The sequence below is a fragment of the Carassius gibelio genome, chromosome A25 (genome assembly GCF_023724105.1).
Source record: "Carassius gibelio isolate Cgi1373 ecotype wild population from Czech Republic chromosome A25, carGib1.2-hapl.c, whole genome shotgun sequence".
Lineage (NCBI taxonomy): Eukaryota > Metazoa > Chordata > Actinopteri > Cypriniformes > Cyprinidae > Carassius > Carassius gibelio.
Genome location: NC_068395.1, coordinates 1,446,631 through 1,518,719, shown reverse-complemented (window position 1 = coordinate 1,518,719; position 72,089 = coordinate 1,446,631). Strand labels below are relative to the sequence as shown.

Genomic DNA, 72,089 nt, shown 5'->3' with positions numbered 1-72,089 from the left:
GATCAGCACAAACTAATAAACCCAGAAATCCTTCAGCTTGATTCACTTGCATTTACATTGTTTTTCTTAGTCAAAAAACGACACCGAAGACGAGGAGGTGGAGATCGCCACATGCTCAAGAGGCCAGTACTTTGGAGAGCTTGCACTCGTCACTAACAAGCCACGGGCGGCATCTGCATACGCCATGGACAACGTCAAATGCTTAGGTAATGCATTATAAACGATAAAACATAACGCATCGCAGCTGCACGGCGGGTCACGTGATCCTTCACCTTGTGGTTCACAGTAATGGACGTGCAGGCGTTCGAGAGGTTATTAGGCCCCTGCATGGACATCATGAAACGAAACATAGCCAATTACGAGGAGCAGCTGATCACGCTCTTCGGGAGTCACGTCGCAATACAGGAGCCGGATGCATGAAATCAGTTCATCAATAAACACCGCAAACTACAAATGCAACATTAAACGATGAGAAATGGTAAGTAGAGGTCCGTCACCATGATTGAGAAACATGAACTTTAGATCATAAACTTGAAGTTATTGTTTTGCGTTCACAGATGATCAAAGATCATGATTTTTTTTAGATGTGAAAAGCCAGATGTGAGCATTTTCCTCCGGGGTAATCAAGGTTTTCTCAAAGCTATTTGGTCCGGGGATTTGATAACATTATTTTCTGTGTTTCTTTCACATGCTGCATCTTTTACAGTGACGTCCTCACAGAGACTGCATTATCATGTCATATACAGTACAGTAACATGCTAATTTATTCTTTTGAAGCGATGTTTATGGATTTTAAAATCTGCTGTTGAGCATTTGTTCATGTTTTCAGTGTTATGCGAGTCATTTTTACTGTAAGACTAAATATTAGAGTTGCATCTGGATGACACCGGTTACAAAAAACGTGAACGGTTACATATAACGAATTATGAAAAACAGTTTAAAGTCAACATGAAAACTAATCTGAACGTGTTTAATTAGAGCGCATTCATTTAAAAAATAAAGTTTGTAGTAAAAATGCCAATGCCTCTAATCCAACATTTGTTTTCATTAATTTATTCTGGTATGAAACACCCATTTTATTTGACTGTCAAATCAATTCTGATAAATATAATCAGATTTTTTTATATATCCTATTTAACTCATTAATATTTCAGATTTCAGAAGTCAAATTAATTGCAAACTGTGTTTCACGTTGACTTTAATAATCAAGATTCATTACACTTCCAAGAGTTAATAAAAGTTCAAACTGCTCATGATAATATGATATGAATATGATATGAGAAAAGGGGATGGAGATGCAAAGGCTTGATAAAATTTAAAAATGAAAATGCAGTTTGAATATTATCGCACTTTGATGCCAGTGTAATGAAAATACATAATTTGATGAACAGTTCACCCAAAAATTAAAATGTACTCACCCTCAGGCTATTTAAGATGTAGATGAGTTTGTTTCTTCATCAGATTTGGAGAAATGTAGCATTGCATCACTTGCCCTCCAATGGATATGAATGGGTGCCGTCAGAATGAGAGTCCAAAATGGTTATTATTTCTGATAATAACAGCTGATGTGTATTACTTGTGGATTATTGTGATGTTTTTATCAGCTGTTTGGACTCTCATTCTGACGGCACCCATTCACATCCATTGGTGAAAAAGTGATGCAATGCGTAATTTCTCCAAATCTGATGTAGATCTACATTTTGGATGGCACATTTTCAGCCAATTTGCATTTCTGGGTGAACTTGAGGATCCACAGCTCTTCGTGTATTTTTTCTTTAATTCCTTGTTTTTATACAGTCTTTTAGAGAAAATCCTCAATGCCATATATGAATAGTAAATATAGGCATTGTGTTTTTTTTAAATGGTGTAGCACATTTCTATGATTTTTTTCCCACTAGTATTTCTCAATGAATTGAGATGTTTTCGACATGCACAAGTTGTACGTTCATTTTCTAAATGCTCAAAAGTAACCAAGGACATTTGTTTCTCTGAAGAAGTCTGAATGATTCCTCTCTTTTCCTGCGTATATTTTTGTGTTCGGTTTATTTTGTTTGTGGTAGCTTTTGGCTTCTTCAAAACACTTGCTTTATTCTTCATTCCTGCAGTATTTGGACACTATTTTACTTTATCTCTTGATGTATGAGAAGTTTGATCTTGTTAACTGGATCCTTTGCTTCACAGCATGTCATATGCATTCAAGTGCATTTCTTTCTAGAAGATTCATTACTGTCTACCTCTAATATGAACAGCTTAGCCATCATCATCTCTTTCCATGCAGATTCCCACAGGTTTTACAATAGGTTTACTCTTGGTAAACTTACCTGTAGCGAATCCCTAAACCATATATGTGTGTCTGTGTAACTTTACAACATTTCTACCTTGTTCACCAGGGGCAAAATGACTTTTAATTTCCAATCAGTGCTCATTTCTGTTCTATATCCGTCACCTAAAAGTCGCTAATGCTTTTTATGTCCTGAAGAAATGGATCAAAGGTCTACAGTCTCTTGGTGCAAGAGAGCCTAGTATTATACTGTCAGTTATATTTGACTTTCCATTCAAATAAAGAACAATTTTGTATTTAAATCATGTTGTGATTATTACAGATGAGTCCTATGCTACACTTTTGCATAATATGCATGTATGTGACGTCACTAAGTAACATTTAGAAAAAAAAAATGCCATCAAAAATTAAACTTCCTCAGATGTGATAGTATTTTTTTTTACATTAACGTGTCCAAAACGTGCATTTATGCGGCCAATAATCATCTATTTCACATTTAATGAGCTGTAATATTATTCAAAATGCAAGGAGCAATGTTTGTTTACCTCGTCTTAAGACACACCTCAAATCGACTATTTAACAAAGAGGGAGGGACTTTAAAGAAAAATTCCATCTTAACCAATGAGATTTACGACTCATGTAACGGGCATGCGGAACTGGCCAATCACAAACACAATAACAAACCATCCATGTCTAACCCAGTGTGCGAGTGACTAGCCAATCACGCCCCGAGCTCCCTAAACTGACGTGCGTTTCCACCAATAGGAGGCCAGATCTAAAAGTAATCGGTCCTGCCTTCACTGAGAACGCCAGAGATTCTCGGTAATGGCGACAGGTTTGGTAAGTACAAAAAAAGTTGTTGAAATATTACCACAAAACGAAACGGTAATGTCAATGAAATTTAATTTGCGTGGCTATTTAAGACGGCGACGGTTGAAGCCGAGGGAAGCAAAACGACTGTCATTCATTGTTTCGATAGCAAATGACAACTTTTCACTCGAAGGTTTTTTTTTTCTTTCCTCTGTGACGTTTGTTGTTTTGCTTGTGGTTTAGTAATTCTCTACTTCGCCATAACGACAATAATTAAAAACAACGAGTCGTGATTTTTCCATTTAAACCTAGAAGAAAACAGGGTCTCCATTCATTACAGTGAGGGGAAAAAAAGACTTGATGTACCATGTCTCAACTTGTTGACATTCTTTTGTTTACACCTCCAATTGTTGACATTTTAGTACATTTTTAAACACTTATCTTCATTATCTATATCGATCAAACGTCTGATATCGAGCTGGATATTCTGTGGTTTGAGTAAATACTGCAGTTGTTAATTATTTTTATTTTTTTTTTCAAAACAAAGACCTTCGTATTGTTACGACAGCCGTATTGAAGTGTTCAGCTATAACAACGACAATAGTCGTGTTAAAATATCAGTTATAAGTCAAAACATCTATGCGCTTCCGTCTGATTTGTTTTCGTTAATTCGCGAGGGCAGAAAAAAAAACGTATTTTCTTCCTGTGTGGAAAAACTGAAACCGTCGAGCAAACGAAATGGCCACAAATAAACGCTTTCCACTTATAAACACGGACTTATCTTCGATCGGATCGAGCGGGGGGACTTCCATCCGAGATTTTTAAAAGTTACGGTGGTTTTTATAGCGCAATCTATCGCTGTTATTGATCCCCTGTTGTTACGCAGTTATGAATGAATGAGCTGCGCTGCGCATGCGCGAAGTCCCAGAAAGTTTATAAACAAGCCTTGCATGCAATGCGGGTCACGTGACCGCGCTTCACAGAACGCGTTATCTTACACGACGAAATACGTTTTAAGGATTCCAAGGTTTTTAATTTATCTCATTTCGTTGAGAAGCGACTGTAAGCAGTGCTGAACGTGATCGAGCAGTGGCCAAGAACATATTGCGCAATACCCAACAGAACAGTTGTTGTTCCGGTGTTTACTACTTCAGTCCTTCATTCATTCATGCATTCATTCATGCATTCAAAACAAATGCCTACAAAGTGAAAATGTGCATTTAAGTTGGCTTTTAAATTATATATCCATTTTGCTTTTGCTTTAACGCTTGCATTCACAGCCTGCCCAGCTGAGATGTCATAATATGGTGTGGGAAGTGAAAACTCAGTCGGTCCCTCAGAGAGTCCAGGAAAGCCAGACACAGAGCTCAGGTATGGACGAGGCCTTCGACTTGCTAAAATGCAACGAGCGCCTTCCCTCCTCACCTGGCTGTCCTTCTAATGAGAGTCACATGGATTACGGTAATTATGTTTAGCACCCTTCTGAAAACTTCAGTGTTTCCAAACGCTGTTTTGCATTGAGAGTTTCTGTGTTTGCAGATGACCTGCCTGAGCTGCAGGAGGTGCAGGATGACCGGTTGACCCTGGGCGTGTTCCAGGTGGCCCCGGGTGTGTCACATCATGAGGAGGGGCCCGTCGAGGGCCGGAGCTCCAGGCCAGAGGGCAGTGTTTCACACACAAACTGGCTGACCGAGCTGGCCAACATTGCCACCAGCCCTCAAAGCCCCCTGCTCCAGAACGCTCCACAAAACCGGTCAGGAAACCCTGGCATTCATACAACTGCCCACGAATGTAAATTGCACAGCACAGCTGTACTGATGATGCATGATCATTGCAGGTCTTCTCCTGTCCACATCTTCTCCAACAGTAGAAGTTTACATTCCTACGCTCGACCCCCTCTGTCTTCCAGCAGCGCTCCCGGTCCCGCCCGCAGCCACATGAGGGAACGCCGCCGCACCAGGGTACTTCCCCGGGCCTTTACACATGCAAACTCTTAGAATGGGATTTCATGAATGGCTTAAGAGTGTTTGAGAAGGTTATGTGCTTTTATCAAGGTCCTGAATTAACTTTTTTTCAAACTTGCCGATGGTGAGTAAACCGGAAAAAATAAATAAATAAATAAATAATAATATAATTCATTCATTAATTCATTCATTCACAGCATGACGGTGTAATTTTATTTATTTGTTTTAAATAAGTTTTTTAAACTTTCAGTTTTCTCCAGTGTTGTTTTAGTAATATTTATGTACTGTTATTTATATTTTTAATTAGCTTTATTTTTTTGATTTTTTAAGTGTTCTATTGAATTAAATTCGTAGTGATTTTGTTGTGCTTTTGTCATTTCTAGTAGTTTTATAATTTAAAAATTTAATTTAACTTTTATTTTAGTTCATTTTGATTTTATTTCCAGTTTTTAGTGCTTTAACATAAACCTACTTCAGTTGACAAAAGCAACATTTCTGTTTTTTTTTTTTAGTTAAACATTTTCAATCTTATATTTATATTTAATTTATTTTAGCTTAATTTCAATAAACAAAAATGTTCTGAATAGTTTTAGTTATCCTTAATTGTAATAACCCTGGTTTTTAGTTTAATTTGAGAAATTTGCTTTTATAGTTTTATAAATAAAGAAAATCAGTTTAGCCTTATTTTTATTTCAGTTTTAGTAATTTTACTTATTTTTTAAATTTTTTTAAATAAAATATATATTTAGTTTAATTCTGAAAACTAATTTTAGTAGTTTTAGTTAGGTTTACAAGTTAATCTCTCTGTAAAACTATCTGTGTGTCTCCATCATTCTGACTGAAAGCATGCATTATGTTCATAATAACATTAGCAGCCACATGGCTCAGTAATTTTATTTACTGTTAATTTTGAACCTGGCTGAAAGTTAAAGAGTAAATAGCATACAGTACAGACATTTGAAGCTGTTTTATGTGTGTTTTGCAGGCAAGCAGTGAGTCCGAGTCGGGCATCTTCTGCATGTCGTCTCTGTCCGATGATGATGACATGGGATGGTCCCATTCCTGGCCCTCCACTGCCTGGCATTGTTTCCTGAAAGGTAAAAACACACGGAGAAAGTGTTCCCAAAAGCTTGAGATTCTGGTCCTCACACGCTTGTCTTTATAGAACTGCATTGAAGTTTTATTTGAACAAAAGTGTGTTTAGTTTAACTTTTCTGTCTTTTGATATATAGAGATCTTTTTCCGAACACTTGCCTCTTTTACCTCCAGGAACACGTCTACGCTTCCACAAAGGTCCGAACGTGGAGTGGCAGGATGCAGAGGACGTGATTGAGTCGGATGAAGATTCAGATGACGAGGGAGGAACACAGTCCAACCCAATGAAGGCAAAGATGACCACAGCAGTCATTCTCATGCCCTTTAAAGGAACACTTCACTCAAAAATGAATTTAATTGGAACAGATTTGGAGAAATGTAGCATTGCATCACTTGCTCAGCAATGGATGTGAATGGGTGCCGTCAGATTGAGAGTCCAAACAGCTGATAAAAACAACACGGTTTGATGTTAGAGTCATTTGGAGTCATATTGTGATGTTTTTATCAGCTCTCATTCTGTCGGCACCCATTCACATCCATTGGTGAGCAAGTGATGCAATGCTACATTTCTCCAAATCTGCTGAAGAAACAAACTCATCTACATCTTGGATGGCATTTTAATTTTCGGCTGAACTATTCCTTTAATTAATTCTTCCAAAAAATGCATTGAAAAATCTTATCGCCAAAGTAATATAAATAATCTGTGTCTCGCAGAATTATGGCTCTGATGGGCTGAAGCTGGTGGTCTTTGAGGAGAGTGTGTCTTTCGGCCAGTCTGTCCTGAAATTAACCTTTGACCCTGGTTCCTCTGAGGCAGGGCTCCTGACCGCTGAGTGCTGTTTGGACCATCCGTTTTTTGTGAAAAATAAAGGTAAATGCATAAGTCTGTTTCTATGCAGTATCATTAAAAATAAATGTGATTTCAGATGATTAATCCAATCTCTGTGTGTGTGTGTGTGTGTGTGTGTGTGTGTGTGTGTGTTAGGATGGTCTTCTTTCTATCCGAGCCTCACTGTTGTACAGCATGGCATTCCCTGCTATGACATGCAGGTGGGAGACTTGTGTCTGCCTCCAGGACACTGCGACGCCATCAACTGTGACGACTCGGTCGTTTTTGACACTTTTAAGAGGTACCAGTGTTGTTAGTGTTAATCACAACTACCACTATTAAAAAAACAGCTTTTGTTGATTGAAATAAATCTGAAATAGAATACAATAAAAAAGAATGTAGTAACTTGGTAACTAACTAAAATTGCTAAAACTAAAATCGTAAGATGAATAAATGAAAGCTAAAAAGAAATATATATAAAGACAAGCTAATAAATAATCACAAAACTACTAAAAGTAGATAAAATGACTCAAATTTAAACTAAAGTTAAAATGAAAACTGAAAGAATAATAAAAATGAATTCTGAATGTCAATAATAATAAAATAACACTGAGAGGTAAAAACAAATAAGTATTTGGTCGATCTCACAAAAAAAAAAAAACAACAATAAAAAAAACAAAATAAATAAAATAAAATAAATATAAGACTACATTTTTCAGATGGTTACGGTATTTTAATTTCATTTAATGTATTTTTTTTCAATTATGACAATATATTTAAATTCTAAGTAATGGAATGTGGTAAAAATTCTAAAATAAAGTCATTAAAAAAATCTGAATGAATGAAAGACAACAGAACAAATACTACCATGATGTGTAAATACTTTATATAAATATATATATAATTTTTTTTTTTACATTATTGTTGAGAAATTGCGTGGTTAATTGTCAATATTATTTGAACCATATGACGTTTGCACCTACAGTCTCTTATTTAATTTTAGTTTTAGTTTAGTTTTCATAGATGAATCCTGTTAGTAATTCAGCCAACATGTTTGGTGGTCCTCCTCGCAGTTATGACTTCACCCCTCTGGACTCGTCTGCGGTGTATGTTCTGAGCAGTATGGCTCGCCAGCGCCGGGCATCCCAGTCCAGCGGGGGCGCTGTGAGTCCAGACTGTGACAAAATGGACATCCTCGGCTCCTCCCACCACTCCCCCAGCAGCAAATCACAGCGCAGCCTCGCCTCAGGAAACTCTGGAGCCACACCCACAAAGTGCAAGCGGCCAATGAACGCCTTCATGCTTTTTGCCAAGAAGTACAGGGTGGAATACACACAGATGTACCCCGGCAGAGACAACAGGTGTGTGCTGCAAGCAAGCAGGCAAATGTTGGCATTAGCTGTGTTACAAAACCTGGAAAATAAAATAAAAAACCGACTAAAACTACAACTGAAATCGAAATATTTAAAAATGATTAGTGACATAAAATGACACATGTGTGCATGCTTCAGAAGTGAAATCTGCATGGGTCGTCCTCTTAAAATGTGGTGTCCTCGTCTGATTTCCTCAGAGCCATCAGCGTGATTCTGGGCGATAAATGGAAGAAGATGAAGAACGAGGAGAGGAGGATGTACACCATGGAGGCCAAAGCTCTAGCCGAGGAGCAGAAACGTCTCAACCCTGACTGCTGGAAACGCAAGAGAACTAACTCGGTCAGCAGTCTGGAACCAGCATGATTAGTTTTTTTTAAAACAATATTATTATGGAAGCTAGTTCCTGCCATGGAATAATGAAATAAACAAGGTTACTGTGACTTTTTAATCTCACAACTCTGATGTCTTTTTTTTTTTTTTTTAGAACAAGTATTTCTCTCACCATTTTTTTTTTTTTTTTTAGTTTGCATTCGCCAATATTTACCTTTATTCTCAGAATTCTTTCAAGTTTGAATTTTGTTTCTCAGAATTCCGATTTTTTTTATCTTGGAATTCTGAAGTTTCGTCTTGCAATTCCTTTTTTTTTTTTACGAAACAAAAAGTAATTTGACTATGTAAATCTCTTAAGCAGGACTTAATTCTCATAATTATAATTTTATACATTAATGTTTTTCTCAAAACTGCTAGAAATAAATCTATATTTTGAGAGATATAAATTTGTGAGAGGAAAAAGTAGCATTTCTATTTATTTATTTTTTTATTCCATGGAGGAAACAAGTTTGCTTAAATCAGAACGGTGTCAAAAGAGCTGTTTTTATTTTCATTGACTTTATTTCATTGGCTCATTTTCCTCTCCATTTCGCTAGGGCTCTCATCAAAACTAGAAGAAAATGAACTGGACAGCAGGAGACATGAACGATCAACTGCAACTGTGATGCTACACGCACTTGCTTTAGGAAACATCATAATAAATATCATTACAACGAAACGTCTTCACGAGAAGAATTGTGAAAGAAAAAAATATACGAACGGAAGGCAAATCATAATATAATTATATGCAATATAAAATGTAATCTAGTTGACTAACTGTGCTTGTGTATTTTTCTTATCCTTGCGAAAACGATGAAAAAGCCTTACTCTGCCAAAGCAAGACATCGCTCAGTTCCTATATCAGGTAATTTTGTATTTCTAGGCTTGAAAGGTGCAACCCTGTGGTGCTATTTTACTGAGGCCGGAGGAGTGATAAATACAAAAAATGTCTATTTTTAAATGTAAAAAGGTGAACTTTAGATGTTAGCTAATTTTTTCAGCTGTTCATATTAATTGTATTTGTATAACTCAAGTTATTGCACAGACTCGAGTGTGTTGCAAATAGACGGATGATGTTAAACTGCATGTTCGTGGATGTGCTGGAAAGGGTTAAATTTAATTTGACGTTAGTCCAGTTTAGGCCATGTTCAGTGTGTGTGTGAAAGTCTATTCATACGGCCATATTGTACATGGATAGAGTCCCACACACAAGCATACGAGTACAACGACACACATGTTGTCACATACAGCAGCACTTCAGGGTCATGCCTTCACTGTAAGTGTTCTTGTTTTTGCACTTTATATTCATATATATATATATAAATACAACCAATAAATGTATACAAGCTGAAATGTGTAAAAATATATATATATATATAAATCATGATAAGATGTATCTTTTGACACAATCAAGCCAAACTGAGCACGTTTGCCATTGGATTGCATTACAAAAACATTTTGTTAATATTGTACAGGTCCACGTTCCCATCCAGTTCTTGCACAAACTATTCTTGTATCATATTATGAATAAAGTTTTAAACACGCTTCCCTAAACATTTGCACCCCTTTCTTTAACATTAAGTCTTCATGCATGGCTTTTTACCTTGTTGCAATACAGGTTGGATATTGGCAGATAGATTTATACACATAACCACCAGGTGGCGCTCAAACACTACATGCCAAATATATTAAATTATAGTTATCCTTCAGATTTGTGATTCTAAAATATGATAATTGTTGAGGTTAAACTTTAATAAATGTGGAAGTGGAACTGAAATGTGGATTTTGAATGCATGGAGATTAAAGGGTCAAATATTAGTTAGCATGCAATGACATTTTAATCAACACCCATTTATAATAAAGCAGATTAGCACAGATTTCACGTGTGTTTTTCAAAGACAGCTCTGCTCCTGAACAATTCAAACCTTTCAAAAAGTCTGGAAACACTAAAAAGCCCTCGTGAAATATAAACGATGCACGCTTTTAGTGCACCCTTCTACTTTCTAAAAAGATATATTTAGACGAACACTGAACACGGAATATTGTTGTGCATTGCCAGCTAAGCCTTGAATTGTTAGAAAGATTTAAAGGTGCAGTAGGGAACTTTTGTAAAAATATATTTTTTACATATTTGTTAAACCTGTCATTATGTCCTGACAGTAGAATATGAGACAGATAATCTGTGAATAAATCAAGCTCCTCTGGCTCCTCCCAGTGTCCTATTGCCATTTGCAGAAAGTCATGCGCTCCTGGTAATAAACAACCAATCAGAGCTGCGGTCCGTAACTTTGTTTGTGTTCAAAATGTAGAAAAATTTATATAATAAGCGAGTACACCATGAATCCATTTTCCAAACCGTGTTTTTAGCTTGTCCTGAATCACTAGGGTGCACCTGTAATAAGTGTTTATATTCGGACTATTTTAGATTACTTCGGGGGTACCGCGGCGGAGTAACCCAGTACCTTTGTGATTCTTCATAGACATAAACAGAGAGAAGTAGTTCCGGCTACGATGTTCTTCCGCAAGACGCAAGCAGTTCTGTTTATTAGTCCAGCTTCAATATCTGAGCACTGTTTATGATAAAGCTTGGTTGCAGTGACTGTAATGTCTTAGTTTATGTCAGAAATCAATCTTTAGTTTTAGATATTTCGGATAGAATTCAAAATTTTTTGATAATTGACTAATTATTAAAATTAGTTTGATAATTAGTAATGGCTTTTAGTATTGATTTATTAACATGTTTACTTCATATTTCTTTATTTTCAGTGCTGCTTGTCTATTTTGTGGATGATTGCATCTATACGTCGAAAGACCTTCAAATTATCTTGTTTTTTATCTTACTTTTATCAAATTTTTGACGTCACTTTTGTAATATTTTGTACTTTTATCTCAATTATTTATTAGTATGTGAATTTTGACTCATTGATCTCATTATTATGGTTTCGTGTTGCACTTACATTTTTTTTTTATATAAAAATTTGGACAGTATCTCAATTTGGAATAAAGAATCTCATAATTTTGACTTTTTGTCATAATTTAAACTTTTGTCATAATGTCATGTTCTGGACTATTAATCTAAGTTATGACTTAGTATGTCAATTTTTACTTCTCGTATCATGAATTCATCTTTTTATCTCAAAATTATGAATCAGTATCACAATTTTGATTTATCTCATAATGGACTTAGTATTCCATAATCTTGTCTTGTTATATCACAATCATCACCTAGCATGTCATAAATTCAACCTTTTATACGGTTGACTTGTTTTTATCCCAGTTATGACTATGTAAGCTTTTACTCATAATTATGGCTTTATATCTCATAATTCTGTTATTTATTTATATATATTATAATCATCACTAAGTACATCATAAATTCAACTTTTCTAATCAGTCTCATAATTTAAACTTTTAATGTCATATTTATGATTTCTTTCAGTTATATTAGTTTTGATTTATAATTATGGCTTTGTATTTCATGATTTCATCGTTTTATCTCATAATAATGATTCGGTATCGCAATTTTGACTTATCTCATAATGGACTTAGTATTCTATAATCTTGTCTTTTTATATCATAATCATCACTTAGCATGTCATAAATTACATTTTGTGTAAATTTATTTTCTTTATCTCTCAATTATGATTTAGTATCTCATGATTTGGGCTTTTATCTCATAATTATGATTTAGTATCCCATAATTATTAAGTATATATATATATATATATATATATATATATATATATATATATATATATATATATATATATATAATCACCACCAGTGAGTCATAAATGTAACATTTAATCTCATATTTTCCATATTACTCATATTTTTTTCAGTCATGACAGTATAGAAGTTTTGACTTGTGATTATGACTTTGTATCATGATTTAATCTTTTTATGCCATGATTATGACTTAATATTCCATAATTCAGTTTTTAAAAATATATATAATAATCACCACCAGTAAATCATAAATTCAATGTTTATCTCATATTGTCTTTTTTTCACTTATGACAGTATCTAAGTTTTGACTTGTAATTATGGTGGCTTTGTATCATGTTTTAATCGTTTTATTTTTAATTCCGTCTTTTATCTCATAATTGTGATTTAGTATCTCATAATAATCATAATAATCCTCTAGCATTGTAAGTAAGATCACATGTTAAGGTGTGGGAGATGCATGGGAGTATCTCCATCTGTTTGCAGGGTGCTTTCTGAGCTCGGTGTGTTGACCCACTACCACTGTGAGCTCAAACACACATCAGTGAACATCCACGGCCAGGTGCTGCACGTTCCTGAAACTCCTCCAAATCACACACACACACACACACACACACACACACACACACACACACACTTTTGGCTGGCAGCTCTGGGGCTCTCTGTGATAGTGACAGCTCATGTTTATGCATGATGTGGAGCTCCCCAGCGCTGAAGCGGAGCGCTGATGAAGTCATGCAAGCCTGGAGACATGCTGCGACCGAGTGTGTCCTCTCATCACGGGAATAAAGCCCAGAATGAGGAGCCACATTAAAGAAGACAGTTCAAATCAGCAGCTGTCAGAGCAACGTCACCGTACGGCCAATAACACACTCGTTTGAAACCGAAACAGACACTACTGATCATAATATCAATAGTACAGAACACTGATCGCATGCAATATGGCTTGCACATATTGTTATAAGGGTTATTTAATTTCTGAGAGGGAAATAATGTTCTCTTTTAGAAAAAGTTCAGCTTTGGTTCACCTGTTTTATCGTCTTTCATATCAAAATCTTCTTAAAAAAAAAAAGGAATCATTTATGTCTGTAGGACAATCAATATTTTAGTCTATTTCCTCCACATAAGCAAAAAAAAAAAAAAGTAAATCTTTTTTTTTTTTTAAATAAGACCTTCATATATTTAATATTAACTGAGTAAGGCCATGTCAAAGACTGAAATTAATGGTTGAAATCAAACTTAGCTTGTTATCTCATAATTAAATTTTGAGACTTTAGCCTGGATTTCACAGACAGGGTCACAAATGATTCATCAAATTATGAGATATATCTTGTATAGTCATACAATTATGAGATATAAGTCACATTATGACAAAAAAAATCATAAATGACAAAAATGTGCAATTATGAGCTTTATGGCTATATAACATATTGTATGACTTTAAATCATAATTTAGACTTTTGGCCATTTATAAAAAATTATGACTTGTGACTCAATTTTGACTTTTTAATCTAGTAATTATGACAAATTTTGTTATAATGTTCTCATTTTTTATGTTTTGTTTTGGCCTATGCCAGGCTTGTAACCTCTGACTGTTTGTCATAATTATGAATTTATTTCATTACACGTAATTACGGCTTTTATGTCCTAAATGTGATTTATCAAAACATTTTTTATGTGGCAGAAACGGCTTCCAAAAGATGACCCACATGTTGAACTCTAGTCTTAGGAGTTAGTTCACATCACTAAGCTAAAGCATTCATTAAACTAGCGATAATTAGCACATCTGAAGCCTTCACTGGCAGCCCTCGTTATAAATCTGCTCTTCTGAGAGGAGCAATCTGCAGAACAAATGACTAACAAAATGAACGTTTACAGATGAACTGTGTGTGTATGTGTGTGTGAGAGCATCTGCACCATAGACTTCTTCATTAGACGTGATTACACTGTTATAATGGGAAGCGAGTGAGAAAAAGATCAGACGAAGCATATGTGCTCTGCTTAACAATGACTAAACTACTGGAGTCAGTGTTTGTGTTTACTGTGTGAATCATCTAATGCTTGGGATGTTTTAGAGAAACGTTGCCAAGTGTCTGAATCCACAAATAAATCTACATCCGGTGCAATCTGGTGTAAATGAATGTCTACTAGTCTAAACCCACATTCATTTAAATACAAATTAAATCATCACTCATTTAAATGTCATTTAGGCCACATACATGATTGCGGTGTTTTTCACCTGCTGAAAATTCATAAACTAGCTCGCTAATTAAGACCGTGACCTACATTAGCAAACAAGATGAGCCACAAACACTCGTTTCCTGCTGGAAATGACCAATACGATGATGCTCACAGATATTGATTGCATTATCACTGACACTAATGCCAGGAGAGAGAGGATATCCAGGAGTGACCTGTGACCTGCTTGCATGCCATATTTAGCACCGTAGCACATTTATTGAGAGGATTATAAACAGATGCACGAGGATGTTGAGATATCGGGGGTCTTTCGGTCACGTATTGCTAATCTTCTTTTGTGTGATCACTCGCATCGATTCCACACGAACAACAGGCTGAGATATGATCGTACACAAGGACCGCCGGACAGCTGATGGATGGGAAAATAATCAGTAGAGATTCCACAGGGATTCAACACGATGTTAGTCTACACATGCTCTCAGAGAGACAGAGAGAGAGAGAGAATGAGCCAAAGGTAATAAAACATAGTTATTTTGCAGTCATATATTCCAGTTATATGTAAACGCTGATGCTGGACAGGATGCGTCAACAGTGTGTTTAATACCCGGATGATGAAGCACAGACGCGTTTTCATTCACTTAAATCATCTGGAGTCACACTGTTTCTGCTAACAGTCACGTAGCGAGTGTTTCTGAGTGTGTGCAAACAGGCAGCAAGAATACACTTTAAAGGAATACACTCTTACAAATAAAGGTTCTTGTTGATGGATCCTTGAAGAACTTTTAACATCCGTGGAACCTTTCCATTCCAAAAAAAGGTTTTTCACACACACACACACACACACACACACAGACTGGAGCCTGCAGTTCATCCAAAAATAAAAATGGTCACCATTTACAAAACTACTTTCTTTTGTGAAACACTGAAAGGAGATGTTTCACAGAAAGCTCCTGCTGCACTTTTCCATGCAACACAATGTTTATACTTTTAAGCTCCTAAAGGGCTATAGGCACTATGAAGTACTAAAAAAAAGACTTATGACTGTGCACTCTTAGGCAACATGAAGTTAAAAAATACTGTGAACAGCTGTGCACAATCCAAAGAAAAATGTCCAAACAATTCTTAATAGGTCAAATTAAAACAGTTCAGCCGAAAATGAAAAGTTGCTTAAAATGTATGCATTTCTTCATTGGAACAGATTTAGAGAAATGTAGCATTGCATCACTTGCTCACCAATTTATGTGAATGGGTGCCGTCAGAATGAGAGTCCAAACAGCTGATAAAAACATCATGATAACCCACACCACAGCACTCCAGTCCATCAGTTAATATCTAGTGACGCAAAAAGCTATGTGTTTGTAAGAAACAAATCCATCACCAAGATCTTTTCACTTTAAACCATTGCTTCTGGCCACAATATGAGAGTCCATAATCCATAATAACGCTTCCTCCAGTAAAAAAAAGTCCATCAACTGTTTTCCTCACACATAAAAACACTTGATCTGTGCATATTTCTGGTTGACAGCCATTCCTTTCACTTCTGTAAAACTATTACCATGCTTCAGTCAGGCCTTCAGTAAAGGGCTCTTGTATTTTCCAGCCACAGAGTCTCATGAAATGGTGTGAAGCCAGGCGAGGGTCATTAGAAGTGGGCCAGCGATGATCAAATGGTTTTGTGTGTGAAGGTTATTAATGTGAACACATTGGCAGCTGTGACAGACATCTGTGAGTTAATGAAAACTTCACAACGCCACTAAAACCACCGCTGAAGGGGGAAAAGAGATGAAGAAAAGGCAAGATATAAAAGAATGTGCTTTATAGAATATGGTGGAAGCGAATAGGACGGAAACATATAATGATGCAGCAGGAATGGAATGAAATTGATCTGGATGGAATGAATCAGAAATGGAAATGGGCTTGAAATGAAGAAACACTTTACAATCTGGTTCAGGTCATTAATATTAGTTAATGCAGTAGGTATCATGAACTAACCATCAATCACAATTACAGAAATTAATGCTCATTTATAATTATAACACGTTTGTTTATTATAAATGGACTAATGTTAATCAACTATGTAAAACTCAACTATGCAAAAAATATTATCATGTTGTTAATTGGTGTTTGTTCATTATGCATGAAATGATTTTATTCTATATACAAGTCAATAACATCTTTATAGTTATAAGCATCTAATGATTAATCATTTATTTTATTTCAAACAGCATTAATAGAAATACTTACACAGTTGTGTATATAAATATATCAGTGGCCTAAATACAGATCTGCATATACAATTATATTTTGGTTCAAAAAGCAGGATTTTTTTTTTAAATATATAAAATCATTTAAATATATAAACAATAAAAAAAAAAAGGATTTATAATTAATTTATACAACTTGAAATATTAAAAATGTAATAGCATTTGCTATTTTTCATCTTGGCTATTGCATTACCAACGTAATTGCATCAAGAACCATTAACATAATTGTTTTAGTTAATGTTAATGTAATTGCATTTACTAACTAACACATCAAGAGACCTTTATTTTTAAAATGTTTTTTAAACATTAAACTAAACCCACAAAGTATTTTTTTCTCATGCAGACGCGCCACACTCAGCGAAGCTTTTTGGAAACACACCCCATGAAGTCTTCCTTCAACAAGACAGACAGCCAGATCAACATTAGAGAACAATCTATAAATACTTCATTTTTATTATTTATTTTAATTTTTTTTTATCAGTTTGCTGTGGGAAAGGGACATTGCAGTGACCTTGAACTTTAGGAAATTATAGGTTGCTCTAATTCTGATCTTCACACAAACACACACAGACACACACACACACACACACTTTTTGTCCAGTTGAAATATCTAGAAATCCTTAGAACAAGATAAATGTATTTATGCAGCACTACATTAGATGTCAAGACTTGTTTTTTAGACAATGCATCTTTATTATGGGTGTATTTTATCTTAAAAATGTCAGTGAAATAAACCTACCACTGCAGTAGGACACTCACACACTCATAAAGTAAATAAATAAATAAATAAATAATTTTTTTTTGATGATGATGCAAAGTGTGATGACTAACTGATAAACTGGACTCTTTCATTTATGAGGTGTATTGGTTCATGAGGAAAATGCTTCCATGGATGAAGAGATGCCACTGGACATGGTCAAGACAGTAACTTGCAAAGATGCCACAGACGCTGTTTTGATTAAGTACATAAAGGATTGCTTTCAGTATTGACTCCCAGGAGACGAACATGTTAGTTATTCCCCGTTATAGAAACAGCTAATTATATTAAACCACAATCCGTTTATCAGTGTAAAGTTCCTGAGGACAGCTAGCATCTCCTGTTTAAGTGTCTGTAAAACAATTGATAGACTATGCTCTCAGAGAGGGAAAAAATGGATGCAAACAGAGCATGCATGCAAACCAGGACTGCAGAACTGCAATGCGCACATGTGTGTGTGTGAACAGATTGAGCAAACGTGTGTTTTCCTGCCACACCAGACCCTGCTCTTCATGTTAAGAATGCTAATGCCGTCCTGCCGCTCTGAAACAGTGAAGGGCACCACGGCATTGATCACGGCTTCTCTCCACCATCCGCTTTAACACCTGCCTTCACCTGCTGAGAGCCAAGACCCCTCACACCTGCCCTGCCAGAATGAAGAAAAACCAGACAGATATCCAATATGAGGTTATAGTTGCATTGCTAGAGCTAACTAAAGGCACTGACAACACTGCATTAATGGAATAGAAAACATGCAATAAAATACAATTTGTGAATTTAGTGAATTGTCATGCATGAAACATGAATCTGCAAATGAAACGCAACAAAATATCTTGATGTAGTTTGGTTGTTCAGGTAAATTAAGCATGTTTTTAATGAAGTACAGATGTTTTATTGGCAAACAAGACAAATACACTTAGTTTTCATGATGCATTTTTTGTATTTATTTTGTTTCAAAATGCAGTGGCAGAAACTTTGATTTTATAAAGGATTTATAATTAAATATAAATTAAATATTACACTTAATAAGTTATAATATTGTCCTTGTCATTTATTTGCTACCAGCTGTAAAAAATCAGAACTAGTGATGCCACATTTGCAAATGAATCACTCTTTTGACTGAACAGTTCAAATTCAGGGATTCAGAAGTTCATGATTCAGTTTGATTCATTTGGACAGTTCACTCATGCACACTATTGGAAACTTTAAACAGAAATCAAAAACAGTAGCCGATGAGGTGGATATTTTGTCTACATTTTCAGGCTGTGTTTACCTGCAGTCCATTGGAGAAAATAAAACTTATTTGACTTCCTTGACTTATTATACTATTGTTTGTCAGCAATGCATTAGCTCTTTTGTGTACAGATTGAAAACGACTCATGCAAAGATGAATTATGTATATATATATATATCCGGGATAAAGATAAAAAAAAATCTTCAAACTACTCAGAACAATAATAAATAATAATTATTTCGACATTTATTCGTACACTGACTGAACCGAGAACCGTTTCTGTCAGACGCGTCCGATTCGAGAACCGAGGAGCTGATGATACTGCGCATGTGTGATTCAGTGTGACGCAGACTGACTCACAGCTCGTCTGAACCGAACTGATTCTTTTGGTGTTTGATTCTGAACTGATTCTGTGCTTATGTTATAAGCGCGGGTAAACTGAAGGCTTGAATTAAGGGCAGTCATCGCTAATGACATTACATCGAGCGCAAAAGAACCGGTGAACCGTTTTTTTTTCAACTGGTTTATTTGATCGAATTGTCCGAAAGAACCGGTTCACTTGAGCACCTGCTCCTTTGCCCCTTAACTGCCCTTTTGTCAAAGCAAAATTTCCTCGAATTTTTTTTTTGTAATAACATACCCTTTTGTGAATGCCTGCCAACGCCCAATCATAATATTATTACAATTTATTAATAATTAATTAGCCGTAAATAAAATTACCAACATGATGACCTTTCACCTGACTGGGAAAATTCCTCACGCCACACGCACATTTTTTAATTGCTAAAGGATATTTCAACATCGTGGCAGCTGGTAAGTGGTGTTTCATTCTCAGCGAAGTGATTTTGATGTTTATATACTTATTATTATTTTACAAGAACGATGTGATGTGAGAACATGCAGATATGTTGTTTATAGTGCTGTGTGTAGCCCTGTAGTGTAGAAGTAACACAGTAAGGCATCGAGGGGTCTGTTTTTTTTAAGTTATTTGACTAAACTTTTATTATAGTACAGTACTTAATTATTTTTTAACACGTTGAGTGCCTTAAAAATAATTATCACAACACTGGTAAGGCTTATTCAGATTTTCTCATTCTCTGAATTATCATTATAAAAATAAAAACTATTCAGAAATTAATTATATAATTATATTTTAAATGTGACGCAAATATTTTTTTTTCTACAATAGCAACAGTGTTTACAACAGCAAGACCACTTTAGCCTGTAAACTCAATAATATCTCTCTGGAAATAAATGTAAAAATATCAATGTCAATAAAAAATGCATAATATACCTGACATCAAAGTGCAGTGTGAAGAATATGAATAACAAATGTAGCCTGTCATTTGTTTACATTGCAAAGGTGTTCAATTTTAGACAATAACTACAACAGTAGTAATAATATTAATCATTGTATTCCAGTGTATCAGTTTTTTATGTTTTGTATCAATATTTAAGGTGGACTTATTGATTAGGTGCAAGAGTAGTAGTGATGGTTAAAATAATAGATTAATGCTGAAACAGAGAAGAAAAAGCCATCAGGTTGGGACAATTTAAGACATTTCAGTTTCTAATCCCAGAGCTATTATTATTTTAAACTTAAAATTGTCTTCTCTATTGTTTCTTTTTCAAAACTGCATCAAAGCATTTGCTGCTGTATCAATACATAACCATCCATATCTATACGTGAATCAGCAAGGAATGCATCACAATATATTGCTGTATTGATATTTTGAACAGCTCCATTTAAAGCCTTGTTCCATGTGCCCCTTTTATACTTTGAGCACCTGCCCCTCCAAAGGTCTCTCCACGGCCCTGTTCAGAGGGAGTGTCAGCCACGCTAAAAAAGTTAACCGCTTAAGTCATTTGGCAATTAATGCTTATTGGAGATGCGAACCGTTTCAAACTATTCAGTTTTATTTGGTGAACTGGTTCAAGAAGATCCGGTTACAACGAATGATTCCTTCGTGAACAGGATATCACAAACTGCTTTGTTTTGAACTCTCTTGGAAGAGAAGACAATGCTGAATAAAGTCATAGTTTTTGCTAATTATGGAGCAAAATGTATTTTCGATGCAGTAATATGCAGTTATTAGCCGTGCCCAGTGCCACTGTATTTTTTGTTTGGTTTTCATGAGACCCCCCTTGAAATGACCAGGACCCCCCATTGCCCCCCCCCCCCAATCAAAATTGTCTGGAGCTGCCACTGATCAGGAGAGCACTATAAAGTCAAAACAGCAGACTCGTTTCTCGTTTCTCGTTTGGCGTTTCTTAGCTGACCTTCCATTAGCGTTGTGCTTTTGTAAAATGAACGCAACCCGTGGAGATTCCATTATAAAGCAATTTACTTTAGCTACCTGCCAAGTGCTGCTGGCAAATTACTACCCAGAAACTCTGTCATGCGAGAGGACGTGTCTTAATTAATCTGCCAAAACACAAAACACTCTTATGATGTCTAATTCTTACACATGGACTCAGGGAACCACTATAGACACTGAGAAATGGGCAATAATTAAAAAGTTTAGGATGGTCTGCCTCAGCTTTAACAGCTCGTCAATGTCGATTGAGATGGCCAATCAAATCAAAGGAGGCGGGGCTTCACAGGTCACAGGTAATGATTATTGTGATCAGTGTCCACGGTTTTCCCATGGAATTGGGCTACTTTAACTCTGTTGCCGTGTGTTGTTTTTTTTATAGCTATATATTGTGATATTTCGCTTCTGGCATGCAAATTTTACCTGGAGGACCCTGCTCAAAAACTTGTATTTTACCCCGAGGAACACGATTTTTAATGGGGACCCCCCTCGAAACACCATCGGGCTATTTTTGGGTTATTGGACGATTCAGTTTTTAACGGTGAAAGAGCGTGAGGTAAGGTGTGAGCATCCAAATGTTAAACATCCAAACAAAATGATACACTGTGATGCAAACTACTCAGCTATTTTATCAAAATTTAGCCATTTGGGGATTTTAAATAGGATGAATCATTTACGTGATTCATGTGTTTCATCGAGTTCAAACTGACGGGACAAGAAACATTTCACCGTTTTGCGTTTTCAATGCATTCACAGAACTTTCCCCCTTATTTTACCTTTCTGGTCACTTTTTTGAGAACATTCTCCAAATGTACAGGAAACAGGAAGTTTATGTAAAAAAAAAAAAACGTTCCTGACTAACCAACATTAAACGTTCTGGGAATCATTAACTAACATTCAAAGAACGTTCTGGGAACGCTGAAGCATTTTTATTTGCATTTAAAAAAAAAACTTTATTTCCTTTAGTTCTAGTGCAGTAACTGTGATATTTTAACAGAAGAAAGCATCAGCAGATCAAATGTCGTCGACCGTGAAGTCGGTTGTGGCTCTGCTCTGACGTCAGCGCTGACGCTTAAAAATCAATTTAAATATTTAAATCTTTGAAATCTACGTCCTTTCAAATTACGTTTCCCATCTCTCTCCACTGGATTCAGCCTCTTCCTCAGCTCCCCTATGTGTGCCATGCCTTAAAATATCCCCTGCACTTCAAAGAGATGTTAAGTGTGTTCCAGCAGCATCCAGACACAGAGGAAACTGATAGTGCTTCGACTGAAGCACATAATAACAACACTGTGAATAAATAACAGTGATCAGCAGTTAGGCTCAGAGTTTTATGCAAAGTGAATGGAGCATCTAATCTCCTCTTAACTGTGCATGCACTGATCAACCACTAAGATTTATAACTGGGAAGAGGGTCAATGATAAAGCATGGTCCAGTTGCTGCAAAGAGCATCTTTCCATACTGATGGCCATTCAGACGTAGCATAATCTGAAGAAATAAACATTTTGCAAGCACCAATGAAATTGCAAGCATCTCCTTATCTTATAGTAAACTATAAAACTATAACTAAAGATGAATTATATGTAGGTAATGCCCGATTCTTTCCTAAAAGGCTAATTGCACGGTTTTTCCAGCTTGCTTGTGACTGGGTTACTGTATAAAAATAATGTTAAGTTCATACGTTTTGCATCTTTACAAACTTTAATTTATTTTTTAACATGACTTTATTAACATTCATAAACTATAATAACACTCACTGTACATTTTCTAGACACACACACACACACACACACACACACACAAAGTGGCAGAATGTGCAATATAATTAAACAATTATTAGTTTGATATTACTACTAATAGTTAGTTTTATTTTATTAATATTCTTAACAACAAAAATTATGTATGTGTTTATTAATGCATGTATTATAAATAATGTTTAATTGAACAATTTAAACAACAATAATAATATTGAATCGTTATTCAGTTAATTATTATTCACTTTTAAAAATAATGTTAATAATAATTATAATAAATCAAGGATAATCACTAATAATAATTAATATTGTTTATTAGCCTAAATGTAGGATGTTGACACATAAATACAGAATTTAACTTCAGTTCAGAACTGAGACTGAAACTAAATGAATCCCACACAAGGAAATGTCCAGGTCAAAAAAAAAAAAAAAAAACTATTTTTACAAGGACATTCTCTGCAGTTTTCCTAAGATTTACCCAGCTCCCCGCTGTATTGATTTGTGAGTGTGTTCCTGTCTATTTAAAGCTGTTCTCTTCACTCTGTTCTCTTGTCATCCTCTTGTTTATGTAAAAAGGTGATTGAATGTTTTTGCACAGGGAGAGTGCTTGCATATAATTCATACCATGGTTTGAAAAAAACTGGCAGAAGTGACTGATAAGTGCTAATGAGTGGAAAAACCTTTTAGGATGTGCCACGGTGATGACATCCGAGCATCAAACATACATTTCCAGTTTAGTAATGTTTAGTTCCTGCATTCATGACCCGTCTGAGCTGCTGAATGTATTTACTTGTGTGTCTGACACAGAGACGACGCTTGGATTCAGAAGAACCAGAAACTAAACTGGAAACAGACTTTTGACAATTTGCAGCACAATCTGCTTTTTTTAAATAATCATACAATTGCCCATATAGGTGTCACACATAATGACATTTACAAGGCAAACAAAAGATAAAAACACAATAACATTAAGCCACAACCAGAATTAAGACTTTACTCAAGGGATTTACTGTACTCACACTCACATGCCAGTAAAAGTTAGAAAAACTAAAAACTGTGCTTTTTGAGGAGAAAAGTTTGTAACTTTTTTTTTTGCTTTGTACATTTTGTGTTTGCACCATACATTTAAACTCTTAACTTTACCACAGTTATAGACCAGCATAAAAAAATAAAAACACATAAACAAAATAGTGTGCATGAATGATTGAACAAAACTTAGCATCAAAATTGTAATAGAAAAGTCTCTTTGTTCCAAAAGTACATTTTCAAAAATCAAAATAAAACATAATTTTGGAATCCAATGATAAATTCTCCCCAGGGTTATTATAAGAATATTTTATAAGTAAAATTAAAACCATTAAAAAACATTTTCATACTTGAAATTAAATAAAAATAACTAATATAATAATAATAATAGTAATAGAATATATATATATATATATTTTATTTAATTTCAGCTAGTTGCCAATGCAACATTTATCATTTTGATTTAGTTTAATTTGATGTACTGAAAAAGCTAAATTTGTCATGATCCTGGTTCCCTTTCCCCTTTTCCCCTCCCCTCTCTGATGCTTTTTCTTCTCTTCTCTTTGCACTAATCTTTCTTCTCTCGTTAATCTCCTTCAGCTGCTCCTCATTGCGCTACTCTTCGCGCTTGGCTTCCCGCACCTGTTTCCTCTTCTCCTCTGATTAACACTCCTACTTCTTTCCCTTTCCTCCCTACCTGCCTTGCCAGATTATTCCCCTAAATACGCTTAACTGGTATGTCTTGTTCCCTGTCGTTTTGTCCCAGTCTTAGTCCTGTTTGTTCGGGGTGCTGTGTGTGTGAGCCTGGAAGTTTAGCCGCTGCTCGTCTCCTGACCTGCTGATCTCTCCCTCTCTACTGCGAGGTTGCGGAGCTGTCCACCGTACTCAATCCGCCGGGGCGGCCGGTGGCTTTTGCTTTCTCCTTTTGAACAAAGACGAGTTTTGGTTCCAGTTTTGCCCTTTGGGCTTTTTTCTGTTTGCATTCCCTAATAATCTGAAGCTCCTGAGTTTGAACATTAAAGACAATATTTGCTCCGCGAATTGCTCTCTCTGGTCCTCTTTCCACACGACAGAATAATCTGGCCACTATGGACCCAGCAGGAGAGCATCCGATACAGACGGCCGTCGAGATCCAGGGAGTTATGCTGGGTAAACACGAGGAGGAATTATCGGCCGCCAGACAGGCCGTGGAGACGCTGGCGGCTCAGGTGACGGATCTGGCTAGACAACTCCACCAGTGTAGTCTCAATCCGCCAGCCCTGTCCGGATCCGTTCACTCCACGGAGCCTCGCATTAACAACCCGCCGTGCTATTCCGGTGAGCCCACCCAGTGCCGTTCATTTTTAATCCAATGCGAGGTTGTGTTTTCCCTCCAGCCGTCAACCTATTCTGGGGACAGGGCCAGGATCGCCTACGTTATCTCTCTCCTCTCCGGACGGGCTCGCCAGTGGGGAACGGCAGTCTGGGAGTCAAGGGCTGTGTGTGTCGAGCGTTTTTCCCTCTTCAAGGAGGAGATGATCCGTGTCTTCGACCGGTCTGTCTACGGGGAGGAGGCCTCCCGCCTCTTGTCTTCTCTGCGCCAGGGTAAGCGCTCAGTTACAGACTTTTCTATCGAGTTCCGCACTCTGGCAACCTCCTGTGGCTGGAATGAACCGGCGCTGCTCGCTCGTTTTCTGGAGGGGCTCCACGGGGGTATAAGGGATGAGATATTGTCCAGGGAGGTCCCTACTCGCCTGGATGCACTGATCGACTTGGCCTTACGCATCGAGAAGCGTTTTGACCAGCGCCGCCGCGCTCGGGGTCTGGAGTCCGCCCTACTGGCTCCTCCGCCCGCCGATCCCCTGGCACTTCCCTCCTCTGAACCTGAGGCCATGCAACTGGGCGGCATCCGCATTTCCGCTGCAGAGCGAGAACGAAGAGTGGTCAATCGACTCTGCATGTATTGCGCTTCACCTGCGCATTTTGTCGCCGTGTGCCCGTTAAAAAACAGAGCTCGTCAGTGAGGGGAGGGCTTCTGGCGAGCGCAACCACTCTAGTCTCTCCTCCTAACTCCTGCACCACCTTCTCGATCCATCTTCGCTGGCCTGGCTCCTCTGCCTCCTGCAGGGCTCTGATTGACTCCGGGGCCGAGGGCAATTTCGTGGATGAGTCATGGGCTCGTGCGCAAGGTATTCCCCTGATGGAGTTAGATGCACCCTCTCCCCTATTTGCTCTAGATGGAAGCTCTCTCCCGAGGGTTAACCATGAGACTCCACCCTTAACACTCACTATCTCCGGTAACCACCGTGAGACCATATCCTTTTTAACTTTTCATTCTCCTTATTTCCCAGTAGTTTTAGGGCATCCCTGGCTAGTACTTCATAATCCCCAGATTAACTGGATAAGGGGTACCATCCTCTCTTGGAATGTGTCTTGTCATGTCAACTGTTTAACCTCTGCTATTCCTCCTGTATCCTCTGTCTCTGTGTTTCAGGAAGATCCAGGGGATTTGTCTGGGGTGCCGGAGGAGTATCACGATCTGCGGATGGTTTTCAGTCGTTCGCGGGCCGCTTCTCTCCCCCCTCACCGCCCTTATGACTGTAGCATCGACCTTCTCCCGGGCACTACGCCACCTCGTGGTAGACTGTATTCCCTGTCGAGGCTAGAACGCGAAGCTCTTGAAAAATATCTATCGGAGTCCCTGGACGCAGGTACCATAGTTCCCTCATCCTCTCCCGCGGGCGCCGGGTTCTTCTTTGTTAAGAAGAAGGATGGTTCCTTGCGCCCCTGTATAGACTATCGGGGCCTTAACGAGATAACCTTTAAGAACCGTTATCCATTACCCCTCATGTCATCGGCCTTTGAGGTCTTGCAGGGCGCCAAATTCTTCACGAAGTTGGACCTTCGCAACGCCTATCACTTAATTCGCATAAAGGAGGGGGATGAATGGAAGACCGCGTTTAACACACCCCTTGGGCACTTTGAGTATCGCGTTCTCCCGTTCGGCCTCGTAAACGCCCCCGCGGTTTTTCAGGCGTTGGTAAATGATGTTCTTAGAGACATGCTAAATATATTTGTTTTCGTCTATCTAGATGACATTCTTATCTTCTCGCCCTCCCTCCAGGTGCACGTCCAGCAGGTTCGCCGCGTTCTTCAAAGGCTTCTCGAGAATAGGCTGTTCGTCAAGGCGGAGAAATGCTGCTTTCACGCGCGCTCGGTCACCTTTTTGGGATCGGTTATTTCAGGGGAGGGCATTAGCATGGACCCCGCTAAGGTTAAGGCGGTTATTGACTGGCCAGTTCCTGATTCTCGCGTCGCCTTGCAGCGTTTCTTGGGGTTCGCCAATTTTTACCGCCGCTTCATTTGCAACTACAGTCAGGTCGCAGCGCCCCTAACCGCCCTTACCTCTGTCAAGTCCAGTTTTGAATGGACCGAGTCCGCCCAGCGCGCTTTTGACCGCCTGAAGACCCTTTTCACGTCCGCTCCCATCCTAATGACCCCTGACCCCTCCAAACAGTTCATAGTCGAGGTTGACGCGTCCGAAGCAGGCGTTGGAGCTATACTCTCCCAGCGGTCTGCCTCCGATGGTCAGATCCACCCCTGCGCTTTTTTCTCGCACCGACTAACTCCCTCCGAGCGTAATTACGACGTGGGTAATCGTGAACTACTCGCTATCCGCCTCGCGCTAAGTGAATGGCGTCAGTGGCTAGAAGGTTCCTGCGTTCCTTTCTTGGTATGGACGGATCACAGGAATCTCGAATATATTCGTTCAGCGAGGAGGATGAGTGCCCGTCAGGCTCGTTGGGCATTATTTTTCACCCGTTTCGACTTTTCTATTTCCTACCGACCCGGCTCGAAGAACGTCAAGCCTGATGCTCTGTCCCGCCTCTTCGATTCCTCAGAGTGCTCCGAGTCACGCGTTCCCGTTATCCCCGAGGGGCGTGTGATTGGTGCGGCCATCTGGGGAATCGAGAGACTAGTCAAACGAGCTCTTTCTCACTCCGCCACTCCCCGTCGATGCCCCTCTAATCTTCTTTTCGTCCCTGCATCCGTCCGTCCGGCTGTCCTCCAGTGGGCTCATACGTCCAAATTAGCTGCCCATCCCGGCGTTAGGGGCACCCTGGCTTCCATAGGCCAACGGTTCTGGTGGCCCTCCCGCGAACGGGACACTCGTAGTTTTGTAGCCGCCTGCGCGGTGTGCGCACAGACGAAATCTGGTAACTCCCCTCCGGCCGGCCTTCTTAGACCCCTCCCCATTCCCTCACGCCCGTGGTCCCATATCGCCCTTGATTTCATTTCGGGTCTTCCCCCGTCGGCTGGAAATACCGTTATCCTCACTGTCATCGACCGCTTCTCTAAAGCAGCGCATTTTATTCCTCTACCCAAACTCCCCTCCGCCAAGGAGACCGCCCAGACTGTCGTTGAGAATGTTTTTAAGCTACATGGTCTACCTTCTGATGTCGTCTCTGATAGAGGTCCACAATTCGCTTCGCAGTTCTGGAAGGAGTTCTGCCGTTTAATCGGTGCATCCGCTAGCCTCTCGTCCGGTTTCCATCCTCAGACTAATGGTCAGGCCGAACGAGCCAATCAGACCATCGGCCGCATATTACGTAGTCTTGCGTTTCGCAACCCAGCATCATGGTCTGAACAGCTCCCTTGGGCTGAATATGCTCATAATTCGCTCCCGTCCTCGGCCACTGGGCTATCCCCTTTTCAAGCTAGTCTCGGTTATCAGCCACCCCTGTTCTCGTGCAAGGACTCGGAGTCCAACGTCCCGTCGGCTCAGGCGTTCGTTCAGCGCTGTAAGCGTACCTGGAGGAGGGTCAGATCCGCTCTTTGCCGTTTTAGAGACCGGACCCTACGTATCGCTAATCGCCGCCGAGTCAAGAGCCCTAGATATATTTGCGGTCAAAGGGTTTGGCTGTCTACTCTTAACCTGCCCCTCCAGTCGATCTCACGCAAATTGACCCCTCGTTTCGTTGGGCCGTTTCGAGTTTCTAAGATTATTAGTCCTGTCGCGGTCCGCCTCCAACTCCCTCCCAATCTCCGTCGTGTCCATCCTGTTTTTCATGTGTCTTGCATTAAACCGGTTATCCGCGCCCCACCCCGGTCTTCCACCCCCCCCGTTCAGGTTGAGGGATCCCCTGTCTACAGGGTTCGTAGATTATTGGACGTCCGCCGCCGGGGGCGGGGTCGACAGTACCTAGTGGACTGGGAGGGTTATGGTCCCGAGGAGAGAAGTTGGATCCCCTCCCGGGACGTTCTGGACCGTTCGCTTATTGATGATTTCCTCCGCTCCCGCCAGGCTTCCCCCTTGGGAGCGCCAGGAGGCGCTCGTTGAGGCGGGGGCACTGTCATGATCCTGGTTCCCTTTCCCCTTTTCCCCTCCCCTCTCTGATGCTTTTTCTTCTCTTCTCTTTGCACTAATCTTTCTTCTCTCGTTAATCTCCTTCAGCTGCTCCTCATTGCGCTACTCTTCGCGCTTGGCTTCCCGCACCTGTTTCCTCTTCTCCTCTGATTAACACTCCTACTTCTTTCCCTTTCCTCCCTACCTGCCTTGCCAGATTATTCCCCTAAATACGCTTAACTGGTATGTCTTGTTCCCTGTCGTTTTGTCCCAGTCTTAGTCCTGTTTGTTCGGGGTGCTGTGTGTGTGAGCCTGGAAGTTTAGCCGCTGCTCGTCTCCTGACCTGCTGATCTCTCCCTCTCTACTGCGAGGTTGCGGAGCTGTCCACCGTACTCAATCCGCCGGGGCGGCCGGTGGCTTTTGCTTTCTCCTTTTGAACAAAGACGAGTTTTGGTTCCAGTTTTGCCCTTTGGGCTTTTTTCTGTTTGCATTCCCTAATAATCTGAAGCTCCTGAGTTTGAACATTAAAGACAATATTTGCTCCGCGAATTGCTCTCTCTGGTCCTCTTTCCACACGACAAAATTACAAAATTAAAATAAAAAAAAGTTATTTTTATTCAAAACTAAAATGATTAAAAATCATTTTCACTAACTGTAATAAAGTGGAAACAAAATATTTATTTATTTATTTACTTTTGCATTATTAATAATTATAATTATAATTTAATTTAATAAAAATAATAAAATGATAATGAATAAAATAAACAAATCTAACCAATAATAATAATTTAAATAAATAATACATAAAAAACTGAATTCAACCGACATAGATTAATTACTACAAATACTAAAAAAATACTAAAAATATTTGTATTAAATAAAACAAATGACGAAAGTACATAGTAAAATTACTAAAATGTAAACTAAAATGAAACCTGATATTATAAAATAAAATAAAAACTCCAAATATTAATAAATACTATAATATATATGAAATTATACTATAATAACACTGATTGTCTCTAATGAGTGCTCATTTCAACTCACTACGCTTCCTGATTCATGTTTGAAAACCTGTTTGGAAACAGTCATTATATTAGCAATATGCCATTTGATCTGCTTGTGGTGCAGAAATCCCTTTCAATAGATAAAATGATGTTGAATTAGATGTTGCAGCCCTTTTGAGTGTCCCGGGATTGAAGCAGAGAATCTAGAACATGCTGGCAGTCTCTCTCGAGCACTAAACTAATCAAAGCAATAGATTTACTGAGTCATCCCAGTAATATCCGGCTTTACAATGCATGTTTGGAGCGTGCTGTAAGACGATGATTATAGACTAGTGAACTCACCGTGTCCCTCTCAAACACGTGAGTGGCGTGCCGTGCCGATGAGGTCATGTTGTAAAGGGCAGATGGGTGCCGCAGAGTTTGGCAGCCAAGCGCTGGCACTGTGAGGACATCTGATCTAAGCCCATGCTTCATCTGTGAAGCCCAGGGCCCGAGATCTGCCAGAAAACCACACATAAAAGACTGCATTTATACTGTCGATGTTTGGCATATTGTGGATTGGATCTGTAAAGAAATAGAAACACACATCATGTCTGATTTAATCTGATCTGGGCCATCGTCACATCACAGGTTGAGATGCATGGTAGATTACGGTAACCCATATGGTATGTTTTATGTAGTTATGGTCCGTACGGGAAACCCTAAAAAGGACAAAAGACAGCGAAATACATATGCATGTGCAAAATTAGTAATACAGATCATTTCTGTCATATTCAAAATATCACATAAGAATGCATTTGGTTGCACTGCAGAGTATTGAAAAATAAAATTAAATAAAAATGGACAATTTCAAATTAACCTGTCTCTATGTAACTTAAAAATGAATTTGGTTATATTCAGTGCATACACTGCAACTGTTTTCAGTTGCATTGCAACTCACATAAATAAAATAAAATGTAGTATTACAATCAAATAAAATAAGTTTGAGCAGATTTTTAGGGGGTTGTTATATCCGTTTTCAGATTAACCTGTTTGTCTCTTAATGAATTAATTTGGTTGGTTGCATTGAATTGCACAGCACTGATTATAAATTAAATACTAAGATAAAAACTAAAATAGATTTTGGGGTTAATTATCTTTTAGATTACGCTGTCCCAGAATGTCACATAAAATTAATTTAGTTGGTTGCATTGCAGTAAAACAGTTCAATAAAATAGTTTGGGCAGATTAATTTTGAGGGTTTTGTCTATGTAAACAGATGGGAAATATCTCTCTCAGACTCTTATTCTGACGGCACCCATTCACTGCAGAGCATCCAAATCTGTTCCTTTGGGTATCACTCTTCTGAGTTTAGTCGGACCTAAAAAGCAGATTGAAGCAGCTATTTGTCACGCTACTGAAAAATAAGTTTCGTTACCTACTCCCTTGAAACAGTCACAGTTCATAAAGCCTTCAATGAGTTCACAATATGCTGTGTTTCGTCTCCGTGACCCTTTGAGAAGGAGCAGAGAGTGTTACTCTATTGACGTAAAGGTTATTCAATTACAGTCGCTCCGAAAGTACAGATACAAAGAGAGGTACAAAAGTGAGAGAAAGGAAAAGGACAAGAGAAGGACAAAATAAGGCAATTTCTGGGAATGATGATGCACAGGTTTTCATCAGTCTGTCAGGAAATTTAAGGCATGTTTACAGGTCCCCAGGTGTTACTGTGAGTGTTTCTGAAGAGGAACTGGTTGCTGGATTTGCCAAAGTTGCATCAAATATTTTATAGATTTTTTTTACAAGTCTTGTTCACTTGTTCTGGCTTATATGTAACATATTTTATAGATGAAACCAGAACAGGCGGAAAAGACTTTATGGCTGCTTTATATCTCCTGGTCATATTTTGATTATGCACATTTTCACCCCAAATTATATTGCATTGCATTTAATTTGAAACTTCTCATTTTAGATTTACATGTCCCTAAATGTCACATAAAAAATGCATTTAGTTGGTTGCATTGAAATGCAGCACTTTGAAAAAAAAAAAAAAAAAAAAAAAAAATTTTATATATATATATATATATATATATATATATATATATATAATAATAATTTGGTTGTTTGAATTGCATTATATTACATATAAATGTAAAATATAAATACATATTAAATAAATTAAAAAATTAATGTAACTTTTTTTAATGTAAGATATTAATGTAAATATGTTAAAATGCATTACATTGCATTAATAAAATAAAATAACATTTAATTGCATCGATTAACAAAACGAAAAAAAAAAAAAAAAAACTAAACAGTTTGGCCATATATATTTTGGAGGTTTTTTAAATCAGATTTCAGATCAACCTATCCCTAAATGTCACATAAAAAATTATTTGGTTGGTTGGACTGCATTACATTAAATATAAATGTAAAGTAAAATACAAATTTTAATTACTGTATTGTATTGCATTGCTGAAAATTTAATTATCATTACTTCATTGCATAGCATTGCATTGTTTAAGAAAATAATTATTACTAGATTACATTGCATTGATAAAATAACAAAAAAATAATCAAATAAAAAGGTCTGGACATAGCACTTTTACCCAGCATTCACAGTCCAGCTGGAGAACAGCACATTCTCTTCACTTGTTTCATCTTCAGTCCCGCATCTCTTCTCCTTCATCTGTTTACAGGGCAAGCTTTCAGCCCTGGTTTTGGACAGATAGGATCCATCTGAACTGAATACTAAAAGCCTGAAGCCGTGTGTCTGTCATCAGATATTCAGGCCGTGTAAGTATGCACCTTTGATGTCCAGGAGGAATCTCTTTTTTATCCCCACCCCCTTTTGGACAAAGGTGAACAGAAGTATTTCTACCTGATGTCCAGAATGAAGTAGCTGCAGCATACAATACACTGAATTCTGACTACTACTATTAAAAAATATTGTATGAGAAGTAGCCATTATTTGACAGCTTACATTTAAAATAAATAGTGTGCTACACTGCTCACTGTTACAAGTCAGTGATGAGCAGTTATCCCATACTTAAAAAAAGCATATTTAGAATTTTTTAATATATTGTGTAAAAAAAAACAATAATGAAAGTTAAATTATCTAATATTATATTATAATATATGTGTGTTTTTACTTTTATTTAATAAAGTGAAATTATCTGTATTTTCTTTACATGATGCAATCAATTTACGTTAAAATTACAGATTTTAGATATTTTACATTTTTTTTTAATCAATTTTGTTCAAACCACTAAAACTGGTTACTGTATACAGAAAAATTATATTTTAAAATTCTATAAATATAAAAAATACAGTAATATTAGTGCTATAGATAGATAGACAGAAAGACAGATGGACGGATGGACAGATAGACAGATGGATAGATATACAGATGGACGGATGGACGGATGGATAGATGGACGGATGGATAGATGGACAGATAGACGGACAAATGGATAGATGGACGGACAGATGGACAAATGGACGGATGGATGGATGGACGGACAGATGGATAGATGGACAGTTGAACGGATGGACAGATGGACAGATAGACGGATGGACAGATAGACAGTTGAACGGATGGACAGATGGACAGATAGACGAATGGATAGATGGACAGATAGATAGATGGACAGATGGACAAATGGATAGATGGATAGATGGACGGACAGATGGACAAATGGATGGATAGACGGATGGATGGATGGATGGACAGATGGATAGATGGACGGATGAATGGATGGACAGATGGACGGATGGATAGATAGACGGATGGACAAATAGACAGTTGAACGGATGGACAGATAGACGGATGGACGGATGGATAGATAGACATTGGATGGATAGATAGACAGATGGATGGATGGATAGATGGACAGATAGACAGATGGACAGATAGACAGATGGACAGATAGACAGACAGATAGATAGATGGACAGATGGACAGATAGACGGATGGACAGATAGACAGACAGATAGATAGACGGACGGATGGACAGATGGATAGATGGACGGATAGACGGATGAATGGATGGACGGACAGATGGACAGATGGACAGATAGACAGACAGATAGATAGATAGACAGATGGACGGATAGACGGATGGACAGATACACAGACAGATAGATGGATGGACAGATGGATAGATGACGGATAGACGGATGGATGGATGGACGGACAGATGGACAGGTGGATAGATGGATGGACAGATGGATGGATGGACAGATGGACGGATGGATGGATGGACGGAAGAACAGATGAACGGATAGATAGATAGATAGATAGATAGATAGATAGATAGATAGATAGATAGATAATCTTTTCCCATCCATCATTCAGTTGCTCTTCCTCACATTTCCATTCTTCTTTTTCGCTTCCTGATCACAAACTTTAATTTCCTGGTTTGGGAGAAGGATTTTGACCTCCGTGATGACTGACAGATCAAGTGGCTGATAGATTGATCTCTGGGAAATAGACTGAAGGCATTAGTCTGCAGGTACTTCTGAAATCTAATCCCACCTTTGCTCTTCTGTGCATCTGGAGAGCTGACATGTTCCCCGCTGGGAAGATGGTTCGACCTCACTGTAATAAATCTTATTTCATCAGAATACAAGACTAAACCTTTCAATGCCCATCAATGGAGAAATACTCTTGTTGCATGCAAAATAAATGCTTTTGGCTGTTGCATTGCATCTGATTTTTTTCAGCATCCTATGCTATGCGTGACATGATTTTTAAAACACCAAGTAAAATTTAAAGTTTGTTTGAGCTACTTAGGACTGTTTCCGAATGCAAGAACTCGTCCTGTGTGAACCAGTGTTAGTTTAGTATCATTTAGATGCTAGTACAGGTTTACTGAATTTCTTTTTTTTTTTTTATTAAATATTTTACATGAATAAATTTTAATGAAAGTCATTTTGTTTTGTGTCTGTCATTTAATACGTTTTTACATCTTTAGTTTTGATTACTATTAATTTATTTTAAATCGTTTCGTGTTTTATATATTTAATTTAATAAGTGAAACAATATGCATGTTTCAAACAGTAAATTAAAACAAGTATCAAACCAAAAAAGTGAACTTTTTTATTTTTATAAAACTACAGTAGTTTTATTTTACTATAATAACGTTGTTGTGAACTCCTTAACGTTGCAATTTGACAAACATTTTGTTTGTGTGCTGGACTGGATTGCTTATCTAAATCTCGAGGGCCAAATAAAAGATTAACAAAATATTTCAATTATTATTATTCCTCATAAAAATAAAGCACACTACTGCAGGCCGAACACAACATCTGAGCTCATCAGCGTCGCTTACATCAGTCCTCACTACTGAAACAGGAGAGAGATCAGTCAGTACTGAATGCTAACGCCTGTCACTTCAAGAGCACGCTTTCTAAAGCCCTGATGAATACTGATGCGTTTCAGCGTGAGAAAGCGGAAGACCTTCTTCTCTGCATTCGATGGTCACAAGTCGAATGTTTTCAGGGAAGCTCCCTCCGACTGAAGAGCTCTCTGGATGTGGAAAAACACACAGAACCTCACAGCAGGAGGCGGCGGGTTTGGGACTGCATGTGAACCCGTGAATGATGAGTCCACGACCCAAACGTTCAAGCTTGGCGACACGTGATAATCATCTGACGATCCCGCAGTGCGTAGTGTGTTGTTAAGGGTCCATGGGAGAAAAAACAAATATGCAACATATTTTATAAGGCCAGGACAAACAGCTGTGATTCACATACAAACATGTTCTCTGCGTGCAACGCTCTGGTGATTATGAGTCTGTTCAATCAAAAAATAATCTTAATATCCATGCATTTATGAACTTCTCGGCTGTGTTTTCCGAAGGTTTGTGAGCTGTTGGTAACATTTTAATTGAATGTTTCACCCAAAACTGTTGAAAATGTACTCACCCTCAGGCCATCGATGATTCATTTGAGCTGTTTCTTCACTTCTTCAGGTAATCTAGTAGACTGCACATTTTAGACAATTGCATTAACTGAGAGTAAAGTAATCAAGAGCAATCTCATCTCCATGAGTGTTTCGAATCATTTCATTAGCATGCTGTCTGTCAGTGTAGGTAGAAGTAGACAGCAACACGGCTCACTGAGTTTCACAACAGAGCTCTTGTAAAACTGTTCCAGTGATTGTGGAGAGCCCCAGGTTTGTTTGTTTTTTTATGCATGACAGCAGTTTTTCTTGTGCATCTTTGACCGAGGAGGATGAACATTGTGTCCTCTGGAGATTCTGTCCTTTCTCACGCTGACCAGCTAATGTAAACATGCAACTCCAACAGGAAGTCAAGGAGTAACGCTGCACGGGCTCCTTTTGTCCACTGTGTGCTGGAATATAAAGGACGTGCCATTTAATTTATAAATGCATTTAAATGTCAGTGCATTAACCAAAATCTAGTACCTAGCTATCGGCATAACTAAGAAAATCTGCATCTCTGTTGACATCAGATGAAGCACATTTACTTTGTCTACTGAACTGAAATTGCATCGATTTAATTAAATTGCAACATAATGACAGTATGATTTCTGGTATGATCGGTTCTCCATTTTCACCAGAATAGTGCTGCATTCAAGTCCTCTTTGGGAAGTTTGCATTTATGAACTCAGAAGTCCTAATGCAAGGCATTTTTGTTGGGCAATTTAATATTTCCTTCTCTCTTTTTGACAATTACTGACAAATGCATCAAGCTTTTTAAGCATCAATCCAAAAAAAGGAAGAGAAAAGGATGCAAATTAAGTGTGGAAATTAAGAGAAAAGTCATTTCAAATCCACCACCGTAGCTGAATCACTATTATATTCATTCTTCATCAACAGCACATAAAATGCAAACTGAATGTGAGGTCAACATTCACTATTACAACCGATAATAACTAACTTCCATCATGATTGTTTGACTGACACAGTTTTATGACATGTAAATCTCTGATCATTATGACCTCACCACCAGCACTAATTAATGTAACCAATTAGTCAGACATCACAGAGGACTAGAGATGACACTGAACACTAAAGTATGCTAATCTCATAACATGCTAATAAGAGACATCGAGGGGGAAAAGAGCAAGAGAGTGTCACTATTACACACAGACGAAACGGTCTTGCCTCACTGGCCATATTATCAAATTTACAAGCGTCTACAATAAAGATGAATCACTTCAGGCTACAGAGTACTGCACACAAATCAGATTTAGAGCGTCATAAATGCTAACAAAGATGAGTGATTTGTTTGGTTAAACACGAAAGGGCTTATAAATGCACATTAGCGGAGCCCCACCACCAATTATTATTTCTTGATTGCACAGAGATGAACATTTAGCACTGAAGCAACAAGACTGACTTTTTTTTTTTGCAAAGCGTCTAACTGATTTTACAGTTTAATGTAGTTTTGCATTGTTTTATATGTGCATAAGAAGTCTATTATGATCAAAAATGCTGCATTTATTTGATAAAAATACAATAAAAATGATACATTACCACAATTTCATATAACTGTTTTCTATTTGAATACATTTTACATTTATTCCAGTGATGCAACGCTGTATTTTCAGCATCGTTACTCCAGTCTTCAGAAATCATTTATGAATAATAAGATTGATAATTTACATGCAATAAAGTATATTGGACAATGAATGTACTGTAATGTCACAGAATTAACACATTTATTAATGGCAATGGAAACTATTAACAGGTAGAAAGGCTGAAAGAAAATGAGGCTAAATGCAACAATAAACATTCAAATAATGCAGAATGACTTTTACCTTTGATTAAATGAAGCTACACCGAAGCCAAAATGTTCATTTATATTAATAATAATATGACTTACAGAAATGTTGCATAAGAGAAACCAGGTTTACGTAAAAGTACCTTGGAATTTTCTACAAAAATAACCGGTAGAATTTGAAACATAAAACCATTTCCTGTTCTTTTGAACATTCTATTCATCAAAAACCATCTGAAACATAGTATTACAATACACATACAATATTTTCGGTTTTCAACACTGATAATAATGCGTTTCTTGAGCATGAAGTCATCATATCACAATGATTTCTGAAGATCACGTGACACTGAAGACTGGAGGAATGATGCTGAAAATACAGCGGAGCATCACAGGAATAAATTATATTTAAAATATATTCAAACAGTATTTTAAATTGCAATAATATTGAATGGTGGTTTACCTTAGGACACCGTAAAAATACCATAGTATGAATATAATAATGGCATTTTAGATGTGGTGCCATTGTTGTATAATGATTTGGACGTGAGCCAATGAAAATACTATAATATCAACAAGGTAAATTCAATTTCTTTGACCTTTTTGGATTTGCACCATGGTAAAAACATGTTACCTTTTAAATACCTTAGAATACCATAATAACCTAAATGTGCCATTGTATTACTATGTGATACATCACTGTACCATGGTATCGCCTACTTAAAAAAAACATTTTTAATAAAAGCAAGTGAACATATTTGTAAAATTGCATGTCTTATTTCTTTGCACAGGCTTCATCTGTCTGTTTTTCATTTGAACACACTTGTAATGAGACACATGACTGCGGAACGAGGAACAATATATATATATATATGGCAATCAAAAGAGTTATTTATAATATCCATCATGCATTTTTATTCACAGTGTGCTAGCGTCTTTCCCCTCTAAAGCCATCAGAGAAAAATGGTAAGGAATAACAGAATATTACTCTGCAGTGTTGGAAGGCTGCTGGGAACGCGTGCTGAAATATTAATGGCAGCTGAAATATCGAGCCTGTCTTTAGTGAAAAGTTTTCAGCAGCACTGCCGCTGTGTCTATAGAAGGCTGTTTACCACTTAATAATACATGTGCAGTTCAGAATCAGACTGTGTGGAGAGCTACACACCAACAGGTGCTTCACACACACACACACACACACACACACACACGTTCTTGTAGAGACTGTCACTTTAGACACCTGCCAAATGAGCCAAACCAAATGTATTGAGAAAGACTTCTCCTTCTGCCAGCTGACAGCCCGCTTTAATTGAAACTATCAATCACAATCGCTCTATATATTACACACACACTAATGTTCCCATCATATTAATCAAACACACATGCTCCGTTCCTAAAGCTATGAGCTGCCTACACAGATGGCTACAAACAGAATCTCCAAAGTGAACAACTTGCTCTACATGGGCAGCAAATCATACAAATAGCATACAAGTCAACATGAGAATCAAATGATTTCAGTAATTTGCATTTAACATGCTGCTAATGAGATCTAAAAATACACTATATAGCACACAAATATTGAGTACAATCGTGTGCGTTTAATTAGCCTGAACTATTTAATTTTTATTATGGACACATGATTGGTTAATGGCTGACGATCTTATTAGATATGTAATTGTGTATTTCCTCAAATTATACATTTAGATTACTTTTGCAGAACATTTTATGAAAGATTGCATATGAAAACAATATAATTAGACTTTTTTTGTATATATCTACATTTTTTTGCAGTATTTTTATATTGGAAATTATCAATATAATCATGTTAGTACATATTTATGTAAAATATTGCATGTAGATATAATTTTTTTCAAACAACCTTATCTGTCTATAGGTATCAGCTAGTATTTTTTATATCAGTTCATGTCTAAATAGTATAAGTACTTTCCATTGAACAAATCACTTTTATAATTTGCATGGATAATTTTTTCCCCCCAGCTCATAGCAATGCATTCTGGGACTGCCTTCTCCGTTATGAGGTACCATAGAATCAAGAGTCTCTAAAAACTACCCATGCATCATAAAATGTTGCCTACATAGGCATCTCAATTGGTTTGGAACACAGCCACACTCTTTTTGTGTCCTTTTCCCAGTAGACTCATATCCATTTTCATCACAGCATTAAAAATGAATGAAAGCATGCAACTCTGACTCAGTGTTTAAATAGAGCCCGAAGCATCTCCGCAGGGGTTGACAGATGCAGCCAAGCCACCTCAGGATGGAGGGAAGAAGAAAAGACAAGGAAGAGTGCATCCCCGCTCTCTGGGGAGGAAAGGGTTAACCCCATTACGACAAACCAATCAGAGCAGGGAGCCACACTGCAAAACCACCGCAGTGAGTGAGAGAGGGAGACTAAGATAGAGAACAAGTGAATGAGAGAGAGAGAGAGAGAGAGAGAGGGACAAGCAAGGATGAGGAGGTGCAACAGCAACACGTCAATGCAACACAGTTTGAAGAGAGCGTGTGTGATCATGAAGCTAGACAGAGAAGGAAACACTCAGCAGGACAGTAGATCAAACTCAGAGGACGTCTGCTTCACTCTGTTGACAGCTTGCATGGACAGCATTTGATTCATTCTCACACGCTGACATGCAACGGCTGCAAAAGTGTGCAGAAGATGCACTTGTGGATCTCAGATGATGCTTTGGTGAAGCTGTAGCTACTCCACGTTGCATGACAGATGAGCGTGAAGGTAAGCGGGCGATATCCAATAACTCTGGCAATAAAATGTGATTGAACAAGTATGCATGGATATAAACCCAAACAGTTATAATCCAGAGGAGCAGATGTAAAAACTTAGAAGACAGCAGATATATGGCTCCCTGGGGAACACCAGTGTCTTTCAGATTGGAGTTGCCCTAGTAAATCAAACTCAGATAAATAAAGAGGGGGAAAAAGATGCTTTTTGCAAGAATGCAACCAAAGAATCAAGATAGAAGGAACGGAAAGTAGAAGAATTTGTCACTGAAAACCCAGTTTGATTTAAATAAATAAATAAATAAATCTACATTTCGTGATTAACTTGCCGCCTGCAAACAACAATCTGACTTCAGTGTATTGATCCACGTCTCCGCTGACAAATTTTGCCCCCAAAGCCCAATCGATTCTGTTTACGCCTTCTCCCAATTTGTCAGCGTCTGCTTGACTGTAAGTAACATCTGGGAAAAATTTACAGTGCAAAATCTGATTCACGGCTGGAACACGATCGCCTCGTTACACGTGATCGAGCCGTATTCTCGCATGGCCGTTGACTGAAAAACGATGTGAGAAAGTACAGACACAAAACAACACATGTTGCTTGCGCTACCCTCCCTAAAAGGCATTGTTTTGGAAATGAGTGTTTGTAGATTGTTTCCAAGATGCACGGGCCCATCCATCAATCCCTACAGATTCACAGATGTCCTTTACATGGACGTTAAGCAAGACCAGAGCTTGTGCATTTCCGCGGACCGCTCGGGAAAGATGAATGGATAACACATGGAAGTCCTTACTTGATGATGGATTGGATGCAGGCTTAATGAATAATTGATTGTTCACTTATCAATACGTATTGCTTTTTTTCTTGGCAGGATTGTAGGATTAAAGAGCTGAAGAAAACTGCTTCCAAAGTGCAATTGAGGCCCATCTTACCCCAACTCTCAGGAAGACATGCATTAGCATTGCGTCTGTGAGGATGTTCGCTAAAGTCGATTTCCCAGGTGAAGACATTCCCATGCACACCACGTTTTACACACGTGCTTCGGACAATGTTGACGATGCGGCCTAAAGGTTACCTTCTGTGAGAAGACAGGAAATACTTCAGACACCCAGAATGCACCACTCCCTCATGCCGACCTAAACATTTCTGTGACCTTCTTTGGCTCATGCAAATCAGCAAACGCAATTCAAAATGGATTTATCACCTTGTACGGCCCATAAAAATGCAATAACGGGAATGCATCAGCATTGAAGCAACATTATGGGACCAGGTTACTGGATTTCTTCTATGGTACTAAGGGAGATCAACTTCTTAACCCTAGCGTGGATATAATATTCAATCAAAACTATTGTTTTCAGTCGTCAGATTGGTTAAGAGAAATGGACAGTTGTTCTCTGAATCCCTCGCCTCTTCCCTGACCATTAAGCAAGAAAATACCTGGATTACGAGGATTAAGACGTGCAGAATACTTCCTTGAAAGGCCATGCATGGGGCTGATGTACAACTTGTACCCCTTCCAGACTCAATCGCTGACTCCCGAGACTGAGAAAGGGAAGGGTAAGTCAACAAATGTGTTTAATAATTACTGGACAGTTGTCATTAGTCATCAAGGACATCCAAAGACTTGATGATCTGTGAGATGTTGTGTTTTAGCTCATGAAGTCATTAGAGTTTCCACTTGCTTCCACTCCAGTCTTAATCAAAACACAATGATTTATTAGCTCTGTTTCCATCTTGATGCATCAATCTACATTTGATGTGAATTACAAAATCCAGGTTCATACTTATTCTCTTAACGATTCTCTCTCTTTTTAAATTCTCCCTCTACGTGATGAATGAAACAGCAATAAAGACAGTCACATTTGCTAATGGAGCAATCCATCGCTTCACAACAAATGAAAATGCATTGTGGACAAAAATAAAAGCTAAAGAGTGTTTATTCATAGCAGCGCCCAACACAGAATGGCCAATGCATTATTAGTCAAAGTGCACGAGAACATCAAATGTAAAGCCATTAGCAGGCCCAAGGGAATCTACAGGACGTTTTTGTGCATTTTCAGAACTGATCCTTGTTGAAAAGCTGTCAAATTCTGTGCAAATGGAGCAAACCATTAAGAAATGAAAATAATGAACATGTAAGATGTACAGAAGTTTATAAATGGTAGTGGTTTGAATACAGCATATGCAAACTTCAGACTTGGTGTAAATGAGTCTGAATTTTATTTAATTTGGCTACAACCCACAGGAAGTTGAATTGCAATGACAATAAAAGGAATTTAGTTAATTTTATTTCCAAGGAAATTCCACACAAGCAATGCATTCTGGGAAATGCAGTGTTCTATCTATCTATCTATCTATCTATCTATCTATCTATCTATCTGCAAGACATTCAAACGTTACATTCAAGATATTTGAACTTTTCCATGACAAACTTTTAATTTCTAGGTAATGATTACAGTTGCATGAATTTATTTGACTTTAAGGTCTTTCTCGTTCTCACATTCAAATCAGAACGGCAATTCTACATCCTGTTTGCTACATAAATTCCGATTTAGCAACCGAACCGGAATTCTAACGGATTCTTTATTCAATTCGGAATGACACAATGCAGTCTTCCCGAACGTTTCTCTGATTGTGCGTCCTGTTGTTTTTACCTTTTAGGACAATGCACGTCCCTCCCGCGACGGAGGAAGACAGCACCATGAGTAACGTGACAGTTCTCGACATCACCGAGTCCGTGAGTCCCGCCATGACGCCGGCCGTCCCGTACCCGTTCCCGCTCAGCTTCCAGGTGTCCCTGACGGGATTCCTCATGCTGGAGATCGTCTTGGGACTGAGCAGCAACCTGACCGTTCTGGCCCTCTATTGCATGAAGTCTAACCTGGTCAATTCGGTCAGCAACATCGTCACCATGAACCTCCACGTGCTCGACGTGTTGGTGTGCACCTGCTGCATCCCTCTGACGATTATGGTGTTGATGCTGTCTCTGCAAGGCGACACGGTGCTCGTCTGCTGCTTCCACGAAGCCTGCGTGTCTTTCGCAAGTGTGGCTACCGCATCAAACGTGCTAGCTATCACTTTGGACCGATATGACATCTCCGTTAAACCGGCGAATCGTGTGCTGACTATGGGACGAGCGGTGGCTCTGTTGGGATGCATTTGGGTGCTGTCCTTTATCAGCTTCTTGGTGCCGTTTATCGAAGTGGGATTCTTGGGACCGGAGCCCACCAAAGCCAATCAGACTGTGGTTGTGCACGTCAACGAATATTACACCGAACTCGGATTGTATTACCACCTAGTGGCCCAAATCCCAATTTTCTGTTTGACTGCCATCATCATGTTGGTGACGTACGCGAAGATCCTTCAGGCGCTCAACATCCGTATAGGTACGCGCTTCCACGCCACGCAAAAAAAGAAGAAAAAGATTAGAAGAAAAAATAACTTTTCTCTCATGTCAACGTCTGAGCAGCAGCTTCCGGAGATCACAGACGGCTCGAAGAGCAGCAACCGTGGAAATGCTCCGCTCGGCATGCGGATGTCCGTCTCGGTGATCATCGCCCTGCGGAGGGCCGTCAAGCGCCACCGGGAACGCCGTGAGCGCCAAAAGCGTGTTTTCCGCATGTCGTTGCTCATCATCTCCACGTTCCTCCTCTGCTGGACTCCCATCACTATTTTAAACGCTGTGATCCTCAGCGCAGGCCCCAGCGACCTCAGCGTCAAGCTCCGGATGGGTTTTCTGGTCATGGCCTACGGCACCACGGTCTTCCATCCTCTCTTGTACGCCTTCACCAGGCAGAAGTTCCAGAAAGTCTTGAAAAGTAAAATGAAGAAGCGGGTGGTTTCCATCATCGAGGTGGATCCGCTGCCGAACAGCACGGTGATCCGAAACTCCTGGATCGATCCCAAGCGGAATAAGAAAGTGACGTTTGACGACCACGAAGCCAGGCAGAAATGTCTATCATCCGAAGATGCAGACTAAAACGACCTCCGGGATTGGGAACAGTTCTCATAAAAACACTGTTATACATAAATGTGAATATTAGCCAGACATGAGCTTATATTGAAAGAATCGGTTCCTATTTATGACTAACTTGGTATATGATATTGTTTTCATAGATGGTGCATGTCCTTTATAAACCACTCTATGTACTGTAAATACATGAAAACTCATGCATACTCTTTATTAGTTACGTATCTCATTTATGACGTGTATACATGTATTTATAATAAACTACGAAGGGAAAAAGACTAAATCCATCTGCGTTTGATCTCAGATGCTGTGAATATCATCCTGTGTAGGAATATGAACATATGAAAAAAAGGAGATTTATTGACTAATAGATTCATATGATTCACTTACAAATGTCTTCATGATTACTCTTTTGCTTTGACTAATTGCATATTATCCGTCTTAAGTCGACTTGTGTGTGAATGTGAAGAGATTGTACAACAAAAAGGAGAAATATTGATGAAGCAGCTGGAAAAACAATGAACGAAACACTCAAAAGCACTTAAAATAATTGCTTTGTGTTGCTACACTCCAAGTCTTTTAAAGTCATATGACACTTTGGATCAGTAACACACCAAAATGTAACATCTGGCAACCCTGTAAAGCCCTGTGATTCGTGAAGAAAAGAAGAGAAGATGCTGCAAATATCATTGTTTTAGAGCCGTCGAATCTGAGGAAACGTCTGGCACATTTTGACACTGCTGTCAAGGACACAATGTCCCTCACTTTGCATTCATTGAAACACTGAAGTGAAGCTCCCACTCACTAAATCTGCATACATATTACTGAATCATTTCCCAGGTCAGCGCTGTAGCTCTTAGAGGTCTATTGTGCACCATTATGAGAACATTTGCCCTTGCATGTTCAGTGGGAATTATTTTGTATTGTCAATAATTAAATGAACCAATGCCAAGCCGGATTAGTTCGAAATTAGAATGATTCACAAACCAGAAACCAGTTCTAGTTTTGTATAATGTTTTAGTTGATTCACAAGCTTGTGGTCTGAATTGATTATGAGAGAGAAAGACCATGAAATAATACACTTACGATACACATTTCTATGAATCCTCACCAGTTGCACTTTGTGTGGTACATGTTTAGTGCTATTTATATACTATTATAGCATTTATGAATATTTGTCATGTTTTAAATTTTTGTTTAATAATTTATTTTATTTCAATGTATTTTTAATTAAATTTATTATTGTATTTATAGTAGATAAATAGATTTTTCATCTAATATATATATATATGTGTGTGTGTGTGTGTGTGTGTGTGTGTGTGTCATCTAATATTTATATTTTATTTCAGTTAATGAACATTACTTCAATCATTTTAGTTTTATTAAACAATAATAACACTAGGATGAAGCTATAGAAAGGTAAATGTGTAAAAACAAAACCTGATTCATGAACAAATGACTCTTACGAACTGATTCTTTTAAATGATTCAGTCAAAGAGACTCCATTAGAATTGTTCTAATGAATCACTCACTCCATAGTTTGGAGCTATTTTTTTTATTCATTCAGCTTTTATTATGTCCGACTTAAAATAAACGGTGTACTTAAGCTGTGCGAGACTTACTACTAACTTACTGACTGGTTACTCACACAACAACAATTAGCATTTAGCAGACGTTTTTATCCAAAGCAACTTACAGTGCATTCAGGCTATATATATATATTATTTTCTTTTTTTAACAGTATGTGTGTTCCCTGGGAATTGAACACATGACCTTTTGCGCTGCTAATGCAATGCTCTACCACTGAGCCACAACACATGCAGTCACCAATGCAGAAAAAACACGGTGCAAGAGAGAAAAGAGGTGCATGAACCACAGGAGAAGAAGCACAGGGGCTCTGAGATGCTCATACATCAGCCAGGATGACAGGTAAAGTGCACTTGGCTTAAATGAGCTATTTGTGAGTAAACAACACAGCCAGAGAGATGGTGTCATGCCATTAATTATGCCATTTAGAATCGACGGCACTTAAAACAACTGACCTTTCTTCACACTTCACCTCTCAGATCATCCCATAACACTGTAATTGAGAGTCATCAAGCCCTTTATAAACAGTCAGTGTACCTCAAGGGTTTTGTAAATGTCACCTGTTTTAAATCTTTCTTCTGATCGTGTCAAGCTAGATTTACTGATTCAGGGGAGCAAGTGTCTAATGCACTCTGGATAACAAGCACTTCATTTTTGTAAACAATTCAAATTTAAACCAATCAAAAGCTTTTTCTTGGTCACACTGCATCTTAGCAGTCTTTAAAAACTTGAGAACAAGCTCAGTTTTGTAATGAGTCTGACCACATTAAACTAATTTAATACATCTACACTGTTAGAGTCGGTTTATTGTGTAGTTTACACTGATCTTGTAATGTACATACAGCATAATCTCACATGCCTTGAGTTTATGCAGCTGCTCTTTAATAATAGCCTAAAATCAGAAGAAACGCATCGTATAACATATACATAGAACACATAAATTGTAACATCTCAGACCAAAACAATGATGTACCATAGAGTCTACAGCATACAAATAATTACAAGGCTTACATTTTTTAACTAACTACATAAAGCCATAATAAAGTCCATTATGTACTGTACGGTATGTACTTATGAGACACTTATGAGAATTCTGTTCGATTACTTTACTAGACTTATCCATCATCTTTCATATCCACATGCACAACTTTATAAGACAAATTGATAAGTAAAGTCTCTCTCAAAGTCAAACTACACTCTTAGAAAAAAGGGTATATTGGGGTTCTATATAGAACCATAGGGTTCTTTACTCAACTCCAAAGAACCTTTTATGCTAAAAAGGTTCTATATTTGACAAAAAGGAACCCTTTTGGCACAAATGTTCTTTAGGCTATTATTCATTCATATATTACATTATTCTGCAACATTTTGTATTTGTAATTAAATTATTGTTTGTAGTAACTTAATATCACATTTTATTCATGCTGATTTTTGGAGAAAAACTGAAATGGCACTCTTCGTGTGATATTGATTAACTACATAAAATGATATAAATATATACATTTTCTAACCCCCATATCTTGAATTTTGTGATCTTTCACACACATTCATAAATGCATTTGAATACACCGAATAATGCAGTGAAAGAATGCACTCAAAATGCACACGCGCCACGTGCACTAGTATGACTTCATGTAACTTTACATTAGCCTAGATGCCTGCACTTTTTAGTGCTTTGAACTCCTGAACTGATTCAAATGATTCGCGATCCCGCTATCAACTCCCGAAATTATTCAAATGATTCGCGATCCCCAAACTGACTCAAATGATTCGCGAACCCACTTTGAACTCCCGAACTGATTCGAATGATTCGCGATCCCGCTACGAACTCCCGAAATTATTCAAATTATTCGCGATCCCCAAACTGACTCAAATGATTCGCGAACCCACTTTGAACTCCCGATATGATTCGAATGATTCGCCATCCCGCTAAGAACTCCCGAAATTATTCAAATGATTCGTGATCCCCAAACTGACTCAAATGATTCGGGAACCCACTTTGAACTCCCGAACTGATTCGAATGATTCGCGATCCCGCTATGAACTCCCGAAATTATTCAAATTATTCGCGATCCCCAAACTGACTCAAATGATTCGCGAACCCACTTTGAACTCCTGAACTGATTCAAATGATTCATGATCCCTCTACGAATCCCGAAATTATTCAAATGATTCGCGATCCCCAAACTGACTCAAATGATTCGCGAACCCACTTTGAACTCCCAAACTGACTCAAATGATTCCCGATCCCCAATCTGACAAAAATGATTTGGGAACCCCAAACTGACTCAAATGATTCGCGATCCCGCTCCGAACTCCCGAACTGACTCAAATGATTCGCGATCCCCAATCTGACTCAAAAGATTCGCGAACCCGCTTTGAACTCCCGAACTGACTCAATTGATTCGCGAACCCGCTACCAACTACCGAACTGATTCAAATGATTCGCGATGCCCAAACTGACGCAAATGATTCGCGAACCCGCTTTGAACTCCCCAACTGATTCAAATGATTCGCGATCCCGCTCCGAACTCCCAAACTGACTCAAATGATTTGCGATCCCCAATCTGACTCAAATGATTCGCGAACCTGCTTTGAACTCCCGAACTGACTCAAACGATTTGCGAACCCACTACGAATTCGTAGATTTGAAGTACTTGATGTTCTGAAATGTTGATCTGAATTTTAATCTATGTATTCACATTCTTTATGAGTGATATTAATATGAATTTGTAGATTTGAAGTACATCTATATCTGTATATTTCCATTGTGAGTTATATTAATATGGATTTGTGATTTTGAGGTACTTTATGTTGTTCTAACCTTGATGGGAATTTAGATGAATCTGTATATTTGCATTATTTATTAGTGATAGATTAATGTAATTTTATAATGGACTTATTTTGTAATATGTAGATGTAGGTGAAACTCTATTTTCATTATTTATGATATTTTATACATGGTTGGTGTTTTAAGGTTGATTTGTGCATTTAAAGTCTTGAATATTTTTGTTTAATAATTTATTTTATTTCAATGTATTTTTAATTAAATGTATTATTGTATTTATAGTAGATAAATAGATTTTTCATCTAATATATATATATATATGTGTGTGTGTGTGTGTGTGTGTTGGTGTGTGTGTGTGTGTGTGTGTGATTTTTCATCTAATATTTATATTTTATTTCAGTTAATGAACATTACTTCAATCATTTTAGTTTTATTAAACAATAATAACACTAGGATGAAGCTATAGAAAGGTAAATGTGTAAAAACAAAACCTGATTCATGAACAAATGACTCTTACGAACTGATTCTTTTAAATGATTCAGTCAAAGAGACTCCATTAGAATTGTTCTAATGAATCATTCACTCCATAGTTTGGAGCTATTTTTTTTATTAATTCAGCTTTTATTATGTCCGACTTAAAATAAACGGTGTACTTAAGTTGTGCGAGACTTACTACTAACTTACTACTCACACAACAACGTTTAGCATTTAGCAGACATTTTTATCCAAAGCAACTTACAGTGCATTCAGGCTATATATATATATATATATATTATTTTCTTTTTTTAACAGTATGTGTGTTCCCTGGGAATTGAACACATGACCTTTTGCGCTGCTAATGCAATGCTCTACCACTGAGCCACAACACATGCAGTCACCAATGCAGAAAAAACACGGTGCAAGAGAGAAAAGAGGTGCATGAACCACAGGAGAAGAAGCACAGGGGCTCTGAGATGCTCATACATCAGCCAGGATGACAGGTAAAGTGCACTTGGCTTAAATGAGCTATTTGTGAGTAAACAACACAGCCAGAGAGATGGTGTCATGCCATTAATTATGCCATTTAGAATCGACGGCATTTAAAACAACTGACCTTTCTTCACACTTCACCTCTCAGATCATCCCATAAAACTGTAATTGAGAGTCATCAAGCCCTTTATAAACAGTCAGTGTACCTCAAGGGTTTTGTAAATGTCACCTGTTTTAAATCTTTCTTCTGAACGTGTCAAGCTAGATTTACTGATTCAGGGGAGTTTAATTTGTAAGCAAGTGTCTAATGCACTCTGGATAACAAGCACTTCATTTTTGTAAACAATTCAAATTTAAACCAATCAAAAGCTTTTTCTTAGTCACACTGCATCTTAGCAGTCTTTAAAAACTTGAGAACAAGCTCAGTTTTGTAAAAAAAAGTCCAATTGTATAAATTATTTGTATGTTATTCTTATTATGATTGCTTAAATGCTTCCTGCCCAGAAGCAACATTGTGCAATCATGGGATAAATAAAATTAATATGGCTAGAGAATATGAGCTGTCAAATATTATAATATAGATATTTTACATTCTTATATATCTAAAATTTTATCATGTATTTAAAAGGAATAGTTGACCCTAAAATCATTGTCATGTTGTTTCATGTATTTTATGCCATATGCTATTTATATACTGTAATAATTTCTATAAATATTTAGAATTAGCTTTTTCGTTTGAATTTTAATTTAAGTTTTGGTAATTTTGTTAGGGGAGTCTGTTATTTTTTCATCAATGTTTTTTATTTCTATTTTGGTTTAATTTATTTTTATAATATTTTGAATTTTATTTATTCAAATTTACCTTATTTTATTTCAGTTTATGGTAATTTGTAAAACTTTATTTCTTCTGGAACACCATTGTTTTTTTTTTTTTTTTTTTTTTTTTTTACAAATATCCTGGTTGCTTTTTTCTTATATAATGAAAATTAAAGAGGAGAAAAAATTATTTTTATGCTATTTATATACTACTGTATTTAGGAAAACTTTGAGTTTAAGTTTTAATATATATATATATATTTATTTATTTTTTTCCCCTTTGTTACACCACACACAAACACACATATATACATACATATATTTACATTTATGCATTTAGCAGATTAATTTTTTATTTCTCTTTAGCTTTAATTTTTTAATTTTCATTTTAGAACTTCAGCCTAATTTATTTAAGCTTTTTATGGTTATTCAATTCAGTTGATGAACGATTTGATTGTGAATTGGATTGGACTGATTCTTCTCTCGAGTTCAACTCACTTCAAAACTGAAATCTACTGTAAATGCGTATGAAAGAGTTACATGTACATAATATTGTGTACATTTGTGTTCATACTTAAGGTTCGAAAACATCACGAGGTTGAGCTGTACCACTACCATTAATAAACATTTTAATACAACAATAAGATAGGAATAGGTTGATGTTGATTTCAATAATTATGGCCGTTTTATCTGAGAATATTTAATAAGATATGCTTTCATATTGCATGCAATATTGGGTTAAGGCAGAGAGTGCAAGGGAACTGCTGTGCTGTATCTGGGCTGTGTGTTCATGCTGGCATTGTAATGCAATACAATACTGCACTGACAGACCTACAGCTCCTAGAGGATCAATCAAATAATAAACCAGACACAGGCTATAGAAGCAAACGCATCAGCTAGATAATACAAGGTCACTGTGTGTTTGTGTCATACTGAACTTACTGACATTCTGCTGATCCAACGTTTGGGAAAATGGCAGAACTGAGAGGGTTTGTTGTCCCTTTAACCTTCTAGACATCAAGAATGAGAGACTATCGTTCAGTATCTGGCCACAGACTGTAGGCGACAGCGCCACCTGGTGGAAACATCTCATTTAAAGTTGCACAAAAAGAAACTACTTAAACATATTGATCATTTCACCCATCCAGCACTTGCTTATCAATAGAGCCTTTTTTTCAACTGTTTTTGTTTGTAAATGATGTTTGATCTGAGCATATTTCTCTCCTTTTTTTCACTGGAGAAAGCAATATTATTGATAGAGGACCATTTGGAGTTAAAAACGTCTCAATGATGGATTTGTTTCTTACAAATAAGCAGCTTTTAACTTCACAAGACATTAACTGATGGACTGGAGTGCTGTGGATTATTGTGATGTTTTTATCAGCTGTTCGGACTCTCATTCTGACGGCACCCATTCACATCCATCGGTGAGCAAGTGCTGCAATGCCACATTTCTCCAAACATTTCTCCACATTTCTCTTTTGTTACAATTGTTTTTGTTCGTTATTATAGTTTTGTTCGTTGTTATAATATTTTCCAATAAAATTATTATTTTTTTTTTTCAAGTTTTAGTAATTTTACTAGTGTTTGTTTGTTTTTAAATGTGTTTTTATATTATTTTTTTCTCCAGGCATCTGAAGTTTCTCTCTGGCAACAAAACTCTCACACAATTCACAATATTTTTCGGATCTTGTGCATTTTGGCAATTGTACTATGTAATTTCGGATAATTAATGCATATTGATATTCATAAACTATAAAGATGTAGCATGCTATTATCAAATTTTGCACATGAGTCTGACCACATTAAACTAATTTAATACATCTACACTGTTAGAGTCGGTTTATTGTGTAGTTTACACTGATCTTGTAATGTACATACAGCATAATCTCACATGCCTTGAGTTTATGCAGCTGCTCTTTAATAATAGCCTAAAATCAGAAGAAACGCATCGTATAACATATACATAGAACACATAAATTGTAACATCTCAGACCAAAACAATGATGTACCATAGAGTCTACAGCATACAAATAATTACAAGGCTTACATTTTTTAACTAACTAGATAAAGCCATAATAAAGTCCATTATGTACTGTACGGTATGTACTTATGAGACAATGAGAATTCTGTTCGATTACTTTACTAGACTTATCCGTCATCTTTCATATCCACATGCACAACTTTATAAGACAAACTGATAAGTAAAGTCTCTCTCAAAGTCAAACTACACTCTTAGAAAAAAGGGTATATTGGGGTTCTATATAGAACCATAGGGTTCTTTACTCAACTCCAAAGAACCTTTTATGCTAAAAAGGTTCTATAGTGACAAGAAAGAACCCTTTTGGCACAAATGTTCTTTAGGCTATTATTCATTCATATATTACATTATTCTGCAACATTTTGTATTTGTAATTAAATTATTGTTTGTAGTAACTTAATATCACATTTTATTCATGCTGGTTTTCGGAGAAAAACTGAAATGGCACTCTTCGTGTGATATTGATTAACTACATAAAATTATATAAATATATACATTTTCTAACCCCCATATCTTGAATTTTGTGATCATTCACATGCTTTTATAAATGCATTTGAATACACCGAATAATGCAGTGAAAGAATGCACTCAAAATGCACACGCGCCATGCGCACTAGTATGACTTCATGTAACTTTACATTAGCCTAGATGCCTGCACTTTTTAGTGCTTTGAACTCCTGAACTGATTCGAATGATTCGCGATCCCGCTACGAACTCCCGAAATTATTCAAATGATTCGCGATCCCCAAACTGACTCAAATGATTCGCGAACCCACTTTGAACTCCCGAACTGATTCGAATGATTCGCGATCCCGCTACGAACTCCCGAAATTATTCAAATGATTCGCGATCCCCAAACTGACTCAAATGATTCGCGAACCCACTTTGAACTCCCGATATGATTCGAATGATTCGCCATCCCGCTAAGAACTCCCGAAATTATTCAAATGATTCGTGATCCCCAAACTGACTCAAATGATTCGGGAACCCACTTTGAACTCCTGAACTGATTCAAATGATTCATGATCCCGCTACGAATCCCGAAATTATTCAAATGATTCGCGATCCCCAAACTGACTCAAATGATTCGCGAACCCACTTTGAACTCCCAAACTGACTCAAATGATTCCCGATCCCCAATCTGACAAAAATGATTTGGGAACCCCAAACTGACTCAAATGATTCGCGATCCCGCTCCGAACTCCCGAACTGACTCAAATGATTCGCGATCCCCAATCTGACTCAAAAGATTCGCGAACCCGCTTTGAACTCCCGAACTGACTCAATTGATTCGCGAACCCGCTACCAACTACCGAACTGATTCAAATGATTCGCGATCCCCAAACTGACGCAAATGATTCGCGAACCCGCTTTGAACTCCCGAACTGATTCAAATGATTCGCGATCCCGCTCCGAACTCCCAAACTGACTCAAATGATTTGCGATCCCCAATCTGACTCAAAAGATTCGCAAACCCGCTTTGAACTCCCGAACTGACTCAATTGATTCGCGAACCCGCTACCAACTACCGAACTGATTCAAATGATTCGCGATCCCCAAACTGACGCAAATGATTCGCGAACCCGCTTTGAACTCCCGAACTGATTCAAATGATTCGCGATCCCGCTCCGAACTCCCGAACTGACTCAAACGATTCGCGAACCCACTACGATTTTGTAGATTTGAAGTACTTGATGTTCTGAAATGTTGATCTGAATTTTAATCTATGTATTCACATTCTTTATGAGTGATATTAATATGAATTTGTAGATTTGAAGTACATCTATATCTGTATATTTCCATTGTGAGTTATATTAATATGGATTTGTGATTTTGAGGTACTTTATGTTGTTCTAACCTTGATGGGAATTTAGATGAATCTGTATATTTGCATTATTTATTAGTGATAGATTAATGTAATTTTATAATGGATTTATTTTGTAATATGTAGATGTAGGTGAAACTCTATTTTCATTATTTATGATATTTTATACATGGTTGGTGTTTTAAGGTTGATTTGTGCATTTAAAGTCTTGAATATTTGAAATTACAGTAGCATTCTTTCAGTAATAGTAATTATTTTGTTAATATAAATAAATGACTAGTTCTATGCACTTTGGGTGAGCTTTTTTCAGTATGTGACTTTTTTTATGTGAATTAAATTTTTACATTTTAGGGTCTTGATGTTTGTCAATTATATGAAATATTTAATCCGGAAAAGACAAAAGAACTAATCATGAATGAACACCTAAAAGGTTCCATATAAAACTTTTTTCTTTTGATTGAACCCTTAAAAAGGGTTCTATATAGAACCTTTTGGGGGTTCCAAATACATAGCGCCTGATAGAACCTTTTACGGTTCTATATAGAACCTTTTCTTCTAAGAGTGTACAGAGCATCAGTTTAATTCAGACAAAGGTGTTCAAAATACATGAAGCAATTATTTCCATCCAGTCTGGTTTCAATATTTGTCATTTTTCAGGGATTTTAAAAGCAGTTTGGAGCTAAAACACTTGAGGTCACTGAGGTGTTTGTACTCCGTATGCAATATCAATGTGATTAAAATAATGAACATTAAAATAAAAAAAACTAATTAAAGAAATAATGAAAACAGAATGAGTAAATGTTTGACTATTTCTGAAAAAATTGCAATTTTGTTTGTAGTTGTGCCATATTTTACTGGTTTGCTTCGTCATTCTTTTTTATACTCATTTTAATGTATTATTATTCAGTTTATTAATTGCATTTATTTTTATTGTTGTTGCTTATATTAGTATAAATTATGTACTGTATTAACCCCTTGTACTATAAATGTAAAAATTAGAGTTCAATAAAGGACCTTAAAAGACTTTATCTTTTGGTCTTAGTATTGAAAACTATTAAATATAGGAAACGCTCCGATATATATCATAATAAATATATTATGATATATTTATTTATTGTGACATATTTATGGTATGATCTTTTAACAAATAATGATAAACATATTTGCTATTTTTGTATTTATGTGTGCATTTATCTAATAAAAAAAAAAAAAGTTTTTCAAACTTTGCTGATGTCTGACTCTCCTTTGCATTAGTTTTAATAAAACTATTAAATAAATACACAGATAAATGCATAAAAAAACTAATGTGTTTATCATTATTTTGAAAAGATCAGACCATAAATATGTCACAATAAATAAATATATCATAATATATTTATTATTATATATATCGGATATATATACTACAAATACCACAGTTAAACTATGGTTAGTGTAGCATTTTGAGGTTACCATGAAAAAAAAAGGATGAATATAGAGATGCAGTTTTCATGCTTTACTAAGATTAGTTTCCACGTTTGCCTAGATTAAATTTTTATTTAAAAAAAAGAGTAGTTTAGAGAAAGATAGCTATAAGGAACATACATTAATTAAGTTATATGTTCCTATATTCTCTTTCGAGTAGTCAAAGAATCCAAAGAAACTATGATTGTTTGTTTGTTTTTTCTTCGGGATCAGAATGGGTTCAGTAGATTGGACCTTTTTTCGAGTAAAAAGGTCCATCCAGCTGAGCGCATGAGAATCCCGCCGCACATGACTCTCGCTTCACCCACAATCCCTCGCGCGGTCACATCATGGAAGACGAGCAGACGCAAGAGGCGCAGTCCGCAGCTGCACAAAAGCAGATTTTGTCAAACGGAGACTCTCACCTTCCCAAAATAGACACGGATCCCGTTGACGAGACCGGGAAGAAGAAGAAAAAGAAGAAGAAGAAGGGAAAAGCGGGAGCCGTAGGTAATAAAAACGGACGAAAGTGTGGTGTGGCCCAGTTGGTGAACTCATTGCAGTTGTGTAATGTTGTTATAAGAGGCTCCACGTGGGTTTTATGTCTGTTTATTTTCTAATACTTTACATCACATTACCATCTATAGGAAACCATGAAGGCGAAGGAGACTCAGACATCAGCAAAGTGACAGTTAAACTGGAGCAAAACACTTTAGAAGAGCAAGAGAAAGATGATGAGCCAGAAGAAGGTAATTAATTGCTAAAGGTCCCACTGCAAGTCCATTTGTATTTAAGTTGATTGTTATATTGTGAAATTATTTTTGGCAGATGGCGAAGAAGGAGATTCAGCTGGAAAGAAGAAGAAAAAGAAGAAGAAAAAGAAAGGATGTAAGCGATTTGCAGTCATTTAACCTCTTCAGTGCCAACAGGCCCACCGGCGGGTCTTTTTTTGTTGTTGTCTTTTTTTCTCTCTGTCACATATCTTAGTAATACTCATAACTTGCATATCATTTGAAAACTTAAAACCTCAAAATGTATCCTGAGCATATCATTTTAAAATTGGAAATTGCATTACCATGGATCTGTACATTAATATTAGTGGGTTTAGTCAGAAGTCATGTTACAAATAGTATTTCGGTCTTTTTGAATCAAACGTTTCCATTTCGTTGGAAAGGTCTGAGTCTCAAGATTCCATATTTGGTGGAATATTCCATTTATTTTGTTATAGAAGTAATATTGACGGATATATTTAGAAATTTATGATAGAAGATTGTTTTAAAAAATTGGAGTTTTGATGGCACCCGGTGGCTGTTTGTGGTATAACGCCATTAAATAAAATCTCTCAGAAACCACAGTATTTTTTTTATCAACGTCAAATTTGTAACAACATATTTAGACATAAAGCTTTCATTTTATAGCAATTTTGGATTTAAAAAATATTTTTTTTTTTTTATATTTATTTGATATAAAATTAAATAAAAACGTTACAGTGCATTTTCTTAACAGTACATTTAAAATTATCTAAAGGATTAGTTCCTGATAATTTACCCCCCCCCCCCCACGTCAACCAAGATTCTCGTTTCTTTCTGTTTTCAGTCGCGTAAATAAAATAAAGGTTTTTGAAGAAACATTCCAGGATTTTTCTCCATATAATGGACTTCAACTGGGATCAAAGGGCTGAAGGTTCAGAATGCAGCTTCAAAGAGCTCTACACGATCCCGGCCGAGGAATAAGGGTCTTATCTAGGGAAACGATCGGTCATTAAAAAAAGAAAATGTTAATTCTTTTAACCACAAATGCACTTCTAGCACTAGGTCTGCGATGAATGTTTGCACATTGACTCATTACAAAAACAATCTCATTTTCTAAATCGTCCTATATCATTTTTTGTAAAGGATGTGGTTATTTTTTTGTTGATTCCATCAGATGGCTTGAATATAACTTAGGCTGTTCGTATTCCTTCGTTGTCTTTCAGCCAAAGTTCAAACAGACCCTCCGTCTATCCCCATCTGTGAGCTTTACGCCAATGGAGTTTATGCCAAGGGTCAGGAATGTGAATATCCACCGACTCAAGACGGGTACAGACAACAGCTGCTTATTACACACTCTCAAACCATCTACAACACCTAAAACACTGTTTTATCTCACACAGACGTACTGCTGCATGGCGGATGACCAACGAGGAGAAGAAGTTTTTGGATCAGGCTAATGAGGATATGTGGAATGACTTCAGACAGGCAGCTGAGGCCCACCGGCAGGTCAGGAAATACGTGAAGAGCTGGATCAAACCGGGCCTGACCATGACCGAGATCTGGTGAGCCAAACCATTCATGCACTTCACTCACACATCTGAGATCTTGGCTTTCATTGGGAAACCTTGGGTAGTGCTACAGTGGTTTTTCATTAGGCATGGACTAGGGCTGCACGAAATTGGGAAAAAATGACATTGCGATATTTTATTTTTCTGTGATATATATTGCGATATGAAATCTAATCACATTTTTTCTTACAAACAAAAATGGGGTGAGCACACTTACATTCTCATTATAAATTATTTAAACATCGACACCACCGTGTCAATTGATTAATATGCTCAAGGGAGAGAGAGCAAGACAGCGCTTGTGCTGGCTCCCTCTCTCTCTCTCTCTCTCAATTCAATTAAATTCAAATTCTCTCACACTCTCTCTCGTGCTCTCAAATTCAAAATGAGCTTTATTGGCATGACTTGCACAGTATTGCCAAGCTCTCTCTCCCTCTCTCTCTCTGTCTCTCTCTCTCGCGTGCGCTCTCTCTCTCTCTCTTGCATTCTCTCCCTCTCTCTCTCTGTCTCTCTCTCTCGCGTGCGCTCTCTCTCTCTCTCGTGCATTCTCTCTCTCTCTCTCTCTCCCTCTCTCTCGCGCGCTCTCTCACTCTCTCTCGCTCTCTCGCGCACTCTCTCTCGCGTGCACTCTCTCTCCCTCTCCCTCTCTCTCCCTCTCCCTCTCTCGCGCTCTCTCCCTCTCTCTTGCGCTCTCTCTCCCTCTCTCTCTCTGTCTCTCTCTCTCGCGTGCGCTCTCTCTCTCTCTCTTGCATTCTCTCCCTCTCTCTCTCTGTCTCTCTCTCTCGCGTGCGCTCTCTCTCTCTCTCGTGCATTCTCTCTCTCTCTCTCTCCCTCTCTCTCGCGCGCTCTCTCACTCTCTCTCGCTCTCTCGCGCACTCTCTCTCGCGTGCACTCTCTCTCCCTCTCCCTCTCTCTCCCTCTCCCTCTCTCGCGCTCTCTCCCTCTCTCTTGCGCTCTCTCTCCCTCTCTCTCTCTCTCGCACGCGCGCTCTCATTCTCTCTCGCGCGCGCTCTCGTACATCGTGATATCGATGCATATGCATTTGTAGAAGTGCAGTATTTTTAGGAGGGGAGTATTTAAATGAATCATGAAAGGTTATTTGAAGAAGTCCGTTTACATGTATTTGCACCATTATTTTAACACAATTTACTTGCTCATTTGCACTGATCTGTTTTGATTGCATTAGTCGTTATTTGAAATAAATCGTCTGCATGTGTCTTTAATTTGCTCCTCGTCAGCAGATCGACCGCTGAGCTTTCCTCTCCCATTGATGCTTTTATGGGATTGTGTTCTCTCTATAATTTGTCCGGTTTTGTAAATCTGGCCTATAGTGTTTATTACAACGTTAGCACAAAAGACAGCCTTCAGATGAGTTGCAAAATATCTAAGTTGCAGCTTTTAAAGATTGACACAAATTTGGATCCGTGTGCAACGAGTGTAATCCACTTTTTAATCCCTGCCAGTGAGAAACTAGAGGATTGCTCCAGGAAGTTGATCAAAGAAAATGGTCTGAACGCTGGTTTGGCTTTTCCGACCGGCTGCTCGCTGAACCACTGCGCTGCTCACTACACCCCTAACGCCGGAGACCCCACCGTTCTCCAGTACGATGACGTCTGCAAGATCGACTTCGGCACGCACATCAACGGTGCGTCTCTGAGCATTTCTGATATCGATGCGCTCGAAGTGATTTTATGCTGATGCCACGTTTGATTATTTTGGCGTTCTAGGTCGAATCATCGACTGTGCCTTCACTGTGACCTTTAACCCGAAGTACGACAAGCTGCTGGAAGCTGTTAAAGATGCTACAAACACTGGAATTAAGGTAGAGTCTTAGTTCAAGTTTATCTTTATCTTCATTTTTTCAGGATTCATTGATTTGAAAACAACAACATTTATTTGAAATATAAATATTTTGTAGCATCACAATTGTCTATACTGTCACATTTGATCAATTCAAAGGGTTAATATTATGATTTTCTTTTTAAAAGATCATGTTTTTAAAAAAATATGTTGACATGCTTTAATTTTCAAATACTGTTCATTATTGTATGTCTCTCTCAAACCTCGTTTTCTACAAAGCCCCTCCTTCTGACAAGCACAGTCTGCTCTGATTGGCCAACTGGTCTAGTGCATTGTGATTGGCCGAACACCACAAGCTCTTGTCAAATAACGCCCCTTTGCTTTAATAAATCGCATGCGATATTTAATGCGCATCTTGTCATGTAAAAGTCTTGATAGCATTATAAGTGCAGCTCAGAGAACAGTACAAAATCATAAAAAAGGCAGTTCATGACCACTTTAAACAGTGTAAGTTAAATGCATATATAATTAGCAACTTGATGTTTTTCTCTGTGCATGGTAAAGCTCATCGTTCTTGTATTTCAGTGCGCAGGTATTGATGTTCGTTTGTGTGACATTGGAGAATCGATTCAAGAGGTTATGGAGTCCTACGAAGTGGAACTGGATGGAAAAACATATCAAGGTAAATAATAACTGTTTTAACATCAAACACTTTACAATAATAACACACGATATGATTTTGCCAGTGATATAACTTGTCTTTCCAGTGAAACCGATACGAAACCTCAATGGTCACTCTATCGGACAGTACAGAATACACGCAGGCAAGACGGTACCCATAGTGAAAGGAGGTGAAGCCACTAGGATGGAGGTACGTCGGGTTTGTTTCCCAGATGCTCGGTTTTAATTTGGTGACTCACACAATAAATATTCATGACCAGGAAAATTTAGGGCTGCATTTATGTCCCGGGAGAACAAGAGTTAATCTTAGAAAAAGGGACAGAGAAACTTGAGAAAGTGTCGGTCTGGGGGTTTAGGGCTGAGTTTGGCTTAAAGAGAAGTACACTAGTGTCTGAAGCTGCATGAAAAAATGCTGGAAAAAAACTGTAATATTTTTACAATTCAAAACCACTCGTTTCTATGTGAATATATTTTAAAATGTAATTTATTTGTGTGATGCACTGCTGAATTTTCAGCATCACTCCTCCAGTGTTCAGTGTCACATGATCTTCAGAAATCCTGCTGATTTGCTACTTTTCTGATTTCTGATTATCATCAATGTTGAAAACAGTTGTGAAACCATGCATTTTTTGTTTCAGGATTTGTTAATATACAGAAAGTTCAAAAGAACAGCATTTATTTGTAACATTATTAATGTCCTTACTGACACTGTAATGCATCCTTGCTAAATAAGTGTTCAAATCATCCAAAATAAAGTCTTTCGTCACTTTGTCAAGTCAGCATTTTACTGTAAAATGTCGTGTTGTGTTGTGTTACGGTTTTTGTCATGCCTAGTTTCCTCTTTTTACAGGAAGGAGAGGTTTATGCTATCGAGACGTTCGGCAGCACTGGGAAAGGCATGGTGCACGATGACATGGAGTGTTCCCATTACATGAAAAACTTTGAAGTCGGTCATGTGCCAATACGGTGAGATGCACACCAGTCTTACTCCTAACTAGGGCCGCACGATATTGGGAGAAAATGACATTGCAATATTTTATTTTTCTGCAATATATATATATATATTTCGGTATGAAATCTAATCTAATTTTTTCTTACAAAAACTCTCTTGCGTGCGCGTTCGTGCTCTCTATCTCTCTCGCTCTATCTCTCCCTCGCGCGCTCTCTCTCGCGAGCTCTCTCTCGCTCTCTCTCGCGAGCTCTCTCTCGCGAGCTCTCTCTCGCTCTCTCTCTTGCGCTCTCGCTCTATCTCCCTCGCGCGCTCTCTCTCGCGAGGTCTCTCTCGCTTTCTTGCGCTCTCGCTCTATCTCTCTCTCTCGCTCTATCTCTCTCTCTTGCGCTCTCGCTCCATCTCTCCCTCGCGCGGTCTCTCTCGCTCTCTCTCTTGCGCTCTTGCTTTATCTCTCTCGCACGCTTGCTCTATCTCTCTCTCGCGCGCTCTCGCTCTATCTCTCTCTCTTGCGCTCTCGCTCCATCTCTCCCTCGCGCGGTCTCTCTCGCTCTCTCTCTCGCGCTCTCGCTTTATCTCTATCTCTCTCTCTCGCGCTCTCGCTTTATCTCTATCTCTCTCTCGCGCGCTCTCGCTCCATCTCTCTCTCTTGCGCTCTCGCTCCATCTCTCCCTCGCGCGGTCTCTCTCGCTCTCTCTCTCGCGCTCTCGCTTTATCTCTATCTCTCTCTCGCGCGCTCTCGCTCTATCTCTCTCTCTTGCGCTCTCGCTCCATCTCTCCCTCGCGCGGTCTCTCTCGCTCTCTCTCTCGCGCTCTCGCTTTATCTCTATCTCTCTCTCGCGCGCTCTCGCTCTATCTCTCTCTCTTGCGCTCTCGCTCCATCTCTCCCTCGCGCGGTCTCTCTCGCTCTCTCTCTCGCGCTCTCGCTTTATCTCTATCTCTCTCTCGCGCGCTCTCGCTCTATCTCGCGCTCTCGCTATATCTCTCTCTCGCTCTATCTCTCTCTCTCGCACTCTCGCGCTCGCTCTATCTCTCTCTTGCGCTCTCTCTCGCGCTCGCTCTATCTCTCTCGCGCTCGCTCTATCTCTCTCTTGCGCTCTCTCTCGCGCTCGCTCTATCTTTCTCTTGCGCTCTCGCTCTATCTCTCTCTTGCGCTCTCTCTCGCGCTCGCTCTATCTTTCTCTTGCGCTCTCGCTCTATCTCTCTCTAGCGTTCTCTCTCTCTCTCTCTCGCGCGCGTGCGTCAATCAGCCAATCAGAAGATGTTTGACTCTGTGACACCTAAAACGGATCGCTAGATAGGCAGCTCACGAGATGTTGATTTATTAATCCTCTTTCCCAGACTCCCCAGAGCCAAGCATTTGTTGAACGTGGTCAACGAGAACTTCGGGACTCTCGCCTTCTGCCGCCGCTGGTTGGATCGGCTCGGAGAGAGCAAGTATTTAATGGCACTGAAGAACCTCTGCGACCTGGGCATCATCGACCCCTACCCGCCTCTGTGCGACACCAAAGGCTGCTACACGGCCCAGTTTGAGCACACCATCCTGCTGAGACCCACCTGCAAGGAGGTGGTCAGCCGAGGAGACGATTACTAGGCCTCCACCAAACCCAGTTTTTACAAATCTCTCCTGTGCTCTCGTAACACACGAGTATTTTGATGAGCTGTGCCTTCTCATTTGTAACATGCTAGTATTTGTTTGTATAAAGGATGAATGGAGGTAAAGTTGTATAACTCTGTGTATAACCACAGATGTGTACTCGACCACCCACCTGTAATGTGCTCTAGAACCATCTTTCTCAATCCAGTGCACTTTTCATTATTGATATGAGCAACCCAGAGAAATGTGAATTAAAAAGCACATTTTCACATCTGCTGCATGCACACAAAGCTTTATTAAACCCTGAGAGAAATTAGTAAATGCTTCAGTTTCGGTTTGTAACTTTTGATTCAGTTGAAGAATACAAGTATTGATAACATACTCCTTCAAACACATGCTTTCCTCCAAGAACGGGGCGCTCGTAACTAAAGTGGTGATGTTGATCTATGTAAGCCATCTGTATTTTGGCTCTGCTCGATTTCAAGTAAAGCCTATTTGAAATCAATCACCCTTCTCAGAATAAAACACGTGTGTGGTTTTATTTTGAAGTGCAAATAAAATTTCTAAGAAACGATGCGATCTGCAAGTTGTTTTTTGTTCTTTGTCTCAAAGTTTCATCATTTTAAAAGTCTTATTTGTTTACTTCATTAATTAAAGTTGTAGCATTTAACTGTTAATGACCACAATTTTATATTTTGTCGATGATGTAAAATATTTAACCTACGACAAAATGTGATTGTATTGTGACATAACAGGTCATTATCAATCGTGCATACACAAGTAACTTTCTAAAATAGAGATGTGAAAAGACTAAACTACAAAAGTTGGATTACACTTTATTAAATTATTTAAATATATAGTACAATAAACAAGTGAAATAATTATCATACCTGTAAAATAAGCTTGCTTTTATTTATTTTTTAAGTTACTGAAAATAGCAGAACAATTGCTAAATTAAAATAGTTAAAAATATATATATATATGATTATTTTACTAGGTATATTAGGCAAAATTTACACATTTTTAATAGAACCTAAAAAAATTATAAAACATTTATACATGAACATACACATATGTAAGTTTAAAAAGCTTAGGAAAAAAATATACAAATGTTTTCCTTACATAATTTGCAAATCTTATTTAATTATATTATATAGTGAGGTAAAAGTGATGCTTTGTTGACAAACGATAATACTAAAAACAAATCATGCATGAGAATACATTTAAAATATATTTTTAATAGCTTTATTATGTATAATTCATCAATTATAATTTTTTAACATAGCAGAACATTAGCGAAAATAAAAGAAAAGCAGGATATTACATTTAAAAAAATACCCAAAATCTGAATGCAGATCAGCAGAACTATCTAAAGTGCATTTGAAAATCTCATCAAAATCAGCAGCACTGAAATACATTCAGGGAATAAATATTCCAATCAAATAAATTAAATATTAGGTGAAATGTCTGACTGAATGAATGCATTTAAAACAGGGAACTCTGATTATAACAAATGCAAACTGGTTTGAATATGAAGCGCTTTCTACTTATCAGATGAAGCTGTTAGATATAGAATTGATTAAAAAAATACATTTCATGATTTAGTCACTTTTTTTTTTTTTTTTTTTTGCAGAGTCCTCCTCATATCCCACGCCGAGCTGAAATAGTCTACTTTTTAAAGGTGTGTTCACCGACAACAGTTTAATCACTGGAGGTCAACTATTACTTAATCAGAGAGCGAATCATGTGACCACATTCTGTCACTGTTCATTTGCATAAAGCCTGCTGTGTTTTGTCAGATTGAGTCAGTTCTGTTGCTCCGAATCACAGTCAGTGTGAACGCCCTTCATTCTCATCCAGGCTCTTCTACAGGCTTCTAATCAGTATTAGGATACGGGAGCCACACGCCCCTGTCTCTCCTCCTATCCAGGTCTCTCCATCTTCCCAAACTCATCTTCCTCTTCCTCTTCTGCTCCTCATATCTCAGGCTCTTGCTGGTCTCTTGTGGGAGGTTGTCTCTTGTCCCTACAGTCTCCATGTGAAAGCTCAAGGGGAAGTGTTTGGTGCTGCTGATGGGTTTGGGGCGGTGTGCGGTGGACCACAGCGGGGTCTGGACGCTTCCCTCCCATGCATGAGCTGTGTGCACCTGCTCAAGCAGCTCCTGGATCCACATACGTCTCTTCCGGTCATGCAGGGATCGACTCCTGTCATGCATCATCTGTGCGTGACTGACCGAACGCCGTCTGGGACGAAGAGAAAGAATACAGATACTGATTTTAACCTGAAGAGGTGTTGGCATTTGATAAAGCAGGATGCTTTAATATGATGACTTCATGCATTTACTTTGCATGGGCTTCCTAAAGGATATAGCATCCTGCTTCTTCTATTACCAGCAGATGGCAGTCTCTCAACACAGCTCTGATCTTTTGAGACCTGTCAGAAATCAGGACTTACTGTCTGTTGCTGAGAACATTAGTGGGTCTGGGTTGGACTGGGATTGGGATGGTCAACAGGAACACAGCAAACCCCCAGTGCCTCAACATACTGCTGGACAACTGAACACAGGAGAAATTCACCAGGGTTATCAAATAGTGTCTACTGTACATACTGTATGTGTGTGTGTGTGTGTGTGTGTGTGTTAATGTTTTACTACACATATTAGTCAAACAGGAAAAAAAAAAAAAAAAAATATATATATATATATATATATATATATATATATATATATATATATATTTAATGTAAAATACATTATTAAAAAATATTTGTCTTTAATTTATACTACATAAGTATATACATATATAATTTATTTATACAATATTTGCCTTAAATTTAAATATAATATATTACATATACTAGAGATAAAAATGAAAGAGATTTAAAAAAAACATAATAATAATAATTAAAAAAAATAAAAAAAGTTTTGAAACAAATTATTAAAATGAGAATATTTGATCTACGTCTTTTGTAAATCTGAAGGATCTTTAAAATTTTAATATAAATGTGATATTCTGCATATACGTTGGATAAAAATATATAGATATATGTAGACAATATTATAAATGTATAGAAAATATTTTGACATTTAACTAGGTATATAGGTAAAAAAAATATACATTATAATATTTATAAATTGCTAAATATTTTTAAGAAGTTTAGAAAAAAATATTGTGATATTTATCTTACATAATGTATAAATCCAAATATTTCAATTTAAATAAGATAATTATTGAATATTAATTTTAAATATTAAATATTTAAATAATTATTATATTAAATATTTAAATAATTTTATATATGTAAAGTATTATTTTAATAATACCTTTTTGAATACCGTTTTCACCTTCTGCGTGCATTTTAATAAAATACATTTAATAAAATATATTTCCATTAAATGGAAACAGTAGTTGAATGACATAATTAGATATCAATAACCACAAAATGTGAAATGCAATTAAATGCTGGTGGAAAGCTTTGACATTGATAGTTTACTCACATGTAAAGCCACTGCTGAGTCGATCAGATCAGTGCATGTTACTGCCATGAAGAAGAGCCATTAAACCAAGAACATCAGCTGAAGCATGTTAATATGTCCAAACTCCACTGGTCCAGAAGACAAACTCTTCCTATGTCTCCTTCTGGAGGGTGTGAAGGAATGAAGACAGAGAGAGAGAGCGATGGGCGTTAGATTTATTGCACCAGTGGGTCGTGTAAGTCCCCTTTGCTGTTCACTGCAAACTGGTATAGACAGCAGGCGTTACAGAAGAGAAAATTAGTGTGCACTGCATGCTTGTCTCTGAGTGTGTGTGTGTGTGTGTGTGTGTGTGTGTGTCTGCTGCCCATGAGTGCCAAAGTGTATACTAGACTGACAAACCACACACACACTCCAAGAAATGCACAGGCAGACACCTTCATTGGAAAGAGGGTGGTATGTAGGTCTCTCTCTCTCTCTAAACACTCATGAAGAGCTCAGGTTTGGCCGGGAGGGGGAGTGTATGAGGAATAATCGCCCACTGATCTCTGACTTGAACCTTTGATTCATTTTTCTGTCTTTACTGTGTTTACTACAACTATTAGGAGCTGGTCCACACACTGGGCTCTTTTAATGGATGAAGTAAATGCTGGAAAATACTTCTTTTTGGCTTAATTATTTCCTGAAAGCCATTCAAATGACAAATGATTCTTCTTCCAACCAATTCCTCATTCAAATGATTCTTCTTACAACCATTTTTTTCTTAAAAAGTGATTATTTTTCCAAACAATTCAAATTATATGTATATATTTTCAATAAATCTTCTTTAAAATGATTCTTCTACCAACCAACTCATCATTCAAATGATTCTCCTATTAAAACAATTCTCTCCCCCACAATCATTCTTCTTTAAAATGTTTTTTTTTCTACCAACTAGTTCTTCATTAAAACAATTCTTCTACCAACCAATTCCTCATTCAAATGATTCTTCTTCCAACCAAATCTTCATTCTAACGATTCTTCTTCCAACCAATTCTTAATTTAAATGATTCTTCTTCCAACCAAATCTTCATTCAAATGATTCTTCTTCCAACCAAATCTTCATTCTAACGATTCTTCTTCCAACCAATTCTTAATTTAAATGATTCTTCTTCCAACCAAATCTTCATTCTAACGATTCTTCTTCCAACCAAATCTTCATTCTAACGATTCTTCTTCCAACCAATTCTTAATTTAAATGATTCTTCTTCCAACCAAATCTTCATTCAAATGATTCTTCTTCCAACCAAATCTTCATTCTAACGATTCTTCTTCCAACCAATTCTTAATTTAAATGATTCTTCTTCCAACCAAATCTTCATTCTAACGATTCTTCTTCCAACCAAATCTTCATTCTAACGATTCTTCTTCCAACCAATTCTTAATTTAAATGATTCTTCTTCCAACCAAATCTTCATTCAAATGATTCTTCTTCCAACCAAATCTTCATTCAAATGATTCTTCTTCCAACCAAATCTTCATTCAAATGATTCTTCTTCCAACCAAATCTTCATTCTAACGATTCTTCTTCCAACCAATTCTTAATTTAAATGATTCTTCTTCCAACCAAATCTTCATTCAAATGATTCTTCTTCCAACCAAATCTTCATTCAAATGATTCTTCTTCCAACCAAATCTTCATTCTAACGATTCTTCTTCCAAACAATTCTTCATTCAAATGATTCTTCTTCCAACCAATTCTTCATTCAAACGATTCTTCTTCCAACCAATTCTTCATTCAAACGATTCTTCTACCAACCAATTCCTCATTAAAATGATTCTTCTTCCAACCAATTCTTCATTCAAACGATTCTTCTACCAACCAATTCCTCATTAAAATGATTCTTCTTCCAACCAATTCTTCATTCAAACCATTCTTCTACCAACCAATTCCTCATTAAAATGATTCTTCTTCCAACCAATTCTTCATTCAAACGATTCTTCTACCAACCAATTCCTCATTCAGATGATTCTTCTTACAACCAAATTTTCATTCTAACGATTCTTCAACCAACCAATTCTTAATTTAAATGATTCTTCTTCCAACCAATTCCTCATTCAAATGATTCTTCTTACAACCATTTTTTTCTTAAAAAGTGATTATTTTTCCAAACAATTCAAATTATATGTATATATTTTCAATAAATCTTCTTTAAAATGATTCTTCTACCAACCAACTCATCATTCAAATGATTCTCCTATTAAAACAATTCTCTCCCCCACAATCATTCTTCTTTAAAATGTTTTTTTTTCTACCAACTAGTTCTTCATTAAAACAATTCTTCTACCAACCAATTCCTCATTCAAATGATTCTTCTTCCAACCAAATCTTCATTCTAACGATTCTTCTTCCAACCAATTCTTAATTTAAATGATTCTTCTTCCAACCAAATCTTCATTCAAATGATTCTTCTTCCAACCAAATCTTCATTCTAACGATTCTTCTTCCAACCAATTCTTAATTTAAATGATTCTTCTTCCAACCAAATCTTCATTCTAACGATTCTTCTTCCAACCAAATCTTCATTCTAACGATTCTTCTTCCAACCAATTCTTAATTTAAATGATTCTTCTTCCAACCAAATCTTCATTCAAATGATTCTTCTTCCAACCAAATCTTCATTCAAATGATTCTTCTTCCAACCAAATCTTCATTCAAATGATTCTTCTTCCAACCAAATCTTCATTCTAACGATTCTTCTTCCAACCAATTCTTAATTTAAATGATTCTTCTTCCAACCAATTCTTAATTTAAATGATTCTTCTTCCAACCAAATCTTCATTCAAATGATTCTTCTTCCAACCAAATCTTCATTCAAATGATTCTTCTTCCAACCAAATCTTCATTCTAACGATTCTTCTTCCAAACAATTCTTCATTCAAATGATTCTTCTTCCAACCAATTCTTCATTCAAACGATTCTTCTTCCAACCAATTCTTCATTCAAACGATTCTTCTACCAACCAATTCCTCATTAAAATGATTCTTCTTCCAACCAATTCTTCATTCAAACGATTCTTCTACCAACCAATTCCTCATTAAAATGATTCTTCTTCCAACCAATTCTTCATTCAAACCATTCTTCTACCAACCAATTCCTCATTAAAATGATTCTTCTTCCAACCAATTCTTCATTCAAACGATTCTTCTACCAACCAATTCCTCATTCAGATGATTCTTCTTACAACCAAATTTTCATTCTAACGATTCTTCAACCAACCAATTCTTAATTTAAATGATTCTTCTTCCAACCAATTCCTCATTCAAATGATTCTTCTTACAACCATTTTTTTCTTAAAAAGTGATTATTTTTCCAAACAATTCAAATTATATGTATATATTTTCAATAAATCTTCTTTAAAATGATTCTTCTACCAACCAACTCATCATTCAAATGATTCTCCTATTAAAACAATTCTCTCCCCCACAATCATTCTTCTTTAAAATGTTTTTTTTTCTACCAACTAGTTCTTCATTAAAACAATTCTTCTACCAACCAATTCCTCATTCAAATGATTCTTCTTCCAACCAATTCCTCATTCAAATGATTCTTCTACCAACCAATTCTTCATTTAAATGATTCTTCTTCCAACCAATTCCTCATTCAAATGATTCTTCTACCAACCAATTCTTCATTTAAATGATTCTTCTTCCAACCAATTCCTCATTCAAATGATTCTTCTACCAACCAATTCTTCATTCAAATGATTCTTCTTCCAACCAATTCTTCGTTTAAATGATTCTTCTTCCAACCAGTTCTTCATTAAAACAATTCTACCAATCAATTCCTCATTCAAATGATTCTTCTACCAACCAATTCTTCATTCAAATGATTCTTCTTCCAACCAATTCTTCATTTAAATGATTCTTCTTCCAACCAGTTCTTCATTAAAACAATTCTACCAATCAATTCCTCATTCAAATGATTCTTCTACCAACCAATTCTTCATTCAAATGATTCTTCTTCCAATCAATTCCTCATTCAAATGATTCTTCTACCAACCAATTCTTCATTCAAATGATTCTTCTTCCAACCAATTCTTCATTTAAATGATTCTTCTTCCAACCAATTCTTCATTTAAATGATTCTTCTTCTAACCAATTCTTCATTCAAACGATTCTTCTACCAACCAATTCCTCATTCAAATGATTCTTCTTCCAACCAATTCCTCATTCAAATGATTCTTCTACCAACCAGTTCTTCATTAAAACAATTCTACCAATCAATTCCTCATTCAAATGATTCTTCTACCAACCAATTCTTCATTCAAATGATTCTTCTTCCAACCAATTCCTCATTCAAATGATTCTTCTACCAACCAGTTCTTCATTAAAACAATTCTACCAATCAATTCCTCATTCAAATGATTCTTCTACCAACCAATTCTTCATTCAAATGATTCTTCTTCCAATCAATTCCTCATTCAAATGATTCTTCTACCAACCAATTCTTCATTCAAATGATTCTTCTTCCAACCAATTCTTCATTTAAATGATTCTTCTTCCAACCAATTCTTCATTTAAATGATTCTTCTTCTAACCAATTCTTCATTCAAACGATTCTTCTACCAACCAATTCCTCATTCAAATGATTCTTCTTCCAACCAATTCTTAATTAAAATTATTCTTTTTCCAACCAATTCCTCATTCAAATGATTCTTCTTCCAACCAATTCTTCATTCAAACGATTCTTCTACCAACCAATTCCTCATTCAAACGATTCTTTTTCCAACCAATTCTTAATTTAAATGATTCTTTTTCCAACCAATTCCTCATTCAAATGATTCTTCTTCCAACCAATTCTTAATTTAAACGATTCTTTTTCCAACCAATTCCTCATTCAAATGATTCTTCTTCCAACCATTTTTTCATTTAAACGATTCTTCTACAACCAATTCTTCATTCAAACGATTCTTCTACAACCAATTCTTCATTCAAACGATTCTTCTACAACCAATTCTTCATTCAAACGATTCTTTT

At 37.3% G+C, this 72,089-nt stretch overlaps 5 protein-coding genes and 1 long non-coding RNA gene across 8 annotated transcripts in view; 4 read left to right on the top strand and 2 right to left on the bottom strand.

Annotated features, from left to right (window-relative positions):
• Positions 1–2,583, top strand: part of LOC127947099 (cAMP-dependent protein kinase type II-beta regulatory subunit-like) — a 10,345-nt gene extending 7,762 nt beyond the window's left edge. The window contains exons 10-12 of one of the 2 annotated variants that reach the window (XR_008151233.1): positions 71–206; positions 287–478; positions 558–2,583. Coding sequence is in view for 1 of the 2 variants with exons in the window: in XM_052544043.1 (XP_052400003.1) it covers positions 71–206; positions 287–420 (270 nt within the window). In the remaining variant the exon portion in view is untranslated. Of the gene's footprint in view, positions 1–70; positions 207–286 lie in introns of both variants that reach the window. The other variant, XM_052544043.1, reaches the window with a different exon arrangement.
• A 401-nt stretch (positions 2,584–2,984) lies between these two features.
• Positions 2,985–10,275, top strand: LOC127947098 (HMG box-containing protein 1-like). The gene is made up of 11 exons (XM_052544041.1): positions 2,985–3,121; positions 4,372–4,552; positions 4,631–4,844; positions 4,929–5,052; positions 6,041–6,152; positions 6,325–6,440; positions 6,865–7,021; positions 7,136–7,280; positions 8,053–8,340; positions 8,550–8,691; positions 9,279–10,275. The coding sequence occupies exons 1-11, from the start codon at positions 3,107–3,109 to the stop codon at positions 9,294–9,296; spliced, it is 1,512 nt and encodes a 503-aa protein (XP_052400001.1). The 5' UTR covers positions 2,985–3,106; the 3' UTR covers positions 9,297–10,275.
• Positions 10,276–30,230: 19,955 nt separating this feature from the next.
• Positions 30,231–32,353, bottom strand: LOC127946638 (uncharacterized). Its single transcript, XR_008151130.1, has 3 exons — positions 31,748–32,353; positions 30,917–31,031; positions 30,231–30,827 (listed from the first exon to the last, which is right to left on the bottom strand). It is a non-coding gene; the product is annotated as an uncharacterized LOC127946638 (long non-coding RNA).
• Positions 32,354–40,300: 7,947 nt separating this feature from the next.
• Positions 40,301–45,065, top strand: LOC127946824 (G-protein coupled receptor 22-like). Its single transcript, XM_052543597.1, has 3 exons — positions 40,301–40,806; positions 41,684–42,369; positions 43,474–45,065. The coding sequence occupies exon 3, from the start codon at positions 43,478–43,480 to the stop codon at positions 44,789–44,791; it is 1,314 nt and encodes a 437-aa protein (XP_052399557.1). The 5' UTR covers positions 40,301–40,806; positions 41,684–42,369; positions 43,474–43,477; the 3' UTR covers positions 44,792–45,065.
• Positions 45,066–56,573: 11,508 nt separating this feature from the next.
• On the top strand, positions 56,574–64,172 carry LOC127947352 (methionine aminopeptidase 2). Of its 2 annotated transcripts, none has more exons than XM_052544437.1 (11): positions 56,574–56,758; positions 56,899–57,000; positions 57,080–57,139; positions 58,227–58,329; positions 58,404–58,565; positions 60,035–60,216; positions 60,299–60,393; positions 60,957–61,053; positions 61,139–61,242; positions 61,903–62,018; positions 63,343–64,172. In XM_052544437.1, exons 1-11 carry the CDS (start codon positions 56,602–56,604, stop codon positions 63,593–63,595), a joined length of 1,431 nt encoding a protein of 476 aa, XP_052400397.1. In that variant the 5' UTR covers positions 56,574–56,601; the 3' UTR covers positions 63,596–64,172. The 2 variants fall into 2 exon arrangements, with proteins under 2 accessions (XP_052400397.1, XP_052400395.1); XM_052544435.1 differs by having other exon boundaries at positions 56,574–56,761.
• A 589-nt stretch (positions 64,173–64,761) lies between these two features.
• LOC127947353 (parathyroid hormone-related protein-like) lies at positions 64,762–67,845 on the bottom strand. Its single transcript, XM_052544438.1, has 3 exons — positions 67,095–67,845; positions 66,053–66,153; positions 64,762–65,841 (listed from the first exon to the last, which is right to left on the bottom strand). Exons 1-3 carry the CDS (start codon positions 67,140–67,142, stop codon positions 65,475–65,477), a joined length of 516 nt encoding a protein of 171 aa, XP_052400398.1. The 5' UTR covers positions 67,143–67,845; the 3' UTR covers positions 64,762–65,474.
• Between the last annotated feature and the right edge of the window lie 4,244 nt (positions 67,846–72,089).

Excerpts from the sequence above, each read along its gene's own strand:
- LOC127947098 (XM_052544041.1), top strand. Across the intron at positions 6,441-6,864 it reads CACAGTCCAACCCAATGAAG|AATTATGGCTCTGATGGGCT; the intron begins GCAAAGATGACC and ends TGTGTCTCGCAG. Across the intron at positions 8,341-8,549 it reads TACCCCGGCAGAGACAACAG|AGCCATCAGCGTGATTCTGG; the intron begins GTGTGTGCTGCA and ends TGATTTCCTCAG.
- LOC127946824 (XM_052543597.1), top strand. The coding sequence starts at position 43,478 with ATGCACGTCCCTCCCGCGACGGAGGAAGACAGCACCATGAGTAACGTG.
- LOC127947352 (XM_052544435.1), top strand. The coding sequence starts at position 56,602 with ATGGAAGACGAGCAGACGCAAGAGGCGCAGTCCGCAGCTGCACAAAAG. Across the intron at positions 57,001-57,079 it reads AGATGATGAGCCAGAAGAAG|ATGGCGAAGAAGGAGATTCA; the intron begins GTAATTAATTGC and ends TATTTTTGGCAG. Across the intron at positions 62,019-63,342 it reads GTCGGTCATGTGCCAATACG|ACTCCCCAGAGCCAAGCATT; the intron begins GTGAGATGCACA and ends CCTCTTTCCCAG.
- LOC127947353 (XM_052544438.1), bottom strand. The coding sequence starts at position 67,142 with ATGGCAGTAACATGCACTGATCTGATCGACTCAGCAGTGGCTTTACAT. Across the intron at positions 66,154-67,094 it reads ACTCAGCAGTGGCTTTACAT|TTGTCCAGCAGTATGTTGAG; the intron begins GTGAGTAAACTA and ends TCCTGTGTTCAG. Across the intron at positions 65,842-66,052 it reads AATGTTCTCAGCAACAGACA|ACGGCGTTCGGTCAGTCACG; the intron begins GTAAGTCCTGAT and ends TCTTCGTCCCAG.